This window comes from Pteronotus mesoamericanus, unplaced genomic scaffold, assembly GCF_021234165.1.
Source record: "Pteronotus mesoamericanus isolate MK-2021 breed Mesoamerican mustached bat unplaced genomic scaffold, CSHL_Meso_final contig_20, whole genome shotgun sequence".
Lineage (NCBI taxonomy): Eukaryota > Metazoa > Chordata > Mammalia > Chiroptera > Mormoopidae > Pteronotus > Pteronotus mesoamericanus.
Window position 1 is genome coordinate 71,483,095 of NW_026555085.1, and position 72,089 is coordinate 71,555,183.

Here is a 72,089-nt window from a genome sequence, read left to right on the forward strand (position 1 = left end):
GAACAATCCAACAAGGGATATAACTCTAGTAAACACTTACGCTCCCAACATAGGAGCACCTAAATATATGAAGCAAATATTGATAGGCATAAAGGGAGAGATTGACATAAATATAATCATAGTCAGAGATTTTAACACCCCGCTGATTTCAACAGATAGATCCTCCAGACAGAAAATCAATAAGGAGATAGGAACCTTAAATGACACACTAGATCAAATGGATTTAATTGATATCTTCAAAGCAATTCATCTCAAAGCAGCAGAATATACATACCTTACAAATGCACATGGAATATTTTCCAGGATAGATCACACTTTAGTATACAAAACAAATCTCAGTAAATTTAAGAAGACTGAAATCATATTAAGCACCTTCTCTGACCACAATGTTACAAAACTAGAAATCAATCACAAGAGGAACACTGAAAAACACCCAAAGACATAGAGGCTGTTTTCACTTTTCTTATTCAATATAGTACTGGAAGTTCTAGCCACATCAACTGGACAAGGAGAAGAAACAAAAGGCATCCAAACTGGAAAGGAAGAAGTAAAACTGTCTTTATTTGCAGATGACATGATACTGTACATAGAGAACCCCAAAGATTCCATGAAGAAACTACTAGAAGTGATAAATGAATTCAGTAAAGTAATAGGATACAAAATTAACATTCAGAAATTATTTGCATTTTTATATGCCAATAGCAAACTAACAGAAAGGGAAATTAAGAAAACAATCCCATTCACAGTTGCTTCAAAAAGAATAAAATACCTAGGAATAAACCTAACCAAGGGTGTAGAAGACCTGTACTCAGAATATTATAAGACACTGAAGAAAGAAATTGAAGAAGATACAAATAAATGGAAGCACATACTGTATTCACGGATAGGAAGTGTTAACCTCATTAAAGTGTCCATACTACCCAAAGCAATCTATAGATCCAACACAATTCCTACCAAGATACCAATAATGTATTTCACAGTACTAGAATAAATATTTTGAAAATTTATATGGAACCACAAAAGGACCTGCATAGCAACAGCAATCCTGAGATAAAAAAACAAAATTGGAGGACTCACACTACCTAACATCAAACTATTCTATAAGGCCATAGTAATCAAAACAGCATGGTACTGGCATAAAAACAGACATATAAATCAATGAAACAGAATAGAGAGCCCGGAAATAAGCCCACACCTTTATAGTCAATTAATATTTGGCAGAGGAAACAAGAACATACAATGGGCTAAAGATAGTTTATTCAATAAGCAGTGTTGGAAAAATTGGACAGATATGCACAGAAAAATTAAACTAAACCACCTTCTTATACCATACATAGGGATAAATTCAAAATGGACCAGAGAATTAAATATTAGAACTGAAACCATAAAAACTGTAGAAGAAAACATAGGCTGCAAAATCTTGGACATTGCTCTTAGCAATATTTTATCAGATATAGCTGCCCAGGCCAGGGAAACAAAAGAAAAAAATAAACAAATGGGACTACATTTTTCAAACAAAAGATTTTTCACAGCAAGGGATATCATTAACAAAATAAAATGACAACCCACAGAATGGGAGAACATATTTGCTGATACATCCGATAAGGGGTTAATATCCAAAATTTATAAAGATCTTACAAAACTCAATGCCAGAAAAACAAATGACCATTTAAAAAATGGGCAATGGACCTGAATAGACACTTCTCCAAAGAGGACATATAGATGGCCAATAGACATATAAAAAGATGCTCAATGCCATTAATCATCAGAGAAATGCAAATTAAAACCACAATGAGATATCATCTCACACTTCTCAGAATGGCTATCATCAATAAATCAACAAACAACCAGTGCTGGTGAGGATGTGGAGAAAGGGGAAATCTTTTGCACTGTTGGTGGGAATACAGGTTGGTGCAGCCACTGTGGAAAGCAGTATTGAAGTACCTCAAAAAATTAAAAATAGGTCTCTCTTTTGACTTAGTGATTTCACTTCTGGCGATATATTCAAAGGAACCCAAAACACTAATTCAAAAGAACATAAGTATCCCTATATTCATTGCAACATTATTTACAATTGCCAAGATATGGAAGCAAGTGTCCATTGGGAGATGAGTATGTAAAATGACTATTGGGCATTTACACAATGGAATACTACTCAGCTATAAAAAGGAAGAAAATTTTACCTTTGCAACAATATGGATGGACCTAGAGAACATTATGCTAAGTGAAATAAGCCAGTCAGGGAAAGACAAATACCATATGATTTCACTCATTGTGGAATCTAATGAACAAACTGAACTAACAAGGAAAATGGGGACGGACTCATCAGACTTGTAGATGGAGAGCAGGATGACAGCTATGGCGTGGGTGGGGTGAGGGGGTGGAGGGATTGAGCAAAAAGGAAAAAGGAACGTGGACATGGACAACAGTGTGGTGATTGCTGGGGGGTGGAGGTTTAAGGGGACTAAATGGTAATGGAAAAAAGTACAATAAAGAGTACATAAAAAAATTTCAAACATTGTGTGGTAGGTCTGAATGATTTTAAGCAAATGTAAAGCATATACAAATCTGCAAGATCCTATATGGACAAGAAGAGTTTTCAGGAATAGGAGACACTATGTTCTTTACCACTAAAGAAGAATCACACGATTATGTTATCTTGCAAACTGAAAAGTTTTGTCCATTTTTTCTCTCAAAGAGTCAAAGCTCAGTATAAAGTTTCCCATTAAGGTTGATCTTTCAGAAATGAAATTGGAAGGGCCAGAATTGCCATTGCAGATAGGCAGATTCCAGGCTTTATTGCTGCTGCCCGTGAATCAGCACATCCCATTATGTTTTAAGGAATCACATTTTGCTGCTCCTGCAGTCTTGCAGCATTACTAATTAAAAGTGCCTGCTCTTCTGAACAGGTTTTGTAAGCTATCAAAAGACACTTTTGTGTTTATTTCCCTTTATTTGTGTTTTTAGTATCATTTTTTGATATTGCCCTTAGCAAAGTAGAAATATGGAATACTTAGATATAGTGCTGTTAAAGTGCTTATAGCAGTAGAATCTGGTTACTTACATAAATAAATCTGAAACATCTGTTGGAATATAGAAAGTTTCAACTGGACCACTGGTTTCCTGAGAGCAGCCTTTAGAGTGAAGGTAATTGGCTTGAAAGTCCATCTAAGATAGATTTTTAAAAGGAACTGGAGATATTTAAGTTTAATTCTAGAGAGAGTAAGAGGTGAAGTTGCAGAGAGTAAAATAATAGGAAATAAGAATGTAGAAAGGAGAGTATGAAGTGGCCAGAGTGGAATTGAAAAGGCCGAATTGCGTGGAGGCTCAGGCATCTATCTGTGAATTGAAACATCCGGAGACTGAGTCCTGGTTCTTGGTCGCTACACCTCTGTTCCAAGATGTCACCACACAGATAAATTAACAACATTATCCAGATCATATGACTAGAGGATGATGGCTCTAGGATTTAAAAATAGGGGATCTGAAACAATTTTATCTCCACTATTGAAAAAGCCTTTGTGTTATGTGTCTTGCACTATACCATCTCTATTTTAGATATTAAATTTACCATAATTATACTCTGATTCATACCCCTTGCCCCAACCCCCAAAATATTCATTGGCTGTTAGTCTTTGAAACCATCTATTAATCTTTAACAGAGTGTGGATATTTTGTCACCATGTTTCTGCCTTCTGTACTACTTACACCATGTGATGATGGTCGTAGCTCTGACTCAAATTCCTACAACCCTTTCCAAGAGTAATTAACCTGGAACCTGGTTCCTAATTTCAAACATCTGGCTTTCTTTTTCTCTTCTGCTTTACTGCTGTCTCTGACCTAGCTTGGAGAAGAAGAAAATATCACCAAAGGTAGCAGTGGGAGCAAGAATTTGAATACTTTAAAGAGAAGGAAATAAGCTTATTTTCAGGCAGAATGGACTAAATTGACGTTGGGGGCCAGCTCTATTTACCTGAGAGATGATTTTCATTTGTTTAACAGTCTTCATGCATAAGAGTGGTAGTTTGCCTTAGAATACCCCTGAGTGCTTTTTCACCTTCTTAATCTATTTGTTTGATGATGTTGACTTGGCAGGGAAAGGTATTTGAACACATTAATGTTCAAATATTCTTGTTTGAAAAATAAGCCAGCAGAACAAACCATACTCCTCTGTCTTACCACATTTGTACATATCCTTATTTTGAAAGTCAAGATGTGTTGTTACCAGTGCCCCTTGATCTCACCCACTCTACCCTTTTATGGTAATATAAAGGTTACTGCATGCTAGATGCTAGAGAATGCAATGCTGTTTGTCTCACCATGTTGCTGTTATAAAATGAAAAATATTAGAAGAAAATTGCTAGTCAACAATGAAATAGTAGATTATCATAATAATTGTCCTGCAGATAACAACAATACATTTTAAACAAAATTCACACACACACACACACACACACACAATTATTTAAAAGTTTGAAAAGCAGTCATGAGCAGGTAGAAACTGGCCATAAAAGTTAAGTTCTTTGAGTGAAGTCCATATTTATGAGGCTGCTTCTCCTGAGGGCATCCTAGACATTGTGGCCTGCACAGATACTAAAACTTAAGCAGAAAGCTACATTCTTTTGGGGAGGGGGTTGGCAGTGGGTAGAGTTTGGAAGTAATTAAGAGCTTGGAATTGAAGAAGAAAGTTCTAGAAAAATGGAACCCACAAATATGAATATAATTCCCCTCAAACTTTTGATGGAACCCTGCAAAATGCCTTTGAAAGACTTGAAGGAGCCCAGCGGAAAACCAAATCTGGAAAACAGAAAGAACTTATAAGAGATATTAGCTGATATATGTCTCAGATGAAAAAAATTTGGAGTTTGAATCCCACTAACAATTAAAAGGCTTTGGTAAAGCAAACCAAGTCCCCACAAATTTAAAATGCTAAACCAGTAATCCCACTGCCTCCTAGAAAGAAGTCAACATTATTTTAAAGAAGAAAATAGAATTCCAAGTGTCTAAGTTGTTTTACCTAAAATGTCCATTATATACTAATATATATATTCTAAAACAGCTGTCCATTAAAACAGATTCAAAGATGACACAGAGGTTGAAATTAGAAGGCAAGGATTTTAAAGTTGTCATTTTACGTATTTTAGGGACCTAAAGAGAAACAAAGATATAATAATTCAACAGATTGGGAAACTCAACTAGGGAAGTACACTCTACAAAACTAATCAAATGGAAATTTAAAACAGAGAAATACAATGTACACTCACACACACATATACATACACACACAAATCACTGGATGGATTAACTGTTGATTGGAAAGAGATGAAGAAAGGGTCAGTACATTTGAACACAGATCAACAGAAATGATCAAATGTGGAAACCAGAGAGAAAAAAATATTTGAAAAAAAAAGCCAGAGCTCTTCTGACAGTGGAGACAATATTGAGCAGTAATCAGTATCTCTTACTTGAAATTCAAGTCCTAGAAGGAAAACAGAGGCTCTTTCTTGATGGAACTTCCTTGTCAGAGTGCCCATGAGGCCTAACACAAGCAAACAGTGAATTTTCACAAATTTCTTGAAAAACAACTTATAAAATCTAAAATTTCAGCAAACTCCAAATATAATAAAGACAAAGGAAAGCACTCATAGGCACATGTGGCATTTTGCTGAAAGTCTTAAAAGCAACTAGAGAGAAAAATGACACATTATATATAGGTAAATAACAATCTGATCATGGTTGACTTCTCATCAAAACAAAGTAAGCTAGAAGCCAACAGAATGGAATTTTCATGTGCATAAATATCTCAATTCTGCATTCTATATCCAGTAAAAACATTTTTTTAAATATGAGGATTAAATTAAGAGAGTTTTGGATACATAAGAGCTGAAATAAAAACATTGTCAGCAGATTTACAGTATAAAAAATGTTAAAGGATTTCAGGAATGGACATAAAATACAGGAAACAATGAAGAGGACTGCTAAATAGTAAATACACACAAAAATATAAAAGGCTTATTTTCTTTTTAGAAGACAACTGACTATATAAAGCAAAGCTCATTGTATTATATTGTCAAGTTTATATCTCGTGTAATAATAAATAGTAGAGAATCAAGGTTAGGAGAGGTAATTATAAGGTTTAAGATTTCTTCCATTTTTCATGAAGTGGTATAATTAATTTCAGGTATACTATGACTCATTAAGGATACATATTGTAGTCTCTAAAGTAACTAGTAAAAATAATACAGAGACAGAGCTAAAGAACCAATTGGTAAGATAAAGTAGAATGTTAAACAAATTTGTTAACACAAATGAGGCAGAAAAGGAAGAATAGAGAAAAAGCAAAAAAACAAAAAAATAGAAGAATGGCAGAGCTAAATCAACTACATAAATAATTACATTAAATATAATGGACTAAATATTTGGATTAAAATACAGATTGTTAGAATAAATAAAAAGCAAAACCTAACTATATGCTTTGTACAAAATACACATTTAAAATCTAGAAAGAAAGATAGGTTAAAAGTAAAATCATGGAAATAGATACTATATTACATTAAGCATAAGAAAACGAGAGTGGTTGTTTAAATGTATCAGACAAAGTAGATCTCAGGACAAGAAGTATCATCAGAAGTAGAGGACATTTTATAGTAATAGATGGATCAATTCATCAGGAAGACATAAAAATTATAAATGTGTACGTGCACAGTAGGGCTTAAAAACAGATAGACAAACTGTAAGATTATAGTAAATACAAACAACACTATCTACTAATTTGACCTATGTAACATTTACAGAACATTACTGGCAACAATGCAAAATACCCATTCTTAAAAATTGTGACATTCCATTGGATGTTCATCAAGATAGACCATGTAAGGACATAATATAAACCTTAATAAATATTGAAAAATAAAATCTTATAGAATATGTTCTCTGACTACAGTGGAATTAAATTAATATTTAGTAACAATAAGGCATCTATTAAATACTTGGAAAAATTTACTTTTAAATAAAACATGAGTAAAAATCGAAATCACAAAAGAAATTAGAAAATATTTTGACCAGATGATATTAAAATATATATATATCAACATTTGGGATGTAGCTAAGCTCTCTATGGGAAACTTAGAGGACTGTTACATAAGCTTGTAAAGATTATGTCAGAAAAGAAGAAAAGTTTAAAATCAATGATTTAAATTTCCTCTTCAATAAAACAAAAGAAGAGGAAGTTAAATGCAAAGTTCAAATAAAAAAGTTATAGAGGTAAAAGTAGAAATCAATGAAATAGAAAATGGACAAATAATAGAACAAATCAAGAAAGTGAAAAGTTGGTTTTTAAAATATTAATAATATTGATATACCCCTATATGAAGTTATTAAAGAGAAAAAATAATATTACCAGTGACAATAATAAAAAGGAGACATCACTTGAAATAACATAGGTATTAAAAAGATGCCAAAGGAGTATTATAAATTTATGTCAATAAATTTGAAAACTTAAATAAAATGAATTCCTCGAAATCACAACTTATCAGACTAACACACAAAAAAATTAGAAAATCAGGATAACACTATTGATATTAAGAAATAGAATTAATAGGGGGAAAAAAGAAAACCTTTCCATAAAGAAAAGCACAGGCCCAGATATTTTCACTGGTGAAAAGAAGACATTTTATTAAGCATTGTAGAAAATTGAGAAAAGCATTGAAACCAAAACCTAATAAAAATACTATAGGAATATTATAGACCAATACCCCCTAAGATAATTTCACAAAAGTCACTAACAAAATATGGTAAAATAAACCCTTCCATATTAAAAAGAAAAATCATACATGATTATCAATAGAGTCTCTATCTCAGGAATGCCAGGTTAGTTCAACATTTGAAAATCCATTAATGCCATTCACACCTTGACCAATTAAATGATAAAGTTATTTGAGTATCTCAAAATATGCAGGAAAAAAAAAACATTTGATTAAATTCAACATCAGTTCATGAACTAGGAATACAAGGGAGTTTCATGAACCTAATACAGGACTCCTACAAAAAATTATAGGTAACTGAGGGAGTCTCCATGCTGCAGAATCCTCCCAGCCATCCAGGATGAAGAAATAAGTCATTCCAGACACACTTGGTCTGCTAGGAGAAAAGGGTGGCAATTCCCCATAGTGGAGAATAACCCAAGCCCTTCTCTGAAATAGCTTTTATTGAGAACGATATGTGCAGGTGTATACAGCATATGAGCATGCAAAGCTTATCAATCCATGTCAGAGGGCTATTGATAACAATAAAGGGAACACATAGATCATCCTTGGGTTAGGGTCTGTTAGATGTACTGATGCCAGATGGTTATTATGCCAAGGTTCAGGAGCTCAGGAATTGTCTCCCTTGCTTCGAGACTAAACATTTGGTTTTTCTTTATCAGGGCAGTGAAAAGCAGAGCAAGCTTTAGTGGATACAATGCATTACTTAGGCCAGGTTTCCCACGGGAACCCTCTGTGCTAGCATTGGATCATGCCTGCCTCCCAGCATTCCTGGCATTCCAGTCAAGACTTACAGGCTCTTTTTCAAGGCCTGGCTTGTGGGGGGCGGGGGGAGGCTTCAGTTCCCAATACTACACAAAGTGGCCCCCAACAGGTAACTATGTGCTTAATAGTAAAGTCCTGACATATTTAGGCTTGAGAGTGGAAATAAACAGTTTGTCTGCTTTCACCACTTTTGCTCAACATTGTAGTATTTCAGTAGATAGGTATAGCCAATGCAATAAGAAAAAAGATAAATGGAACATAAATTTGAAAGGAGGATTTAATACCAAATCTATTTACTGACTGTCCACAAAAAATTCTACCAAAGCATCTATCAAAAGCATCCATGCAAATAAACAAAAACCACCACCACCAAAAATTTATTCTAACTTAATAAAATTAGCAAGTTTTCAGGATATAAGCTTCAATAAAAAATAAATTAGATTTTTGTATACTCCCAGCAAATAATTTTAATGTAAAGTTAAAAAATTATTTTTAATATAGAATCAACAAACATAAAACATCTTAGGAATAAATGTGACAAAGTACATGCAAGTTCTCTCTACACTACAAACTGTAAAACTTTGCTGAGTAAAATTAAAAACAAATAAATGAAAAGACCATGGATTGGAAGACTAATAAATTCAATGCAATCTCTATCAAAATCTCATCCAATTTTTTTAAAATAAAAATGGACAAGCTGATTAAAAAATTTATATGGAAATGAACTGACAGTAACAAAAACGATAGTGAAAAAGAGCAAAATTTAGAAAACCCAAAATACCTTATATTAATTATTACTATAAACTACTTCAGTTAAGACATTGTGAAACGGAATAAAGACAGACAAAAAGATCAATGTAAAAGAGGAGAGTCTAGAAAGAGTCCCATAATTATATGGATAACTGTATTTCAACAAATAGAATTCAGTAGGAAAGGGAAATTCCTTTTATCATTGGCGCTAGTATGACTGGACACAAGTATGAGTATAAATGAATCTTGTTTCTTAACTCACAGCGCACATAATAATTCATTAAACTGGATCAGGACTTAATATACAACTAAAGCTATAACTATTCTAGAAAATACATTGGCAAATATGTTCAAGATCTTGGGCTAAACAAAGGTTTTATAGACAAAAAATAAAAAGCACTAAACATGAAATTAAAACTTGGTAATTTAAATTTCGTAAAGTTTTATGCTTACTCATCAGCATAAACTAAAAAAGTGAAAAGACAAGGCATCAATTTGGAGAAATATTTTCAACATATAACTATCAAAGGACTTGTATTCAGCATCTTACAAATCAATCATAAAAAGAAAAAAATGAAAATAAGTAAGAGACTATGACAATTTACAGAAGAAGATATACCAATCATTAGCCAATGGATATAAGTGAGGGTATTCAACATTAAGTGACAGAGGTGAAAATTAATTCAATATGGCATACCATTTTATGCCCACTAAAATGGCTAAAATAAGAAAGACCAATGATTAAAAATGTTGGCAAGGATACGTAAAACAATTTAAACACTTAAATGTTGCTGGAGAAAGTATAAAACAGTAAAACCACTTTGTAAAACTGCTATTAAAATGTATATCCTGGAAATTTTCATCCTAGATATTTATCAAAAATAAATGAAAATCATATATTCACAGAAAGAATTGTACAAGAATATTTAGAGCAGCTTTATTCATAATAGCCCACTAGAAATGATCCAAATTCCCACTTGAGTGTGAATAAATAAATCATCATGTATAATGGAGTACCACTCAGTAATAAAAAACAATGAACTACTGTACATGCAATGAAAGTTAAAAAAACATTATGTTAAGTTAAAAGCACAATATAATGTGAAAGGGTACATATAGTACAATTCTATTCATATGAAATTCAAGAAGTAGCAAAACTAAGGTATAGTAATAAAAATCAGAACAGAGATTGCTTATGGAGGTGGGGTTTGACTGAAAGGAAGCACATGTAAATTTTCTGAGGTGATGGAATTGCTTTATTTTTCTGATTTGCATGGTGGCTATGTAGCTGTGTATATCAAAACTACTTTTTATACACTGAATATCTGTGTATTTCATTGTACAATATATCTAAATTAAAAAAAAAACTTGCTAGTTTCCTATATGTATCTAGAGCCAGCTCTAGATCTGCATTTGACTCTTTGTCTATCTAATCCACATTTCTCTCTATGGTCCTATCTCATGTTTAGAGGTCACTCTTAGCACCATGCTAAGAGCTTTATATGCTTTGTGTAGTTTAATTATCACAACCTTATGAAGCACCTGTCTCCTGACTTGGGCCTCTATTACCTAACACCATTTCTTGCTCTAGCTTTAACTTCATTCACTGCCACATTAAAATCCACTGAGAGCCAATCAGACGAAACATGTTTTTCTTATTGGCGCAATCTCAATAGAGTGCTCACTCACTCCTGTTCAAATAATCTTGCTGTGCCTTACCTGTTCTGTTTTTAATGAGGAAGAAATAATTCCTTGCATCACTTACTGTGTGGCGAGAAACATATCAATGATAAATTTCACTGGTGGGATGAAAATCATATGAACATCTATGGAAATATTAAATATTACCTGTTTATTAATATTACGACACAGTTCATATTCTTTAACACCAAAGAGCACCAAATTCATATAATCGAAATATTTAGTTAAAAAGGAAGACTGTTTAGTGCTTTATCTGTTGAAAAATCCAAATGACGATATGCTTACAAAATGGACTGCAGCTTCATAGAATGATTTTTCTGGACCAAATCCTAGGAATCATTAAGGAAAAGGGAGACACCCTTGCTAAAGATTATAGCCAAGCAGCAGGCTAGAAGCAGGGCAGCCAGCTCCACACCAGCAGCTCCTGCTACATGGAGAAAACTAGCAATTTTCCATCTCATTGAGGGGAGAAACAGGCAAGTGATATTACATTCTTCTATGTCTAACGCGAAAGCCAAAGTAGTGAGACTTGTATATTCTCATCAGGGAAGCTGTCGGATGGTGGGTTTAGTGAAGGACAGATTGTGACTTTCAAAAGATGGAAATTTACAAATGTAGTAACACAAAGGTTGTGACAGATGCAGAACCGAAGAGCCGCGGGGTAGAGGAAGGCTTTTTAGCTGTTGCTTATTAAAAAACTGCGTGGGAAGTGAAAAACTTTTCATTCTGTGCCAACACATTCATCTAAGGGTATTTTTTCTGTGTGATGTAAAGAAACAAAATCCTATGATTCTTAAACTTTTCTATCAAAGTGCCCTAGTAGTGGATGAAATCACATGTTTACCCAGGAATCTGAGGGAAAGAAAATGAGAGGAAGAAAGCAGGTTTGGCAGAGGAAAAGGCTGTAGTCTATAGTGGTCCTATGCAAATAGAAAATTTCTGTTTTACCTTTAAAAATTATGTAATTAGCACCCATATTTATTCTAAGAGTTTTCCAATTATTCTCAATTAAAATTAATTTGTCACATTTACCATGTGAAATTTTGTTTTTGGTGACTTAGTTCAAGAAACTAGATGAATGTATTATCAGTGGACCTGGTTTTCTTGTTAAGCTTCCTTACCCTTTCAGAAGACCATATGTAATTAGTGTATGTTGTTCCTTTCTCTATCATTCCTTGCTGTGCCCAATCCTGGACAGGTGGTGGTGGTGGGTTATAGTGGGGGGTTAGGAAGGGCAGACAAGCAACATAGAGAGACACCATTTACCTTTCTCTAGTTATGTGTCCCTGACATCTGTGGTCAACATTGACAAGTGTGGGCCAGTTAAGAAAACATGGAAATAAACTTTGGGATTTATTGCTTAATGCTGATGCCAATCAAAGTAATTGGAAGGAGCTATAGGTCAGTAGCCTCAAGATGGTCCATGACAACAAGCTCAAGTTAACCTTTTATAACATCATATTCTTCTTTTTCATGACATCATTCTTTGAATCACAAACTATTCCAGGTATTCTACCTAGATGATTCTCAAAGAACCATAATTATGTCACCCATGACTACATTTTATTTGCAAATATATTTTATTATTCTAATGTGAGTATCATAGGTGGATACTATTGCAGGAAAACCAGAAATGGCATATGCACAGAGCAGCTTAGCCTGAGCCTTTATCTGTATCTGAGCTTATTCCCATGTGCTCTTTCCTTCTCTCAATATGTTTTCTTTTAAATATGCAAGTTATTTCACTCTTCTTTCCTTGTTTGGTCTCTGTCCTTCCTTAAGACCTGCCTGGGGATCTTTTTTTCTCTCGTTCTCTCTTCACTTGACCTCTAGATATACATAGTTTGCAAATATTTTTCTGAATTTATTAATTTAACTTCTATTTCTATAATCTAACCTTGATCCTTTCTCCTTCTTATTCTAATATATCTCTCCTTCTCTAATTAATATTTCCACACAAAAATCTTGCATGGATTATAGTAAAAGCAATAACAATAATACCTTTTATCTGTAAGGCTTTACGGGCAGAGTGCTTACATGGATAATGGTAATAGTCAACATACAGCGTCCAGCATAAGTAAGGCTTGCTTGAGTACCTTTCGTAGGGTATGTGAATGTCCTGCACGAGATGGAGAGCAATTTGAACTTTTCACTTAAAGTGTCATATGGTGTGATTGAGTGTGATATTGTTAGGTTACAGAATTAAATGTTTATGACTTTGTAATAAAAAAGTTTTATAATAAAAAAAAGGGCATTATTTGTGTCAGACCCTGTATATTGAGTGTTTGTTATATGCCAGATGCTCCTTATGTATGTTTGATTAATGCTTATAATCTTTTGAATTTGCAATAATTACTATCACTCTTTTCAGATGAAGAAGCTATAACACAAAGAGCTTACCAATTTGCACAAAGTCCCACTTTTCTTAGCAATAACTGTAGAGCTGAGATTTGAACCAAGTCAGTTTGATTCAATATATTGTGCTATACTACCATCAACATGACTTCTTAAAGTATTATGATTGTGGCCATTTTGGTCAGTCTTTTTATTTTGCTAGAATAGTTAATATCAGATCCTGATATTTAAGCACATTTTCATTTTCCTATAGACTTTTCATTGTAGTTGAAAAATTAGAAATCATCCTCAGGAAATCTATTTATGTTAATAGTCAGATAGAGAAATGATCAGTTCACTGTTGACTTGAGTCTTCAAGATGAGTATGTTCAGAGATTGATGGTGCCATTAAATGAGCAATTATAGAATCATTGATTTTTAAATCTGAAAGAGATCTTAGATAATAATAAGAACAACAATAATGGTAATAGTAATAATACTACCAGGCAAAATAAACTTCCTAACTCTAAGTCTTTTCTAAGATCATTATGGACATTATTTCATTAAATCCTCAGGATAACACTATGAGGTAGACTATCATTTTGTGCTATAATTATTTTACAAGTGAGAAAATAAACTTGTTATAATTTGATTACTTGCCAAAGTGGTAATTGGCAATATTCAAAATTCAAGAATGGCAGAATTTGTGTTAATAAACTTGTTATTTATTAACATTTTATACCCACAGATTTTTACAAATGATACAATTTATGTTTAAAGAAGTTACTTGGCTTTCCCAGATCCCACACCTAGTCAGTGGCAGAGTTGAGACTTAGTTGAGGCTTCTTTCCATTATTTGTTATATTTTCTTTCATGTCACCTTTTTTTTTGTACAAAGTTCCAGTTATTACCATTTTTCTTCATTCTTTCATTCAATACAAAACCAAAGGTCAAGCTTATGCAGAGCAAAAAATATAATGAAGTCTACAAAGATGAATATGTTTTCTAATATCTTATAACCTAATGAGAGTAGAGGAGAAAAATACATAAGCAGCTGATTATGTTTTGAAGAAGAAAGAATTACATATTAAAAGTACAAGCAAAGTGTTACGGCAGTGCAGAGTAAGATACAAGCAGTCTTAATCTGAACACAGAAAGAATGCTTAGAGAATGTGGAATTTAAAATGCACCTTGAAAAAAGGATAGGGAGTTTGAATAAAAGGTATTCCATCCTGGTAAGTATATATGAGAACCAGCTAAGTGCTATGAGAGGTACAGAGGCAATTCAAAGAACAGTTTTTCATCATAGCAAATTCTTCCTGGAGAGGCAAGACATATACATATTAAGTGAAAATGAACAGTGACAAGTAAAAGAGGTATAGGAGGTCAGAGGTAGAAAAATATCTGAGAGCGGCAGTACCCAGGGAAAGCACATTGAGTAAGTAGAGCCTGAATAGAAACTTGGATGCTGGGCAGGTCTTCTAGGGGAGAGGAGAGGCAGCGCAGGCAGTAACGTGTAAGGGTGTTTATGGCATTGTGCATGTGTGCGGTAATGCGGTGTTAAAGGATACTTGTGGCAGTGTGATCGTGTGTCAATCAGAAGTGAGGAACCCAATGTAGTGGCCTACAGACTACTGTATAGTGCCAGGCCCTGGAAAAGGTTGTTACATAGCCCTGAGTGACTGTGGCTCATGCATTAGTCATGTGAGGACCCTTGGCTGAGAGTGATCTTGTAAGCAGCTTCATTTTTAAATATAAAGAGCAAAAATAGTCCATGGCAGTACAAGTTGTTTATATTTAAAGCTTTTCTTCCTTTTTGGAGGGAAACAATAATATTCTTTAAGAGCAAAATCTAGATAAATGTTGAGGGGGTCCACAGAAGTTTGCATTGCCTTTTCATAATTATTTGTTATGGTGGCCTCTAATATATGAAAATTTAAATTGATTGACAGTGATAAAAATAAATTTGAGTTTTGGAGTATGAAAGAAGTGGAGTAGGTGAGGCAGCAGAAAGATAAACTTGACTTTGATGAAGAATCTTATATGAGGAGTATAGACAGCTGACAGTCTCCATCTACCACATTTTTGGGATCTGCTGCATTCATGTTGAGTCCATGCTCCTCATGAGCTAATTCCAGTTGATGCCAGAGCATGATGGGCTGACAGGGCCTGACTATTTCTGCCCAAAGTAGGACCCTTCTATGATGGATTTTTGCATTGGAATGTACTGTTGAACTGGCTAAGACTTTCTCAAAGCTGCACTGTTGTCTGAGACTCTTTGTAATGAGTACTCCCTTCTTCCCCCTTTCCATTCACAGATGTCAGCCTTGCATCTTGGTTTGAAGGTTTTCCCAGCCTAATATTGCTCCCTATCCACTCAATTGCCCTCAAATTCTTTCTTGGTGTCTGTTTCCTGCAGGACCCAAACTTACAAACATCTTTATGATGACCTAAATCTAATAGAGCTATGATCTATAATAAGGTCAGCAAACTTCTTCTATAAAGGGTCAAATAGGGAACACTGTGGAGTTGGTGGACCGCATATAGTCTCCATTACATTATTATTATATTTTCCTTACAAACCTTTAAAAATGTGAAAAACCATTTTAAATTTGCAGGCTGTAAAAAACTGGCTACAGTTTGCGTACTCCTCCTATTCTAGGATATAAAAAATATAGTTTTGTAGGTCTTTGCTTATTTGCTGCCTGTTTCCATTTTATTATCTGTAAAATGGGGCTAATTTCAGCCCAATGAGTCCAGAGAAATGTTAGCATTACCAGGGACAGTGAATAACTTCAAAGCAGTTTTGGGGTCTGAGGGAGGAGGAGACTGAAATGTGGTAGAGGTTTACAAAGTGGAAGTGAATACTGATGAATACACTGTATGTAGGTCTGAGGCAGGAAGACTGAGGAAGAGGGAAAAATTACAAGGACAATAACAGTGGGCACACCAGAAGTCCTCCCTTCTATAACTTCTGTAAGTCTACTGTGCATGAGAGCTTTGAAGAAGAAAAATGGAAGCAGAAAGCTAGGCAGTAAGAACAGATGGAGAAAGAAAGAAGAGAAGACAATGAGAAGGGCAAGAGAAGGGAAAGAAAAAAAATTGTTAACTAATCTTCTTTATTTCTCATAATAAATGGTTGAGGAAAGATGGAATAAAAAACAGAAAAAAATGCAACTCATAGGTGTAGAATAGGTGACATAAATTTTGATTGAAAGACTTGTCTAGAAGGTTGTCCAGAAATTGTTATGTATTGCATAAAGGTAACTCTTCAGGAGGAGAGAAATGTGTGATAGAACCCTGATTAGAATCAACTATGATGAACTCAAGGGACATATTCCTAATACTTTGGATTTCTGGAGTTTGATGTGAATGTTAGCTTGCAGAGAACTGGTGTTATTTTAATGACTGCATTAGAGGCAAAAGGAATATAGACCACTTCACAGAATAATTCTATAACTACTTTTCACTCCCTCTAGTAAAATGTATGATTCAGGATGAAGAAAACTTTGTTCTGTATTAAATATTCTGGCAAAAGGAACATTCTGGTGTAATTTTAGATTAGAGAATATAAGTATTAAATCAAACTGAAGTGACGGTTTAGATGGGATTAACTCTCTGGGGTAGGTATATGTTGCACTTCATCATACCGTTCCCATTTTCTGGGCGTATGCTGCAGTCAGGTTTGGGCAATACTTGGGCATTTTAGCCAGTGAGATGAGGGTAAAAAGTCATATAAGCCACTTTTAGATCTGGACTTTAAAGCACTTCTCTTGACCCTCCAGCTCTCTCTTTTGCTGCAGTGGCTTTGGAGACCAAATGTCACAGTTGGAATAGGTACAAGTTGAAGAAGGGCAGCCCAGCTTTTGATATACTTTTCTTGAATGAGAAATAAACAGTAGTTGAGCTAATCCAGTGATATTTGGTGATTCATTTGTTATTTTGACAGAATATACTCTATATTGACCAGTAGAAATTCCATAGGTACCAAGGCATAGTCAATGACTTGCTACACATAGAGTTCTGAATGTTAAGTTTGGTTAACAAACATCATTAAAGAATGGCATACAGAAATGCCTTCTGCTGAAAAGCAGATTAAGAGGAAAGCAGATATGGCTGTATATATTTCAAGGGTACAGAATTTTTGCAAAGAAAAAAAAGAGAACTCAGTGAATGACATCTCTCCAGATGAATTTAAGAAAGCTTTTAAGGCTCCAGGAAAAGGATAATGTCAGGCATGACATGTACTGTTGGGTAATATCAATGTTTTCCTCAATATTGATGATTATGGTGTTGCTGGTAGTGTTAGTTTTGGTTTGGTGCATCATCAAATTCTGCTCCCTAATGTTTAAATATGAGTGAAAAGGGAAATTCTTCTAAAGAGAACTTATTTTTGAAAATAGTAGTAATGTATTAAGGAATAAATATCGGTGTAGACACTTGATGTGCCAATTTACCTGAAATATAGTGTTGATCTGTCCAGTTGCTGCTTAAAACCGCAGTGGTTCCCTGGTCCCTCTGCCTCCTCCCTGGAGCATCATTGAGTATGATAAGCATGCTTCCCAAATGAATCTTCCATTCTCCCAGTTTAATGGCTTTGCTTTGTTCCTTTGATGGGCATGTACTTCTGTACCACTTTTTGCCTGCTGAAATCCTCTCTCTTTTTCAAGGCCAGATCAAGTGACATCTTCCACATACAGGATTTTTTACTGATTCTAGGCTGTCATTTTCTTCTTCAGGTCTTTTGTAGAACCTAATAACTTTCTGATACCACTTTCTTTATAGTTATACTGTAGTTATTCGTGTTCATGTCTTTTTTCCCCCAACTATTTTGTAAACTGCTTGTGATCAGGTTGAATTTATGTTTTTGTATACATCTATGTACAAATCAGAATTTCTGGTCTTAGGATGCCATCAATCAACCAATAGTCAATACATTGAAGATAACTGACAAATGAAAAGACTAGTTCTCTTTAGCATTACCAGGTAGTAAAACATTAAAAATTATAATTATATTAGCAGAATAGTGTTACAAGAAATGAGAAAGTTGATAAAGTATTGTTGGCAAAACAGTTCTCAGTAAATACAAGGAAAATAAATAACAAAATATCATCAATCAATAATGTTGGGAAGATTAACTTGCTATTTGTAAGAAAAAAACGGTTTAGAGACTTACTTTATACTCTACCAAAATAAATTCTAAATAGAGATATGCACAGTGACATTTATAGAAGTGTTATTATATGGTTAAAATTAGAAATAACTTAGATAACTAGCACAAAGAGAATAGTTCAGTAAATTATAATGTGTTTAGAGAAAAAATATTACGCAGCCACTAAAATTTTTATAGAGTTTAAATAATGTGAAGAATTGCTTATGATATGATATTGAACAGAAGCATAGGGTACATGCCTGTGTTAAATTTCACAGGGAGAAAAATTTGTCAAAATTTTTACTTTGCTTATCCCTTGGTGCTGGCATTATAAATGTTTTTTATTCATAATTTTCAGATTTTCCACAATAATTCTGCACAGATTTTAAACAGAAAATTATCTACAAAATACACAAATTTAGAAAAGACTAATAACTTGAATAAAAAACTGGAAAAGTAAGATGATGAAGTAGCTGCATATATACAATAAAAGTCCCTGAATTTGAACTTTAGGATTTTCAGAGGTCTTTAAGAAGCTATATTTACATTTAGAAGCATTTAGAAGTATATTTAATTTGGGTACCCTGAGACCAGTTTAATAAAAGGATCACTTACTAAAATGTATAAGGTGCTTAATGAAAGTAACAAGAGATCGTTTAGAACCTCACTGTTAGCAAAGTGAGGAGCTGTTTCTACCTCTAGACCTGAAGTGGCTATGGAGGGAGTGGTAGCCAGAACTGGGAAAGGGTAGCCATATGGAGACGCTTTCCTGAAGGGGTCCACCGATATATGGAGATCAGGAGATGGAGCCAGGGGGATAGTGACCTCAACTTGACATCCTTCCTGCCCTCCAGTCTCCTGCTGATGCTTCTTCTTGGGTGACCCCCGCACCCCCACTAGAAATCGGAGGTCAAGGTAGCCTACTGATGAAGATCAGCTCTCAGTTGCACAGGGCGGGGTAAAGGTAAGAGAGTGGACCTGGAGGATAAATGGAAAATAGATGCTGTCAGGAAGAAGTATTTGTCATAGTGGGCCTCATAAGAATTTTTTTACATAACAAACTATTGATTTCAGTTGATATGAATTGAGGGATTGATTGATACAAAAATCATTTGAACAAGGGGAAACCTTGTTAATCAAAGTTTGGACATGTCACATAGTACAAAAAAGGATTTTAGATATGTGTAATATTATGGGGGTAATAAAGTGGATTATAGTAACAAATAAGCAGTTTATGGAGTCTCATTAAAATATAAGATGAACAACAAAGAATCGTCAATTTATGGATAAAAATCTCCTGGAATATGTGGTTGGAAGTCAAGGGCAAAAACTAAGAAAGCTAGGACAAATTATAGTGAAGAGAACACAAGAAGTAGTAAGAGGAAGCTTATCTACATTAGATAAATTTTGGTATATATCTTTATAAAAAAGTATAAAACTGAATGTTTGGGGGAGGACTTGAAGTTAAAAATTATAATTTTGTTATTTATGATTATGTAAAGCTAAATTTAATAATTTTACAGTGTTCCTGCTTTGTTAAATTTTCAATGATGTTTAATTCATTTGAAACAAATTTTTTTTGAAACAAATTTTTTTGTGAATTTAGCTAGAAATGAGGTCATATTATTAAAAAAATGGAATATGGCAGCCTGCCAAAGTTTTTGGATCATTGTTTTAAGTGATAGTGTGACCTTAGAAAATAAAATGTGGCTGCTTTGGAAAGATAGCATTTTCTTCAAAGGTTAAAAAGATATTGACAGGCCCTGAGATGCAACAGGAACTCATCTTTAAGATAAAAAAACACATAAAATTTTTAGATATTGCCTGATGGCAGAGAGATAAATGGTTGTCAGAAAATGGAAAAGACTCATTTTTGAAGTCTGAGTGGCAATTTTCCTATAACTCTGTCATATGGATAAAGTACTTGCCTTTCTAAGTCAGGCTGGCTGAAGGGAAGGAAGGAATGGCCAAGATTAATGAGATAAACCAAAATAATATTTATTTTCTGAGGCACTCTATTAACATCTCAGAGTGGGCCTGCCAGAACCTTTCTCCGAGTATCATTATGTGAATGGCATAGTTAAGACATTTATTAAGTTAATAGAGGTAGAGAGTGGAGATGCCCTGCAGAAACATCTTTGACAAAAGGAAGGGCTCTCTTGCAACTCTGTGTTATGTCTGCTGCTCTCCTTTCGTCTGATCTTATCACCTGTGTGTTTGAAATTTGTTCACTGTTCTCTTCTTTTTAGAGCTGGGTGAAGGAAACCTGAAATGTATACTGTGTCATTTTTAACTTTTAAGAATAAAGAGGCCCTATGGCTTAGAGCTGAAAAGCCTATTTCAACAGTAATACTATTGCTTGTATCACAGAGAAAGGGGGACAGTGAGAAAGACAGAGTTGTTAGAATGAATTGTGACCTGAAACTTTGAAAGCACTTTTAATCAGCCAGGCACAGTGTGTTTGCCTGTTTTATCCTTTTGTTTTCTTATATATTAAAGAATATTTTTGAGTCTGGCTGATTGTCCTTCCCACATTCAGGAAAGGAATGTCTATGGGAGATAGTGCTGTTAAGATACATGGGTGATAAGTTTGATAATATATAGTGGAATACAAATGTGGGTAATTTCTCTATCATTTGCTCCAAATGCTAACCCACTGGTCTTAGTATAAGATATTAGGCAGTCTTGAACTTGTATATTATTCCCCTGCCACTGAAGTCATTATATCATGAAAGTACCCAAAGCATCTAAAGATGTCTGATGCAAAATACAATAATAAAATGACTAGTAGCGTGTAAGTGCATCCGTATGTATTTTACCATGCCCTGTGCGTTCTTTTGGTTGCTTTGGTCCAATCTTCAGGTCTACATAAGTGTAAGAGATTCTTAGGGGCCAGTAATCCCACTTTCTAGAGATAAACAATTATTAGTAAAGTATTTATCTTTCCAGTGTTCTGAATTGCACATTCAAATGTGTATATTTTCTCTATTAATGCTTATTGAACTAAAATCTCCATTTAATAAATGATAAGCCAATATCCAGCACTTAGCTGATCCTTTTGAAATGGCTGCAGAGTATTCTGCTGTGTAGATATACTCTTTATTTAAAAAATTATTTGGACAACTTTTAGGTTGTTTCAAATTTACCTAATGAAACAATGTCCCACGTGAACTTCACAATATCGTATATCTTTGAATTTTTGTTTTTTGTTTCCATAGGAAAAACCTAAAAAGTGAAATTGTTGTGACCATGAGCGTTTAGATTGCTAGGGTGCACTGAAATATTGCCATCTAGAAAACGTGTAATTTATAGTCCAAAGGTATGAACTCTGTTTTTTTTACACATTCATTGGCACTGGAATCCATAGCTCTTTTTAATTTTGCAAGAATAATAGGTAAAATGTGATATTTTATTGTTACATTTCAACAACTTAAAAGGTTGATTAAAATTTTACTTTTTAAAAATTGAAAATCCAAGCATTTACCAGAAAAAAGGGAAAACTTTTTTTTCCCAGAATACACACATTTTACTTATAATTTGGTTCACATGCTAAATGTTGTCATTTTTCCCTCTCACATGCCACTTTAGGGACTCTCTCTGTTTGCCAATGTTCTTCCTGTAATGTTGTGACTGGAGTTACTGATCCTTATTATAATTTGTGTGGACTCCTCTCTTTCTGGAAGAGTGCATTTCCCTTTGCAGATTAACTGAGTGGGAAGATTTTCTGTCATCTGATGGGATTGATGGTGGTCCTGACACGACTCTCTAAGCAGGTCCTATTTCTAACTTAATGGTGGTGATTTTTGCAGCTTTGAAATAGCTTCTCTATGAGATTTGTCTGTTACGTACGGGTTTATTTTTCCTGGACAATTTCCTTTGTATGGCAGTGTATATGATTTCTGGTTGTATGAATTTCAGCTGAATTAGACTATAAATGTCCAAACTCAGTAGTCTTGAGACATTGATAGTTGTTAAAATTTCCACATTATTACTCTTTAGTTCAACTTTGGATTTCACAGTAATAGTAGAATACTCTTTTACATATTATATTTAAGAAGTCACACTGAACTTTATGAATCTAGCAAAAGGAATGTGTTTGAGATTTAAAGCCTTGTGTATTAACATTTCAATGATAGAATATTATGAATTGGGGTAGTAAAAAGAGGCACTTGCTCTGGCTTTATGTGAGATTGATGAGATGTTATGATATGTATGTAGTTAAAAAGAATTGATGAGAAATGGATCTGTGAGTAATTGTTTCATGTCAGTTGTGCCTATGACAATGAAATATGACTACCTAGAATAAGAATTTTTGAGTTTTTAACCACACAATAGTTTCTAAGTCAAGGCCTTAACATGTAAACAATTTAATTGGAACAAAAGTTATTTTATCTGGAAAATAAAAATAATTCTATCATCCCAGTCTCACATAGAAAACTGTATTTGCGCATATGATAAAACCAATCTATATTTGACCTGAAGTCAAATATGCATCTAGTGTTGCCTTATTCTAATCTTTGTTATAACCTAAATTTTATGTTTTTGCTGCTTATGTAAAAGGTTAAGAATTTTACATGGCTGCTCTTTATGCTTCATATTAATTACATAAATTATGCAAGCACATAATTTATATGTATATTTTTATGAAAAGGATCGCCTTCTATAGACAGAAATAGAGACACAACTGAAGTGAAAATGTCCAGGCCAATATGCCTATTTCGTACTTCTATCTTGCTTTTCATTGTTCTTTTTCACATTCTGGATCTGATTTTTAATGCAATATTAAATATATGTACTAAACTACTATCTGAGAGTCTGCATCAAGCACTTTTAAATAAAAACAATTTCCAGTTTATAGATGAGGAAACTGAATTAGAGAGATTAAACAATTTGCTGAAGCTCACAAAACTAGTACATAAGAGGGCTGGGTCTGGATCCCATATACCTTTTTGGTGCCCAAACATTGTTCCTAATGTCATCGTTCCATCTCCTGGGGCATTTGTATTCATGTACCAGCATTGTGTAACCTTTGTATTTCTTGAGTATCAGAGTAATAGAATGTCACATTAAAAGTCAGGAATCTGAGGCAAGATTGACTTTTTCATCTTATTATCTCTTTAATCTTTGGTTATGATTTAAATTTCCTTGAACTTTCATTTTATACTCTGGAGAATGAGACTAGTAACATCCTTTTTCCTACCCATTTCACAGGAATGATATATGTGCACAATGAAAATTTGATGTAGATATTGTAAAGCCTTGTGATAGACTGTATTATTGTTCAAAACTTCCACTGTTTCTTCCTATGGAAGGATTTATAGTTCCCTTTTCTACTGATAGAAGATCAGACATGTTTTGCTTTGGTCAATGAAATACGAGCAGAACTGATACGCTTTGTTATAAGAAGAAGCTTTTTATTTCTTTTCTGACTCTGTTCTCTTTCATTTCTGTTTGCAAATAAACCATTTTTTTCTCTGAGCTCATCTCTTTTTTGTTATAAGTTGCCGCACAGAGCCAAGAATAGCCCATACATGGTATTAAACAGGTTCCAACTGTCAAAAGATAAAACTGTGAGGGCCTTACAGAGATGGAAGGTAATTAAAACAGACAAAACTCACTTGAAAGGGTATGGCCATAACTCTTATTGTTAAAATCTTCAAATTGGCAAAGGTGATACCCACTAAACTCTTTCAACTGGATGCAATTTCCCAGGGGGAAGAGGCTAAGAGCATGCTTTCCGAGAGCCCTGATAAGCCTAGTCTAGAGTAGAGGCGTGCTCTAAAATGACCTGTGATTGTAGTTCTTGGCACATGTACTGATTTCAGTTAAATAGACAAGAAACTACGTTTTTTATAGATTAGTGTGACTCCAAAGTTGTAACTAAAACAGGTCTATTTTCAAAACTCAATATGGCCTTTAGGCTTCTGGTCTTTCATGGGCAGAAAACAGGATGTGAAATTTTATCAGATTCCAAGAAGGTCACTTGCTCTAGTGTCCTCCTAAAGTGGTCAGCAAGGTAATAGGAAAAGACTTCTCAGAGGGCAGAACCAAGGGCTACTGATAATGATAAAATAGAGATCTCCTCCTCTGGGCAGAAATAGGGCTTACTCCAGGAACACTCCCTACTGCATTGGTCTCCCAGGGCTGCCATGATAAAAGACCACAGACTTGATGGTTTGAACAGCAGAAATTATTTTCTCACAGTTCTGGAGGCTGGAAGTCTGAGATCAGGGTGCCAGCATTTTTTGTGGTTACAACTGTCTTCCTGGCTTGCAGACAGCTGCTTTACCCCTTTGCACTCATATTGATTTTGCTTGAGGAAGAGGGAGAGGGAGAAAGTGGGGGGAGAGAGAGAGTGAGAGAGAGCGAGAGAGAGCGAGCACAAGCTAGCTAGCCCTGGTGTCTCTTCTTATAAGGATGCTAATTCTCTTGGATCAAGGACCCAACCTTACCACCCACTTAACCTTAAGTGCTTCCAGAGAGGCCAATTCTTCAAATACAGCTATATTGTCAGTTAGGGCTCCAATGTATCAATTTTTAGGTAACGCAAACATTCACTCCATAACACTCCTTACAAGGTAGGCTCCTTACACTGTCTGCCAGCAAGATTTTAGAATCACTGTGGAAAAATGGCTGCTTTTGTCAACTATTCTTCCTGTATCTGAATAGATGTCTTAGTAATAGGGGAAGCTTAGGGAAGGCTGATGACTAGCTTCTTTAATTCTGGGTCTTTGACTCAAGAGGAAGCGCATGCGAGCCTGTTGTTGAAACTGTCATGAGAATGGGGGCTTCATGCCTTGATGGGATGATGAAAGTTTTGGATTACCCCCTTTTGGAGATAGGATGGGAATTATAATATTCTACATAGAGAAAAGAGGATGTTAACTATTTGTGAATAGGAGAGCAAACTGCTGCACATTATAACATGGTTTAATTTTTTTTTCATTTCTTCTTGCTATGCCCCTTCATGTCATGCATGTTCCTGTGGAAGCCTTCTATATTTGAACCCCATTGATGTTAGACTTGGCAATATGTTTGGTTAAGAAAATGTGAACAAAAATGATGTTTGTCACTTTCAAGTGAAACATTAAGCTAGACTTTGTTTCACTAATGAGATGGACAACGCCCCAGATGAAGATTATTCTGTCAGCCTGAGTGGTGTTGAGAAGATAACATTGAACAGAACTGTAATGAGTATGTGGTTCGAATGAAAGGAAAAGCACAGCAAAACTCAGCTTTTGTTGTGAGCCCACAAGAGTTTGTTATCACGTATAACTGAGCTTCGCATATAACTGATAGCATCCGGTGTGTGTATGGGCACTTAATGTTACATTTAGCGTGCAAGATATACTTAATTTATTCAAATTGACCAAAAGATTAAATATACTATTTTATTTAATTGGCTAAGATTTTGAGATTAAGAGTGAACTAGAGAAAGGCACATTTTCATACTGGAAAGGCAACCAAAGAAGAATTGAATAACTTATTTTTCTTCAGTGCTTAAATTATAAGATCTATTAAACTGTTCTTAACACAAGGTTGGAACAAAGTTCTAAAATGAAGGGTAGAAATTTTGGAAAATAATTAATTTTTCTCGCAACTGTTCCATGACTCTAGCTCCTTAACTGTATCATGGCAGGGGAATAGTGCACTGTTTCTAATCCCAGAAATGACAAACATGCTGGCTCATCCAGTCCCATTTCATTATAATAAATTTAGGATGACTTCTATTTTGTATGGTTGGCCAAAGCCATTAAGAGGCTAACTCTGCTTTTTCCTAATTTAAATTCAGTTGATGCTCCAGTGAGAGCTCTCTAGCTTATCTGGTCTTCATTAAGGGCCTGTTAAACTATGAAAAAAGTACTACACTTTTGGATATTTACACCATTACATATAATATTAATTGCCAAAGTATACTAATTAGCTTATTAGAGTAACTGTTTGTTGCATATATATCATTTTGCTTATTACAAAGTCTGCATTCTGAGTAGCATTAGAAGTGGAAAGAAAATATTTTTTTTGAATTATAAGGGAAAGGGTCACACAAGCATTTCATGATCATCAGTATTCTCTTCAAAGTGTCACCAACTAAAACTCCTTTGGCCACCACCTTGTCTTCAATCATTCAGAAGGACTCGGAGCTCATTAGTAATCTTCTCCACCCAGCTTCTTGTGCTGAGCATAGTGTTGAAGGAGGGAGAGGAAATGGACTTACTCAGCACTGCAGAGAGAGTCAAATGATCTCCCAGGCAGAAAATACTTGCTCAGCTCTTCTCAGACTTACCAGCTTCTCTGTGCAGAGTGGCCTGAAATCAGTGAGCTGCTTGGCCAAGCGAGACACCAGTAGGGTGTACTGTGAGGAAGCTCTATCTGCCTACATTATTACCGATAATAATTTGTACATCTGACCTAATTAACAAGACTTTTTCTTTTATTCTTCCAAAATTTGATAGTCATAAACCCTCCGTTAGGTTTTTATCAAGTGAATATAAAATACTGAACAAAATCTTAATTTTTTAGACGTGGAGTACAAATGTTTACTTAGAGTTCATATGATGTGAAGAAAAAGAAAATCAAAACAAAATAATTTCACTTTACCTTGTTACTACAATGCCCATGACTACTGAGCTTAATTTGATCATTGATAATAGTCTAACTTGGGCGAGTCTTGGTAGCAAGGAAACTGTGTGGTCTGGGAGGCAAGTCACTGAAACTCTGCACTGAGAACACTGGAAAATAGGTGACTCCATTTACAAAAATAAAACATAAGAGCTATTTATAGCACCAGTAGTGTATTATTTGAGAGGTCCATGTCTATGTTTTATGAATATTATCAATAGAAATGCTAGTAAAAGCTATGGCAATTTCCAAACATTGTGGTCCCCAAACTTCCTCTAACATTTTGTATTATGTTCTTACTATCTTGTTTTGCCATTTATTTAGCTTTGCACTTCATTTTCATTTTAATCAGTTTATGCTCTCCAAATATTTGAAGAACGTAAATCCTTTTTGTCAAAACTTCCTGCAATGTAACAAGGGTAATTTAATATTCTTTTTCAAAGTTATTTAATACCTAGTTCTCTCTAGGTGCTTATTCAGTTATAATAATCAACTTATGTGTTGGCAACACATTTCTATCGAACACTCAATTGAGTAATTTCTTGTACAATGACATGGCTAAGGTTTATATTTATTTTGGTGCACGTCATCAGCATTGATATTCCCTGCTGTGTAAATAGGACTATTGTTAAGAAAAAGTGCAGTTTTTCATAAATATGTGTTGAAGAAAGGGTAAGTACTTACCATTGGGAAACACTGTTAAGAGATGATTACCCAAGAAATTGGTATTTTGTTGCTTTTCTCATAGAGGATGTAGTATCTGGTACAGAATATAATACCTATCTAATTTAGGACTGGTATAGAAGTCCCTGAACATATTAAGAAATGGAGAATTGTATTTGAAGGTGTTTCAAAATAGTTTGAAGTTGTTTCATATGTACTTAAAAATATTTAATAACATTAGAAATGACTATGGATAACAGATTGAAACTTTGGATCTGAAGGAGCCCTCAGAAACCACTTTGTCCAGCTCCTACAATTTAGAGTTGAAGAAAATGATCTAGATGAGTCCAGTGCCATAGTGCAAGCAAGTGACAAATTTGAGGTTAGAATAAAGGACTCTCTGTGACCAATCAATGCTTTTTCTTCTGCTACAAGTTGACTCCTTACATTCTTATGAATCATAACTTTATTAGGGAAACATTAAGGCTCAATTCCCCTATTAGTGGTTTTTTTTTTTGTCTTTTGTTGTTTTTTTTTTACCAGATGAGATGGTCATTGGTTGGTGTTATGACTCAGTAAAATGGTGATTTTGCCTTAAACTGAATTCTAAAATGTATGATTTCAAGGAAAATTAGTAGTAATTAAAAAACTCTGACATTTAATTATTCAAAGACAGGCATAACTTTCTAAAGTTCTTTTGTCTGGCCTATAAGTCATCTTTTCTTTCTATGTGCAATTTCTGTCTTTCTATTTACTGAACTAAAGGCCTAGATAAAGAATCTTATCAAAATTCTATTATTTATGATATGTGGAAATGCCTATTCCAAAAATGTGATTAGCAGTTTTTTTTCAAACATGTTCTTGCAAGCACTGTTAGGTGGGAATGTGACTTTCCTGCACTGTTACCTCTCACATGGGGCCATGGTAGAAGAGCTTCATTAGTATAAAACTCCTAAAGTATCTCCATCTCTACTCCACCCATAGCAAGTAAGGATGACTTATCTGATTGGATAATTTGGTAAATATAAACTCATCAAGTTTATCTTAGCTATGCCATTTTTTTTCTATTGGGGCCTCACAGGTCCAGGAGGCAGCAGTCATCCACACTTCCGCCCAAAGTTAGGAGGTCTACTATTGTTTAATGTTACCTGTAATAAGATGGTAAAATTTGCTAATTTATCAGGTTTAGTTATCAGGGTTATCATGGTTCTCACAATAACCTATGTCCTCTATCTCAGTCTTTATGAGTAATAAATGTGATATTTTGATCTAATCCTTTCCTTAAGTTTTCAATGTGTTTGAAAGGAGCAACCGCCCAATAGACTTTAACAGGTGCTCCTGGCAAAGACTAATTAAAAATATAACGCACAAAAATTTGACATAAGAGGAACCTTATGAATAAAATAAATTAACAAGAAAAATCGAACCAGAGGAATGGAAACGAGAGACAGTCTGACAGCAGCGAGAGGGGAGGTGGGGGGATAAGGGTGGAAAGCAGGAGAAGGGACTAATCAAGGAATATCTATGAATGACCCATGGGCATGGAGAAGGGTATGGGGACTGACTGTGGAGGCAGGGTGGGCTGGACAGAGGACAGCAAAGGTGGGGAAACTGGGACAACTCTAATAGAATAACAATGAAATGTTTAATAAAAAAGAATTTGGTAAGACAAAGAAAAACTCCCATTTCCCCCATTCTCAATTAAATATATTAGTGAACTCTTGAATGAATTCACACTCTTAGGCTAACTATGAATAAGGAATTTCTCCTCATGATGTCATCTGGATACTGCAGTTCTATCTGGTTTTATATGATGCAATTCTCTTCTTCCCACCTTCTGGGAGCTGGTCATGGGTTCTCGCTCTTTCTCTTGGGAATCCCTCAACATTACACATCCAGTTTTCCATAGAACCCAGGGGGCTGTTTCACATGTGCAAGCTTCTTTCTGAGAAGAAGCTCACATTTTCATTTTTATTTCATTTTTATGTGTACATGTTCTCTCCTTCCCTTAAAACTCTGTTCTCCTTGGAGCCTCTCTTTTTCTCATACATTTCTGTAATATTCCTTCCCCTATAATCTCCTCCACTCACATATAATATTCACATGGACATCTATATTTCTATATACAATACATAATTCTTACATTTTATACTGTTGAAAATGATGATTGATTTGTAGTGAATTACTCTCATCCACTTGCCATTTATATTACCTGATTTTATTTATATATATATATATATATATATAAAATACATATATATACGTGTGTGTGTGTGTGTGTGTGTGTGTGTGTGTGTGTGTGTGTATAAACATTTATAAATTACCAAAGAACTGTTACTGGATTTGACAGTCTGAAATAATCTACCTGACTTCACTCACAATCATTGAAGAAGAAAGTCAATAATACATATGGAGAGCACATTGCAATCTGCTGAGTTAGATGCAGTGCTTGATACTGAGGCCCATTTGCAAATTTCATTTTCTTGTGAAGGAGATATTTGCTACTGTTAGCTGAGCTTCATTGAAGTGTCATTTTTCTTTATCTGTTGCACTCTCTTTGTTCTGGTTACAACTTTTAATATTTCGTATCCTACAAATCTTTACTTGGAAAATACAGAGAAAAAAAAATACACCAATTGAAATTTCCTTCTTTCTGAACCATCCTGTCAGGAAAGGAGAGATTTGATTAAAAAATTAGAAAATGGTCAGTGTCTCTTTTGGCAAACAGAATAAAGTAATATGAACTTAAGAAAATGTTTCAAAGTGCCAAAAGCTAGATCAAATTTAACTAGTGTTGGGAGAATCTTATTGGTAAGAACTTGACATGGGGGTCAAATGATACTACTTAGCAAGATTGCTGCGATACTGGCATCATTTGGCTTCATGGACAAAGGCTAAAGTCATTTAAAGTAGAAGGCAAAGTTCACTGCAAATCAACAGTGTTGTGAGGGTGTTGAGTAAACTGCCCTGTGATGGACCGAAGAAAGGGACCTCTGGGTGAGACAAGGAAGGACCTCTCTTAAGGACAGCACAATCCTAGCATGTACCGGCTTTGAAGGCTGAGAAGCAACTCAGATCATGCTGATGTGAAGATGATTGGGTGCTTGGGAAAGACATCCAATTGATTGGAAGGTGTATACAGAGCCCAAAGCAGTCTTTGTTCTGATGGAGAAGAAGAGAGTTGTAAAAATGAATCTTTGGTTTCATTAAAAAAATTAGCTCTAAATATCAACAGGAAATGAGCTATTGATTATGTGTTGACATTTCAGGCCATAAAGGGTCTGAAGTAACGACAAACACACCTTTCAAATATGCTGATACACTTGAGTGACATTTATATGAGAGAAAAATATTAAAATCATATTTCTTCCCCTCTTAAGGCTATGTACCAAGGTTAGGGACTAGAACAACAGCCTTTTCTAAAAAGTTCCTAGTTTATAATTCCTAGTTTTGCTCCAATGCCTTGTTGGGCATTGAGACCAATATCCAAGTTGACCTCAGGTCCCGATGACCTTCAGATCCTCTCTGTTGACAATTAATGCCCTCTCAGGGCAATTTTGTGTGTCTTTTCTTTTCTTTTCTTTTCTTTTTTTTTTTTTAACATTAACTAAAAGGGTAAGCTAAACTGAATCATGTCCCAGAGCTAATGATGAAAATAATAGTGTTTCCAAAGCTTTGTCATACTTTTTGTTAATATTAAGCCAGATTACAAAACAAGCCTTCCTTTTTTTATTAAATCATTTTTATTGTTATTCTACTACAGTTGTCTCAATTTTTCCCCCTTTGCCCTCCTCCACCACGTAATTATAACTTTCTAGAACAGAGGCCACTTATAATAGGCTTAAAGCTTAAAATGGCTAATACATAATTTTTGTTTGTCCTTTTCAGTTAAAAAATGAGAACATTAACACAAAAATTCAGATCTTCCAATTCTATTGACAAATTAGTTCTGGCACCACTGTTCCCACTTCCCTCATGGCTATGACTTGATGGAGTAGAATAGTGCTGCATGTCCAAGCTGAGCAGGTGCTTTCCAACGTGGTGCCATTCCCTCTGGTCTTGTGTTAGACCAGCTTCATTACTTACTTTCCTGAGTAGCCTTATAGGCATTTGACTTTGTGACTCCACTTTCAATGATCTAGTGCTTTCACTACTGCCTAATGCTTCCTCAAATTGTCTTCTGTAGGCCTTTTTACCTATCTTGTCAGTAACATTATTTTGCTATATGTTAAAACAAAATGTTAGAACAGCCTTTCAAAATCAATCCTTATCTTCCTCACTAGCCATTGTGTCAGACTTTGTCATTTGACCATCTTTTATTTTAAAAAATCCACTGCATCTTTCATATTGGTGTGGTGGGTGCTGGTAGAGAAGATGAGGAGATTAACTAAATAAGTAGAAATTGGTAGATAGATATATTTCTTTTGTCCAAGACAAAATTGATGTTGTCCTCTGGGTTCCTATCTCTTATTCTGACAGAACTTTGATATGTTGGTTTTTCTCCTGAGATTTAACTAACCTATGTCATGTTGTTGCCTCTCATCTCTCTGGCAATGTGTTACATTAATGATTAAATTTCAGTGGGTGGATGTGTGAACACCTTAGGCAAGCTGCTCTGTGGGGAAGGAATCTTTCCTAGCAGCTTTTATTTTTCTTTGGCTTTTCAAGAGGCAAAATCCCAACTTGCTGCCCTAATTCAGTGAGTAGAATAAATTAGGGTTAGATATATGGGATAAAACTGACAGAAGAAAGTGCCAATGCAGGACTTCATTTGAACATCAAGAAGTCAAAAATCATGACTACAAAAGAAATATATAATTTTAATATAGGTAATGAAGTTGTTAAAAATTTTGTGTACTGTGGTTCAGTTGTTAATTCAAATGGAGACTGCAACCAAGAAATCAAGAAAAGATAGAGACTCAGAAGGGCAGCAATGGAATACTTAGGAAAGAAAATCAAGAGCAACAGTATGTCTTTAGAGACCAAGGCTAAGATTATCCACACCCTTATATTCCCAATTACTAAGTAAAGAAGCAAAAGTTGGACAGTGAAGAAGGCTGGTATAAAAAAAGTGATTCATTTGAAATGTGGTGTTGGAGGAGAGCTCTTTGGAAATCCTGGACCCCCATAAAAATGAACAAGGGGGTCCCAGTGCAATTAAGCCCTGAAACATTACTGGAGGCAAAAATGACAAAACTGAAGCTGTCCTAATTTGGATACAGCATGTGATGTCAGGGTTCTTTGGAAAAAACAATAATGTTAAAAAAAAATAGAAGGCAGAGGAGGACAGGAAGACAATATGAAATGGATTGACTCGAAAAAGGAGCCATAGGCAGGAGTCTACAGCAACTGAGCAGGGCTGCTGAGGACAGGACAGTGTGGACATGACTCATTCCCAGGGTCGCCAGGAGTCAGAGCTGACTCAATGGCATGTAACACACACACAGATTCCTGTATAACAACTCCAGTTATGGTGATGAACCACTGTTAAATGAGTTCCAATTAATAGCCTGTACTCTTTCAGTCTTGTTTTTTAGTTTTCTTTGAACCTTAAATATGCTGCCAGACATTGACGATTGTGACCTTTTTTTGTTAAATGTGGAAGGAGGTGTTAGTTGTCTTTTCTTTTCATTGTAAAAACCCATAAACACACACAATGGTTATGAAATAATCCTTACTTTATTATAATTTCTTTTTTAAAGAGAGCCTCAATTCAATATTTCTTTGCAAAAATTAACATAATTGTAAAGGTTTCTTCACACACTTCCAGCACTTTCTGGTCTAACTTTAAGATTTTATGTGAATTCTGGGGTAAAACCAATACTTAACGGTGCTATGCAAAAGTATATCACCACACATTAAAAAATTGGTTAGTTACTTGTTAATATTTTGGAAAATAATTGTGTTTGTTGATTTTGCAGTCTGTACTGCAGTACTACAAGGCAGTGCAATTGGGAGAACTTGGTAAATGCAAATATCTTGATCATTTGCTTAAAACCCAAATTTACCCTACAGGGAAATAAAGCAGAAGACAGCATAATCAATGAGACACAAGTAGATTTGAGAATAAAGCAAACAGTCTAAACAGTAAGGAACAGAAATTAGAAGAAAAATAAAAAGAACATTGACAATATATTTTAGTGTTGGAGATGTATAAATACTTTGAGTACAGGGACTGGTTTTATTCATCTTTGAATTGCCAGTACTCAGCCCCATGCTGGTGTATGGGGAAGCACACAGTAAGGAGAATTACCTTGATTATGGTTGTGTGCAGAATTATGCTGCTACTCAGAATTTACTCAGGCTTCTATGGACAGACAAAGCCATGGAACAGTTGGCTTCCAAGCATCTATTACTAATAACAAATATCCTTTAGAAGATGAAGAAATGGTATGGAAACATGCTATTGATTGTAATAATAAAAAATGCTTGCTTATATAAAAATATGTTAAACTCAATGTATTTAAAGGGACCAAATATGTATAGGTCTTGAAGTCTCTCTTGGATGTTGTGAAGGAAATGAAAAATAGTGCTTCAAAAGTTATAAAGGATAAAAAAATCACTTATATAATTTTTCTAGGAGGAATTAATGCTACAAAACCACAGAATTTTAGAATTCTTGAGTGTACTTTGCAGAATACAAAAAAGTTAGACTTGACTAAGGACAATACTGAATGAAGTAAAAGCTTTGATAATTGCACATCAATAATAGAGCTCGCTCTAATCTAGATTAGTGGCTTTCAAAGTTTTCTGACCGTTATGTAAATATATCTCATTGGATACATGTATATATGTATAACTAAAAACAATTTTATTATAGAGAGTTTTTTTCCACCTCAAATATTTTCAGATTGATTTCAATATTTCAAATGAACTCTTGATCACATTTAACATTGTGTTAAGTTGCCCTGTTATATTTTCCTTTTCTTATTATTTCAATTAAAAAATAAATTGATTACAACCCATTGAACTGATTTTATGACCCACTAATAGTTTGTAATCCATAAGATTGATAATCTCTATAGCAGGGCTATCAAGTTATCTGCTTTAAATTGGTATCAATAGTTTGTTTTTTATTTATTTTTTTAATTTTAATTTAAAAATATTTATTTATTCTTTTCTTTTTAAAAATTCTTGTTTATTCTATCACCATTGTCCCCATTTTTCTTCCTTTACCCTCCTTTACCCAGCTCCCCCTCCCCACTCTCATAGTGCACCCCCACACCCTTGTTCATGTCCATGGGTCATTGATACATGTTCTTTGACTAATCCTTTCCCTTTCTTTCCACCATCCCTCCCTCTTCCCTTTCTCTGGCAGCTGAAGTCTGCTTCCTATTTCCATGTCTCTGGTTCTGTTTTGCTTCTTAGTTTATTTTGTTCATTGATTACACATATAAGTTAGATCATATGGTATTTTTCTTTTACCAACTGGCTTATTTCACTTAGCATAGTAGTCTCCAGTTCCATTCATGCTGTCACCATTCTTTCTTTCTGCTGCATAGTATTCCATTGTGTAAATGTACCAGTTTTTAATCCATTCATCTACTGATGGGCACTTAAGCTGCTTCCAACTTGGCTATTGTAAATAGCGCTGCTATGAACATAGAGGCACACAAGTTCTTTTGAATTAGTGTTTCAGGATTCTTAGGGTATATTCCCAGCAGTGGAATCACTGGATTGAAAGGCAGTTCCATTTTTAATTTTTTGAGGAAATTCTATATGGTTTTCCACAGTGGCTATACCAATCTGCATTCCCACCAATAGTGCACTAGGGTTCCCTTTTCTCCACATTCTTGCCAGCACTTGTTGTTTGTTGAATTATCAATGATAGCTATTTTGACAGGTGTGAGGTGATACCTCATTGTGATTTTAGTTTGCATCTCTCTGATGGCTAGAGATGTTGAGCATTTTTTCATATGTCTATTGGCCATCTGTAAGTCCTCCTTGGAGAAGTGTATATTCAGGTCTTTTGCCCATTTTTTAATTGGATTGTTTGTCTTCCTGGTGTTGAGTCATATGAGTTCTTTATATATTTTGGAGATTAAACCCTTGTCTGATGCATTATTGGAAAATATATTCTCCCATACAGTCAATTCCCTTTTCATTTTGATGATGGTCTCTTTAGCTGTGCAGAAGCTTTTTAATTTTAGTCCCATTTCTTTATATTTTCCTTTATTTCCCTTTCCCTAAGACAGGGGTCCCCAACTGCTAGATTGCGAACTGGTACCAGTCCGTGGCCTGTTAGGAACCAGGCCACACAGTAGGTGAGCGGTGGGTGAGCAATCGAAGATTCGCTTGCATTACCAGCTGAGCTCAGCCTTCTATCTCCTGCACCCTGCCTCACACACCCCCTGCCCACCCTGTCCCATCCATGGAAAAATTGCCTTCCATGAAACTGGTCTCTGGTGTCAAAAAAGGTTGGGGATCACGGCCCTAGGAGATATATTCGCAAAAATATTGCTGCATGGGATATATGAAATTTTATTGCCTGTTTTCTGATAGTTTGCTTTTTAAAAGTAGTATTTATTAAACATCTTAGAGAGTACTCAGTCAGTCTTTGATGGCTTCTTTAGTTAATCATTGATGATAACTGTAGCAGGCAAACTTTTAAGTTGGCCCCCAAGATTTCCTACTCCCCTGGTGTTCTTGCCCAACATAATCCCGGGATGGTAAATATGATGGATTTTACACCCATGATTATGTTGTTATATAGCAAAGTTGGTCTTAAAGAGATTTAGTATAGTGAGCAGACCTAATCACATGAACCGTTCAAAAGTAAAGAGTTTTCTTAGCTATCGAATGAAAAAAAGGAGATTAGAGATTCAAAGCATGAGAAGAATTTGATGCCCCATTGCTGATTTGAAGATGGGGGGAGTCACATGGCGAAGAACATCGGCAGCCTCTAGGAACTGAGAGCAGTCCCCAGTCATGGCCTGTAAGGAAACAAGGATCATAGGTCTATAAAAATCAAGAAAGACCATTCTGCCAACAAAGAGAATCAGCTTGGAAATAAATTTTTCCTCAAAACCTACAGACATAAACTCAGCATGACTGACATCTTGATTTGGACCTTGTACGTTCTAGGCTAAGATCCCAGCTATGTCATGCCAGAGTTCTGACCTGCAGAGCTGTGAGCTAATACAGTCGTGTTGTTTTATGTTGCGAGTGTGGAGTAATTTGTTATGCAGCAATACAAAATTAATATAACCACCAAGGTGCTTTGTCGTTTTTGCCATAAAAAATTCTGTTCAGCATGTTCATCTACAATGTCTAATCCATTTTAGATCATTACTCAGTTATAAAGTACAGGATTAAACAAGAAAGATTTTATTCACTCTTCAATCATCCTGGTTAATTAAGGTGTTGCTATGTGAATCCTTCTGTCAAAAATATTTTTTCCATTTATAAAAGCTGTCATGTAAAATTTAAATGTATCATTTAAACTCCTCAACAGTCTGGTAAAATTTGTAGAGCAGGTACTTGCCTTATTTTGCAAATGAGACACATAAATTGGGAAAACTTGATCAAGGTGGTAGACCTAGAAAATGGTAGACCTGGTTAGAACACAGATATTATATTAACTTATGCTTTGATTTATTCACTCATTCAATAGTATTTATTATAACAAACATTTTTCTAGGAGCAGAGAATACTATAATTGTCAAAACAGGAATGTACTCTTCTAATGGAGCTTACATTCAAGTTTGTCAATTAAAATATACTTTCACTATAACATGGTGCTTTTTTAAACCTGTGAAATATTGTATCCATATATGCAGAAAATTGCACAAACCAAGGATGCACAGTTCAATCTTTTATAACACAGAGAACACCAAGTGGTTCAAAATACAGAACAGAGACATATACCCCAGGGGCCTCCTCAGACCTACTCCCCAATAGCAGCTGTTCCTTGACTTTATACTAATCTCTTTCTTGCATTTATGTTTTGTCCCCAAGCTCACATCACTGACTGTTTACTTTTTCTTTACTTTTGACTTCTCAAAAATGGAATCATATAGTTATGGTTTTTTGTGTGTATGTGTGTATATCTGGCTTATCTCAGTGTGAAAAGTTTGTGAGATTTATCTTTGTTGTTTTGCTCATTTTCATTGCTGTAAGCATTTATGTGACTATATCAATCTATTTTTCTATTCTACTTGATGGACCTTTGGGCTGTTTTTTATTTTTGAGTATGAGTCTACATACACACACACACACACACGTACACACACATATATGTATGCATGTGTGTATACGTGTGTGTGTGTATCTTTTGTGAGCATGTGTATGCATTTCTGTTTGTTATATACTCAGAACTAGTATTACTGGATCAAAGGGTATGGGTTCCACTTTAGTGGATACTATCAACATAGTTTCCAAAATAATTTGGTGGACAGGCTCTGGGGTGACTCCCAACATATTCTACTTCCTGGAGTTCATGCCTTGTGTAATCTTCTTTCCTTGAGTATAAGCAGAATCAGTCACTTTCTTCTAAACAATGTGCCATGGCAAACAGCATTTCCTTGATTAGATTATACTATATAGCAAAGGTGATATGATGTTACCTCACAACTCTGCTATGTTACATAAAATTCTGTCCCAGCAGACTGCAGCCAGAGACTACCTTGGTGGCTAAGCAGAGGTAGGCTTCCATATTTTGAGAGGGCTTAGAGAGAGGACCATGGGACAGGAAACTCTGGGTAGCCCCTGTGAGCTGAGAGCCAGCAAGAAAACAAGGACCTCATTCAAAGGAAATAAACTCTGCCAACAGCTGGAATGAGTCTAGACTTGTGATAATTCAGCAAAACTGGGTCAGACCTACCGAAACTATAAGAAGCCTTTATCTGACTTCTGAAATGTAAGCTGAAATTATTCATTTTCATCCTTTATTCTTTCCTAGATTATGCATGTTATGTTATAAATTACTTTCTTAGTACTGCTTTAGCTGCAACACATAAGTTTTTACATGTCCTATTTTCATTATTAGTCACTTTAAATATTTTCTAATATTATCTCTGACATATATTATTTATAAGTACAAATCTGTTTCTTAATATCCAAATGTCTGGAGATAGTCTCATTTTCTTATTTTTAAATTCAGTTCTAGCTTAATTCTGTGATTTAAGTTTTTTCATCAATGATGGAATATTCTTGTGTTCCTAAAGCTATCACCTATTCTTGTGATATCTAAAGCTATCTCTTTAGATATTGCTCTAACCCATTTTTTGTGTGTTTTTTTCATTCTGTATTTCAGTTGCATGCATTGCAGATGTTTTCATACTCATTTATGTATTTTGTTCTCTTGTGTTTTTCTATTTCATCTCCTTGTTGACTATTTTAGATGTATTATTTTGGCTTATATTTCAATTCACTGATTCTTTCTTCAGCTGTGTCTCATCTTCAGGCACAATGATCTACTGAGTTCTAAGTTTTAGCTATTTCATTACGTTACTTATTGTCTAGAATTCCCACCTGTTTAATTTCATGGTTTCCATTTCTCTGGTGAAATTTTCTGTCTTATTTTTTATCTCTTTTGTGTAGAGTAAAAACTCTCATTTTAAAGCCTGTGGAGGATAACCTTAATCTGTAGACCCTAGAAGTGCATTTCTCTTATATTTTATTGTTCTTACTTTTCAATCATACCCTCTTGTCTACATATTTGAGATAATTTTCTATTTTGAGTCAGACATTATGTTTGTAATATTGTATAAAGGAATAATTTAATGCTTTGTATGATATCATCCTCCTTTTGAGATTACTACTTTGGAAGCTGGAGCCACTTGCTCTCAGATCACCTTAATATAATTTCAGGGACTTATGAGATTCAAAGTTGGATTGCAATTCCTGTAAGATCTATTTCCATTTCCAGTTTACCATTATTTGTAGGTTCTAGCACTTAGAGTCCCAGTCCACAGTGAACTGGTTCACCAAGCACTTCTCACTTGGTGAATCCTGGGTTATAATTACTCTTCCCCTATCACCATGTGACCATACAAAACTCTGCTCAAGCTCTTAGAGTCTTAACAACTTCCTTCAGAATCAATCAATGCCCGCAGGTTAAATTGGTTCCAAAATATAGATTCACCTTCTTGGTGTTTGTAATTTCTTTGATTTGTGTTTTAGAAAATTTTCACTGTCTTTAATGTTTTCAAACAACTTAAAAAAAAAAACTTTGTCCAGCTTTTGTAGCTGTCCTCAACTGCAGTGTTGGCTCAAATTACCTACCGTTACCAGAAACAGATGTTTTCAAAATCCTTAAATATCCTTAATATCTTATAATGACTGCTCATGACAGAAACTATATATAAATAGAAAGATGTACGTATGTTGACAGATACTTTTGATTTGAGAATCAGATTAACTCCCTCTTGAGTATTTTTCAACTGTTTTTCCCCTAGAGAAATACTCTCCTTTGGGTGATAATTTCTTTTTCACTCCGAAACTGATAAACTCTTATGTTTACTCTGCTAGTAAAACTTGTAGGCTATCGAGAGCTATAGTTTTGGCTTTCCTTTTTTCAGAGTATTGCATTAAAAACTCTAGACAGACTTACTGTCATCCTTTTAATGTCTAACCAATGGTCCTGGAGGAGGAGGGACCTGCAGGAAGGTCCCTGATTTTACATTTAGTATATTTCCTTTGTGGAACATCCTATGCATACTATTTCTTTGACATTTGCACATTAAACCTTTTGGTTTTATTTCTTTGTACTTACACTGAATATCCATGGCAGAAAAAAAGGTGTGATTTTGTTGAGGCATAAACTTGACTCATGAGCTTTTTGAAGCTGGTATGGTGATTGGGAAAAGTCACCTATTAGCCAGTGTTTAAACCCAGTTGACAATCCAACACTCATTCTATACTGATTTTTGTGCAGTGTTTTGATTATCTGTGGTGATATTTTAAAGTTTGGGATTGTGAAAAGTTCCAGAAACTATCTGATATAAATGTCAAGGGCCTGCTGTATTTAAATTTAATTAGTAGAAAGAATGTGTTTTCCTCATTTAAGTTTTGAAATCTTATCACAGCTTTCCCAGAAAAACAGTTGGAATTTGGGTAGCAAAAATATCTTGAAGAAATAAGATTGTGAGCTAAAAATTGTATAAGGAACTCTAGCCTAATTAACTTTGGAAGCCAACCATAATAGACCATTTGTAAACATGTGCATGTTTATCTAGGAATATCTCAGCATCCTTTGATATATCAAAGCAAGGAAGAATTGCCTCTGTGTCCTTCAAGATATACAGATTAATATTTGGAAGGTCAGAAAACATTTTGATCGTGGGCACTAAAAGCTACGTTCTTAAAATAGGTTTTTGATAATTTAGTAAAAAAAAACCTTTATTAGAATGTTATAGTATAATTGTTACAAAGTTATTGAGCCATTTTATTTAATTTTCTTCTTTATTATATTATTTCTGACTTTTTAATAAAAGCTTAATGAAATTCTTAGAGAAAAGGGGTTGTGGTTTCATTGAATTTTCTGATTAATTGGTGCTCAAACTTATAATCTTTTGATGTCAATGGGAATAAAAAAAAATGCATCCACTTGAATGACTTAGTAAAATATACTGACCATAATTGAATTTTTTTTAAATTATGACACAATAAATGATTCATGGTGGTCATTCAGAACAGCAGTTTCCTTTGTTGTTTATGAAACGATTAAATTTCTTCTGATTGCAGTCAGCAGAAATGATTTTTTTCAAACAATGTGATATCAGCTTGTATTCTTGCAATTTGACTTTGTCCCTTAGGGTTATAGATTATGAGAATGTAATAGCATGCACATAATGGTTAATAGAGATAGTACATCTAAGTATTGGGAATGGATTTAGTTATATTAACTTTTGGAGGTAGAATATTTACTTTTTAAGACAAACTTTAGAGAATCAAACTAAAATGTCTAAACATATCTAAAGTAAAATGTACATCATTGGATATAATATTAGCGTAAGTTCGATGTCATTTCTGGCTTGTTAAATGATTGATACTTAATCTGTAATTGGAAAAGCTATAGCAGCAATTTCCTGTAATAGCTTACAAGCTGTATCTAATTTCTCCATGGGGGAGAATTTTAATTGTATATCACTTCCCAAATATGGACAAATTTGGCTGCCAGCTCTTCCTTGAGTTTGGTATTAATCTTTCTGCTGAGCCTGCAGTTTCCATGTGTTTATCACAATTATTTTTGATGTGAAGAAATAACAAAACTCTTTGATATTTTTATATCCAGGAGATAACATCTTGGTTTAAGAAAAATTCACAGCAAACCAAAAAATGAATCTTTTTGCCAGAAGTCTCTGAGTTCAGCTTTCAATGTTAACAATCATAATCATAGTCATAATCATAATTATTCAGTAGAGAGTTATTGAGAGTCTGCTGTTTTGTGATGTCAGGCACTATGATGAGCAGTCTTATTGACAGACCGTGGAGCATGGTAAACAGAACTCTAGATCTCATACATTATCAATGATACCGTTACATGGTTTTATACATTTCTAAAAGCTTTTAGCATCTCATTTGTTCCTCAGAAAATATATTAGTTCTGAAAGTGAAATTTAGAAATCTGCTAAGGTTCTTTGTTATATTACAGGTATGGTGTCTGTCAACTGCTGTGAGCTTTCTAGTGACTCCAGAAATGGCTACTGTTCCTATACTTTGTTACGCATAGGAGAAACCAAAGTTGACAAGTGGGGGCTATTTGTTGCTTGCCTTTCTTTTAGAGCAGTGCAGTTCAGGACTCTGCCCTAGTTCTGTCAGATGTTGAAAAAAATTTTCTGAGTCTTAACTTCTTCACCTATAAAATGGGGTAAAATGGGGAATAATAAGATTTAACTAATAGAATCGTGAGTATTTAAATTACTGATGACCATTGTAGGTCTAACATTCTGGTCTTTCTTCTGTTGTTCATCAGATTTAATTGCCTACGAACTTGCCAACTCGGGAGACTTATCATCTGCAGAAAAACTCATGGTCAAAAACGTTTTCCTGCAGAACTTAATTTTATTAACACAAAATGTATTTTTAAATAGCATGTTTAACTGGTAGAAAATTATGAAGGTTCAGTGAAAAACAAAGAGCAAACCTGTTTTTGTTCAGGGATTCATCCCTAAGGTGATAAAAATGAAGGTCTTGGAGACACAGAAGGTAACCAGTTGTGGCCATCACCCATTATAAGTGAGTTCTACTGATTTTGAAATTTAAGGTCATTTTAAGGAAATTTATACCTAACTCCATCTCTACCTTCTTTAATGTGATCCTTATCCTGTTTTAGAACCTTACTCTAAGCTCCTGTTTTTAACCTTGCACTTGACTCTTTGGTCCTTGGTTTGTTTTTGCATCTGGACTTCCAACCCGTGACTTTGTCTTCTTTCCTTCCCCCATTCACTATTTGCTCATAAATTAAACTCATAGCACCAGGCTCTCCCAACTCTAGCCCAGGGCTTCACAAACCTTAGACACACAATTTGCTTTGAGATAATGTTTTGTTTTTTAAAATTTTGTTCCTCTTGTTGTTTTCTGAGTGTTCATTTTTGATATATAATCGACATATATCAATTATTGTTAAGTAAGAAGGTAGTATTAAAATGCAGGTTCTGATTCAGTAGGCTGGAGCAGAGCCTGAGATTCTGCATTTTTAACAAGGTTCCTGGCAGCTGATGGTGCTTTTAGTTCTGAGACCTTACTTTGCATAGTAAGGCTCACGTCAGCCAGCGCTTTGGTTCTCACCAACCACTACAACCTACTCTCAGCCCCCGATTCTAGCTCTACTGGCTAGTCGCACACTGTGCTTCTGCTTATTGGCAAGACTGTTGAATGTGCATCTAATGTCTACGAACACCAAACTGAGCCAATTTACGGGATTGTCAAGGCAGTAGAGGAAAAACTGTCTCTGAAATCTCAATCTTCTCTGGAAGTATTAGATCATTAAAAGTTCCAGTGTTTATGACTTTGATGCAATAATGTTCTTTAGCCACTGGCTATGTATCTTAGAAGTCAAATAAATTTCTACTCATTTAAATGTGCCTAGAAGAACCAAAACCCTGTACCTATACGTACTCTTAGACATGAATAATAAAGACTAAACCGCAACTGTTTAGAAGCCACATTCACTGACAAGATGGAGAATCTGAAATAAAAGATCCCTATAAAAGCTTATAAGATTTCTGAGGATGCCTATTTCACTGTTGACAGTCATATGAAGGTATTTGGAAACGTCACTGAGATGGAATTTTTTTTTCTCCTTTTAAATTACCTCAGTGAAAGGATGGAATAATAGTATTGTTCCTGTGGTGATGCAAGTTGTATGCGTGAACTGTGGAATCAAGGGTAAAGCCCAGCATTTAAATTCTGAGTCCCACTTCATATTGGCCCCAGTGACCATATAGAATACTTATGCCAGAGAAGTGGTGCCTGACATCTACTTACTTTCCTCTTCAGGTGCGATGGTGATTTCTGTTCCCCATTGCCGCACTGCCCCTTGTTTATATGGAGATTCAGGAGTTCATTGATAGTGAATTCAGAAATGTTTCCTGTGTCATTAATTACCCCAGTTTATGTCACCTCACAAGTCAGATTTATATATTTTAATGTGACATAGTGGACAAGCAATTTAGGAAAATATCTTGTTTTCTTTGACCTTCGCAGAAAAATGTAATATACATGTAAGAGACCAAAGGACAATCAAAGCTTTAATGCCACTTCACTTGTCATAGTTATTTTACCATAAGCAGATTTCATTGTTTATATGTTACTGCCTGACCCAAGGAGCTGCTTCCGGGACTGTCATTTATTTGATGGGTGTTAAGTCACAAGAAAGCAATATAAAACTGCTCTCAACCATTAGTTGGAGAGAAAAAGCTCCATGTTTTACATCAGTGAATTTGGAAAGGGCAATATATTTAGTTACCTGTGTGTGAGGTGATTATACAATTGCTTGGTGTCTTTTTATGCCATGATCAATTGGGAAGGCTTTAAGAAGCATATTTGAATTTATGGCTGTTGCTTGGCCCTCCTCCGGCTTTATATCAAGCAAGGTAAACAGGGTGAATTCACCCATGTGGGCTTAATGTTTGACAGCTCACTGGGGCTTGCAGTCATTGTTTCATGCTCTCCAGTCACTCCATCTGAAAATGCTTATTAACAACATGGCTAAGGCTTAACTGTCTTCCAGGAACTTCTTTCTAATCAAAGCCTTTGTGGCTGATCTCTTTAGAGCTGCAGACAGGCCATGCTGAGCAGTCAGGTTCTGCTTCACAAGCGCAGTAATTTGCAGTGAGATTCAGAACAAGCCACGTAGAGGGGCTGGCCTCCCGGCCCGTTTTTCCTAGAAACTAACTTCATGCTAAAAGTTATTCAGCAACTGAGTCTGAACATCGATTTTCTTTTATTTTTTCCTCTCATTTTATTCTAAAAAAGGTATCAGACACATAAAAACAAATGTCTTTCATTTTACCCATGAGAGCCAGTATTAGTGTTTCATAGAAAAATAATTGCGTAAATAAGATTATCATTTTTATCGCCAGAAGCAAGAAGTGTTAAGCATGTTGGGTCATTTTCTTGAGATGTGAGACGGAGCCTACTAAGAAAATAGTATCTTACAGCCTCTAAGGTCTAATATATATACATAGATGCCTGTGTAGGTGTTTATAAAGAGGTCATGACTCAGATGTAAAACAACTACGGAAATTGTGAAATGAGGTTCCAGAGCTTCTGTGTGCCACTATTCTAAATATGTCACATTCATGTACAATCTCTGAACTAGAAGGATGAGTAAAACTGGTTTGAAATCAAGTTAAAGAAATCTGACAAAAACAAAATTTCTGGCCTACTAAATCCCTGTACATTCTAAAACCTAATCTTAATCATTATGTTAAGTAATTCAAATTTTAAATCAACCATAAGCAGTAAACAGTATTATCTTACTTCACATTTGAGGAAATTTAGGTTCCAGACCATGCGGCTAGTAAGGAAGCCATTCTATCAACAATAAAGGATTATGTAAATCCTCTCAGGGTGTTTTTAAACTACTAGGTAGAATTTCTTTCAGATTTTCTCTTCCCTGTATAAAGTAGATGACCTTCATGGCTTTATTCTATTTCATCAGGGGACATAAGCTAGTTTTCTTTGTTAGGGTTTTTTTTTTTTCCCTGTGAAATTCTGACTCTTCACCACAATGGTCTTCCAGGTTGGTTTGAGGAAGAAAGAGAATACCTGAGATATACATCAAAGGCCTTATCAGGTGCCTTTTTTTTTTCTTTCATTGACTGCCCCATCCAAGAAAGGTGTGTCATGAGAACAAAGAATGAGGAGTTTTCAACTGGCCTAAGGAGAAGGAAATTTCATTATTGTTCTACCTGTGACTGTAATCTGGCATTAATTCTGACACTAAGAATTTAATGCTTCCCTGGTCAATCCTCAGAACTGTTGGGGGTTAATAAGGAATTTTTACTGAGGGATTCTGAGTTCCTCTGGGGATGAATATTTGAAAATTTGTGAAGTGTGTATATTATTATAAGTGGCATCAAGAAGCCAGTCAAAGTCTATGAAAATTGTGGGTTGAGTATCTTTAACAGTTCATTCTTTTCTTTTATGTGGTTGGTAATACAACTCTCTGTTCCACTGGGGTATATAATAAACCTTAAATGTTGAAATGTTTATAAAAATATATTCTTCTTCATGGGCTCATGAACTAATGTTCATTGCCAAATAAATCAGACCAACATTTTCTTCTGCAACTTTATTAATTTAGACTTGCCACATAAGTGATTATATCACATAAGCGATGTAAGGCAGGACTATATATTCTGGGCTGCAGACATAAGGCTTAAGGTATATTTACTCTAAATAGTTCCTATTCTCTTCACTGCCTAAACTGGTAACTATGAATAGTAACATGCTAATCCTATATTGAAAATGTTTCATAAAAGGAGGATTGACTAATGGAATTTGAATATTTTGATAACTGCAAAAAATATGTAAAATTACCTTTGGCCAAGCCCCTGATAAGAAGTCTCAAGTACCTTCACATTTAAAAAAAATATGGTGTTAGACCCTGTAAATAAGAGGGCAAAAGAAGGTGGTAAGAACCATAGTTAGCCTCATCCGGTGTAAAAACAGAGAGAAGTGTTATAGAGATCGAAGATGACCACTGGAGCCTGACTCATCTAAGGGAGTGTTAAAGGACTCCTGGGGGGGAATTAGGACACTCCAATGGAAAGAATCTGATCGGAGGCCTGTTACCTAAGAGTAGGGCTACAGGAGAACTCTTTGGTGTCAAGAGGAAGGTTGAATAATTATGTCAGGGATCTGCAGGGGAAAGATTTCCAAAGATGGGTATAGTGGTTATTTTGAAGAATCCATAGAAGTGGCCAGGAGAAAAAGAGAGGACGTAAAATATCTGGCAGTGCCAGAGAAAACCAATGACAGATGACATTGGTATCAATCTTGGAAGGTTCTTCCTCATTTTCCCCCCCTTCTCTTTAACTATGGAAAGTGCTGGAAGCTGCTGCCAGGTGCAAAGAATGCAAGAAATGGTAATGGGGATAGGAAACTAATGAAAAAGAAATAACCTGTTTATGCCTCCCTTTTCTACTATGGAAACTAATAAAAGAAATAATCTGTTTATACCTCCTTTTTCTACTATGGAATTCTTGTAGCAGGTCTAGGTTGGGCAGAGATTTTTTAATGTTGATTGAATTTCTGAGTTTTCATATCCTCTGGGACTGGACATGTCAATCATTGATTTTTGACCTTTTTTTGGGAATCAGCGTACAGTTTTCTCTGAAGCACGTTGTTTATATGATCCGATAGACTTTGTGGTTGAAGATTTTATTTTACACTAATGTTTATATATGAGATGAGTTTTTGTAAACACCACTCAAACAATTGGATGCATAAGAAAAATGGAATGATAATTGCTTTTCAGTGAAATTTAGCTTTTAAGTAAATTTCATTAAAATACAATAAAAAGACAATCACTGGGAAGGTTCTTTGGCTCAGCCGGTCAGGGAATAGTTCTCTGAGGAAAAGGGAGCCGCATGAATATTGGGGAGAGCATTTCAAGCAAAAAGAAATAGCTAGTGCAAAAACTCTCAGAATGAAAAGAGTTTAGTATATTTGTGGAAAAGAGAGAAGCCAAAGTGGCTAAAGACGCACGGGTGTGTTCAAGAGTAGTGTGAAGTCGAAGAGGTTAGCTGGGATACATCACATGGAGCTTTGTAAGCTAGAGTAAGGCAGCGACACTTTGGAGGGCTCTAAGCAAAGAAGTGATATGATCAGAGTTATATTTATAAAATTCTTTGTCTAGTTGACAGGAAGGCCAGAATGAAAACAGGGAGACTGGTTCACAGGTTATTTCAAAGTTTAGACTAAAGATGATCATGACTCGAATGAGAGTAGTAGAGATAGAAATAAAGGGGAGTAGTTGGGTTCTGGATGTAGTCTGAAAGTATTAGTAGCCTTAATGATGTGTGGATGTAGGGACAAGGAAAAGCGTCCTCAAGGATGTGCCCTAGATTCTTTGCTGGAGCAGCTAGGTTGGTCATGCAGCCCTCTATCAGGGCAGCACAGTAGACTTTTACTTGGTTCTACCATGAGAGGGATGCAGTAATACACTGATGGAGGTCAAAAAGGAACTTTACATTGGTGCCACTAGAGCCATGATAAAATAAACACTGGGCCTCAGACAAATGGTAGTATTGGAGTAATACCACCTTGGTAGCGGTATTGGCTGCAGTGGTTTCTCCCTTGACAAAGGCATTTGTAGCACTGGGGATGGTAGTGTGGGTAATAAAAGTGGTAGAGTTAGTGAAGGTGGCCTACTATGAGGCATCAGGTAGTGACTTCAGCATAATTTCTGATGCTGACAAGAGCAACTGAAAGCAGTGCCTGTGGCAGACGTTAGAGGTCAGATTGGTCCTAATCCGCAGTGCTGGTGGTTCTGTTTTTGGAGAACTGAGGGGGCTATTGGCTATACAACACATAAACAATAAAGCAGGAGGACAGGAAAATAGTGGTGGCCAAGAGAATTAATTAATTCTTGGTTTATGTGGGAGGAAAAAAAAAAACAAAAAACCTATGCCGATTCCTAGAATATTTGCCACAAAATTTGTAGGATGAGTATGTTCTCAAAGAGCAGGTGGGAGAAGATTCAAAACATTTTCCTGATTATGTGCTGGAATAACCTGCAAAATATGGGTCACACATCAGTGTAGCAACTTTTGAAAGAGTTAATTATATAAATGTGATGCTATGTAAAAGCACTGGGGTAAAAAACAATGGCTTAGAAAGGCAAGCTATTAGTCATAAAAAGTTATGGAGTGGTGTGGTGGCATAGACAGATGCCTTGTGAAGCTTTGTAGGTGGGAGGGATCAAGGTATTTTGGTTGCAGTGGAGGTTTTTATTTAGAGCTGTGACTTTGTTTTCTCATACCAGTGGAACATGAACTTTTAAAATACTTGAAAGGCTGCAGAGCTTCCTGACTTCAGGGAGATAACACCATACACCATAAAAATGGATGCTTTGGAGCCAGGTTCAGATTCTGAGCACTGAGGAAATACAACTATAAGGTAAGTCAAAGTTTTCATAGCATGTGATTTAGTGGAATGGCTGTAACATTTGTTATTGCATGGTTTCTGGGACAGATTCTATTCCCAGCAGGGCTGTGACTCAACCTTTCGACCAACCAGATGAAATGCTGGAAGGATGAGGCCGTGAAGAATGAACATTTACCTGGACCTTGTGGGAATTCAAGAACTCACGGTCCTTTCTGTAATGTGTTTTGATGAACTGAAATTGGACCAAAATACTCCATACTCCCTTTCCTTTTTCATCACTAGGGTTTATCTTTTATTTTTATTTTTTGCTTCTCTTCTATTCCTGAAGGGTTTACATTTCTTTGGTGAAACTACATGTGTGGGTTTTTGAGAAATGCTTCAAGGTAAAGTACTATCTATCAATCCAAAATACCACCAAGAGATTTATTTGTTGTTTGCCTGTTTCTCCCACCCTCTCGCCTCTTTGCTTCCCAACACATTTTTCTTCCTTTTCTGTTTTTCTTTCATCCACAGCAGAGAAGGGCTGCCTATTGTCTTTCCCCAGAGCCATTCAACAGAACAGTCTTAGAGAGGAGTTAAAGTCTTCAGTGTCTCCCCTGACAGACACTAGAACATTTTAAAACTCTGGCATCACTGATCCTTGCCACCAAATACCCACCACCCTGCTCCTCTGCCCTGAAAATGACAATTTAATTGATGGTGGGTGGGTGGGTGAGTGGGTGGGTAAGACAGTGAGTGGGAATGTGAGCAAAGGACTCTATTATCCAACCTGTTTTCATTTTTTCTCTTCTCTTTCTTTCTCTCTCTCCTTTTTTTTTTTTTTTTTTTTTTACAGAAGAGAAGATTGCCTTGCTAAGAGAAAGTAATAATACTATTCACATAATTTAAGCTGGCAAAAATAATTCACCTAGCAAATTTTGACTGGGTCAGAAAAGCTACTGAAGCCCGGACACCTTAGTTATGATGAAGGTGATTAGTGTACCTGTCTCAATGAAACACCATTGCAATGATGAGAAAACCAGTAGCATATAGAATCACCCACTTTGTCCTACAGGTATGCCCCTGTACATTATGCACTAATATATGAACATTCAGTCCCACCAGTTCTTTGTTGTGATATTGTTTAAGCTGTAACAAGAAAACTATCTTAAAATGCTTTTTGCTCAGCATGACTGCAGTTCTTGTTTCTAGGTGCTATTCTGCCTAGATTCTTAAAGCAGTCAATAGTTTTAGGAGAGCTTCATTGATTGAAGCTCTGACCTGATTATAAGAATCAAAAAGCTTGGGTGATTATTTAAGGCCTATAGGAACTTAATCAGATTGCTTTAGTCATGGAAATAAGCCAGGATTCCACAATCAGCTTTTCACGTTAAGCTCTCTGTAGATAGAGGGTAGAAAGAGAATAATGGGATCCCTCTTTTTAAATCAGACCTTCCTTTCAGAGCAGGCAGTGATGAGTTTGTGTTTTAGCAAGTTCAGGCATCATGTAAGGGGGAGGTCCTTGTTACTATCATTAATGTTATTTCACAGTTGCTTAGAGTTCATAGTAGATGGATCATGATTGAGAATTTAAAATATCCAAATTATTTCAATACAACTTAGTAAATATTTCTTTCTTTAGAGTCTTCTAAAGAGCCATTTTAAAAACAGCTGGATTCACTTTCTGTATATGGCTTTTTATCATTTTAAAAGATTGAATTGCTATTTTGACAACGTAGCCAAGTTGTAATGGGGCACAGCCAGGGTCCCCCCACAACGGGTGTTTGTAACGGGGTCCAGAAATTGGGGTGTCCAAGAAAAATATATTCTCCCCACCCCAAGGCAGGCCACTATGGGGGATGGGAGCCTCGAGCAGGGCCATTAAGAGTTACTCTATCAGTAACAGGCCAGCTTCTTCCCTGAGGTGGAGCAGGGCCACTGAGAGTCATTTTGCATGTCAATAACAGGATAGCTTCATTTCTCATATGCAAAGAGGGTTATTTTGCATATCACCAAGGCTAATCAGGAAGGTTTGAAAGACTTAATACAGAATGTAACTGGGAGAGGAAGGAGGAGAGACAGGGCCCTGCGGGGGAGACAGAGGGACACAGACTCTAGGGAACAGTGTGAAGATCGTGCGGAAAGGACTCTTGCTAGTGGGCCATGAGAGGGTGCCATGTGGTTATGGATTAAGAGCTGGAGATCGTGGCGACACAGCGGATGGTGGTGAGAACGGCGAGAGGCCTGCCTAGCCGTGCCCCGGACTTCCGTTCATTTTCTTCTGAAGGACGGTACCCCTGACAGGCCTGACTGGCCTAACTGGGCAAAGGAGGGAAGGCAGGGCTGTGTGTGTTGGTGGGTGTTTTAAAGGGATTTTGAGATTTAAGAGTGACATTTAGCCATTGATCAAAACTGTATAACTTTTGAATAAATGGTTCCTTTCCTTTTCACCAAACTCTGCCATTCACAGCCATAATTCCAAGGGTGGCGGGCAAAGGGCCTACAACTGAGGGACCCCGGGGAAGTGGGGGGTCGTTGTTTCGGCAATAGCACCTGGGCAATGCCCCCACAGGTCCATTTGTTTGGTAACAAAGTTATTAATATTAAGCCAGCCTCTTCCCTACTCTCTGCTGTTTAAGACCGAGCAATGCCCTGAATCCCCCTTCAACCCCACGGCCTGCCTGGGGTCACATAGGGGCCCTAAAACTACTGCCTGAGGGCCTCCTTCCACATTCCCCTCCCACCCATTTTTATTATATTGTACATAAAGTTAAGGGAACACCGCTGCACCCTATTGTTTATATATTGTTTCTGGCTGCTTCGTGCTACTACAGCAGGGCTGAATAGTTGCAACAGAGACCTTGTGGCCTCAAAGCCTAAAATATTTACTATGTGATCTTCTAAGAAAAAGTTTTTCAAGCTCTTCTTCAGCCTATGCACATAGAAATCTCTTTTTCATCCTCACCAACCCCTTGACTCCATAGAGCTTCTAGGACTGTCTAATCTACTTCACTCCCCTTTTATTTAAAATTCTTAAAAATACTCGCCACTCATTGACTCACTCCCTGTTTCCCATTCATTCTTCAAATCTGCTTTCTTATTTCTGCTTCTACTCCATTGTAGCTGCTGCTGTTTAGATTAAAAATGGTTCCTGAATTATCAAATCCAATGACCACATTTTTAATCATTCTCAATGGCATTTGATGCCAGGATCATCTGTCATGCTGGATTCTATACTTTTGGTTTCTGTGAGGATGTATTCCCTTTTAACTCTGACCTCTAGGACATTACTCTTTGGGCCTTTTTGAGGTCACATCTCAAAGGCTATGACTATTTCAGGTCCCCATCAGCTCTTCCTCAGACAACCTTAGCAAACTTTGGACTGGTTTTACCCTTCTTCATTACTGTCCTCTTTAAATCTCTTCTCAAATGCAGCGATCTATACTAAAACCCAGTATTATTACTTCACTCTTTACAAAGCTTTAGTAATTACTATTGCCTATAGATTAACTTTAAAATTTTTTTACAGATACAATGAACAAGTCAGATTGCTGCCCTACCCCCCTTTTTATTCTGAGAATTACTCAAGACCACTGTTTTTGTAACCTGGGTTATAATTTAGGAAGAACAAAACACATCGTAATGTAGAGTGATAATACAGAATGTTGGGTGAAATACTTCAGTATTTCACAGGGTCCCTAAGGGAGAGGGGTAGTAGAAGAGGAAGAAAGCTTGTATGGAGGACAATGAGAAACTTAGTATGCCATATTAGAGAATTTATATTTTATTCAATAAGAATGCATTGACTAATTTTAAGCCAATTCGCACTGTCACTTTTATAGTTAAGAAAATCCATTCTTAAAATGGCAATTTCTCAAATATGTATTAAGATAATTATGGAATTATAGGGTTGTGCCTTTTTTAAAGATGGAGATATTTGAACATACTTGTATGCAACTACTAAACATGAAGAGGCTGAAATACAGGAGAGCGATGGAATTATTGATAAAGTTGAATACCAAGGTGAAGGACACCAGCTAAAGAATTAGCATGGACTGAACAAGGAGAACCTCCATCCCAGGTAGGAAGAAAGGAAGGGAGAATAGTGGGGATATCTAAGATGTCAGGATGGGACAGTGAAATGGAGGGAATTCTCACTGGCTTGACTTGTGAGCTCAGAAGCCATATGGTCATCTCAGAATGATGAGGGAAGTAATGGCAGAAGTGCTCAAATGAGATTGTGTACTAACAGCTGAGGAAATGGGAGCTAGAGATAAATGTAGACAGACAGACGGATTATTTGACAGTGTTAAAGATTCTATGAGATGGGAAATCATCAGTTTAGTGACTTCAATAGAAAACTGTTCTGCTTATAGTTCTCAGCAAATCACAGTAGACTAGCCAAGTAGGAGGCAGCTGTTTGGTTGGAAAGGTACAGGCCTGGAGTTTTTCCGTTGAAGAGGGCACGAGGTGAAGGTGTTGACAAATGCCATTCCTGAAGTCCCGCATCACAGTGTCTAAGGGTGGCTGCAGATGGACTTAACTTTCACAGATTCAAAAATATGATTTACACAAAGCATCAGCCTATCATGTTAATACTCTTTAGTGATTCCTAATTGCTTTACATGCTAATGCAATCTATTGGTAATCAGCTTTAATGTCCTCCAACTGTTAGCTCTCTGTTATCTAACAGTTGCGAGTGTTTTGAAAGGGAGAGTTTCAGGCAGAATTGAAATGAACTATGAGGAACACTCAGTTTATAGAGGCAGCCAGGCTGCCTAACTCTGTATTTCTTATTTTGCACCTCTGAAAATATTTTCTTATCGTCCACAAACTTCCTTCTTTCTATCTTGGAACTTTTCTTGTTCATATACTCAGTCTATAAATATTTGAGTAATGTATTTCAGGCACTGAAATTAAAGGCTAGTTGACATCACCTGAGCTGTAATGTTTAGACAGTATTTTTGGACACAGAAGGATTTGAGAATTATTCTTGTTTCTAACATGTTTGGAACAATCAGACCCAGCTGGGGCTTTTTCAGAGCTAATCGGTTATGCTGTATAACAAGGTGCCAAAATCTCAACGAAAAGTAACTTCCTGAAACCACCAAGGGCAACATCTTTAACTTAGAGGGAAAAGACTTATTTGCACTTTCAATCTCTCCTTCTCTGATAATGCCCTTACTGTTTATCATGGGATATTCGAGGCAATGGTGTTAGGTAAGACTTTCTTAATGTTTATTTATTTGAGCTCAACTTGAGATAGCATCTTGCTGCCTCTTCTCCCACCAGACTCCAAGTCTGGGAGGGCAATGACTGGCACAGTGTATGTGTTTAAAAATACTTCTTAAATGGATGAATGACCATGTTAATAGAGATCATAAGCCTCATAAAAATGTTTAGGATCTGCAAGCCAAGATTGGATTCTGTTAAAATCCAGTGACTCCTGGGGAACCACGGCTACGGGGAAGTGAGTTTCCTGATAGGATTAATACAAATTTCTATAAACTCTTTGTAATGTTAACTTCAGACAGGTCAGCCATTTTCGTATCCTGACATAACTGGCCACTTGTTCTCCATTTTACATCTCAAATGTCCTCCAGGCAAATTGCATCTCAAAAACTCATCCGAGGAATCCAAATTTTCACAAATTATTTCTTGCCTACCATTGCAATCACTATTAAAGCCTTCACCCACTTCATTTATTCTATTTCCTAGTTCCTCGGTGCTATCAACTTATTGGAGAAATGGAATTGTGTGATGATGTGTTAATTATATTTTTATGCCTTAGCAAATATCTAGTTCTTAGAAGACAGCTTGTTTTCCTGCATCTGTCAAAAATAAGAAACAAAACAAAAAACTACTAAACAAACAAAAATAACCAAGGAACGCTGTATTCAAATCCCTGGGATACACAAAGGCCAATGTCCTGATGCCTATATCTATAGTTATATCATAACTTTAGGGGGTTTTTTCCATCAATAAAGTCATGACTTTGGTTACTTTCTAATATTCCATAGTTTTTCACTCAATGGGTTTTGAATAAGTGATATAGCTTGGATAGGTAGCACTTCCTAAGTATCTCATTTAATTCTCATATTATTAAACCTGTAAGTATTACCTACATTTTGAAGGTGGGGGAGCAGGTTCAGAGAGGTTATCTGATAATAATAACAAGTATTGTAACAAAAAAGTAGCATTCAGGTAAACGATATCACCAATACCAGGCCTAGCAGGTATTACCATTTTAAAGAGTCTCAGTTCAGAGAGAAAAAATACTTTGCCCAAGGTCACTCAACAAGTGCTAGTATTTGATGAGGGCCAGTCTTTCAGTCTGGTCCATCTGACTGCGAAGCGTGCTCTTCCTGGCTGACCTACTTGTTTAACGAAGGGCTTTTCTCTCAGCAGGAGACCATTCTTGAGTGTGTACAGCCTCCCTGTAACAGGGAAATTACTGGATAAAATTGTATGCTGTCTTGTCCAATTATAAGACAGTCAACACTGGGAACACCTTACTGGCTACAAGTGAGTGTTAATGCCTCCGTTCTTTCACCACATAGTTTAGCCTTGCTCTCAGGAAAGTAGAACACAATAAGCAAAAACAAGTAAAAATCCTATTGATGCTTAGTGCATTTGCCTTTTTCTTTCTTTCCTCCTTAGCTGGGGCCAAAGTAATCAGCTAATACACAAGCCCTGGGAGCATTATGCTGACAGGTCCTGATGTTTCTCCCTGTGTTTTCCCTTGAGCTGTACCGTCATATCTTCAGTCAAATGGACGGAGGCCGTGAGAGATGCTGGATGGCATTGTTCAAAAAGCACAAAGTATCACAGCGACTACTTTGCGCTGACCTTCAGTGGGAAAGGAAAGCAGGAAAATAAAATAAAAATGAAAATTCATAGTTTTTTCATATTGCCATATATAGGTACTTTTCTAGCTTGTGTTCTATACACATTTAATCACATTAAACTAGCTGATAAAATAAAAAGCTGTCCTCCCTTGGCCCCATGCTAATTATTCTTGTTAATTATTTTTAAATTATCTTTCTATCACTGCTTCTAGAACAACTGTCATAATTTTCCACCCCAGAGGCTCCTGATAGGACATACCCATAAACGTTGTACAAAGGACAGTGGCTGTGTGTGCATGTGTACAAAGGAAACACAGATGAGAAGTCAAATCAACTGCAACTCCTAGCACATTAACGTGCGTGAGCCTCTCAAATTGCTTCTCTTAATTATTCATTATAGGAACACATACACAATAAACTCCTTAATTAGTTGAGTGTTCACATTACCTAGTTCATATCTCTGTATTTGTCAGGTGTCTGATAGTGTGTTGGACAAAACAAAGCTCAAATAGCCTGAGATACTGTCTAACTTACTTCCAGAATCAAAACAGAGATTAATCTGGGCACTAACCATGGTCCTTGGAGGTTTGCCACGTAACTAGCTCTTCTGTAGTCAAATGAAGCCATTAGCACTATGCTGGGCACTCTGGGGGGATACAAGTCATTTGATACTGTTCCCTATTCTTAGGTAATTTATAATAGTATTAGCAAGATAAAATATGCACATATGACATTGAAATTAGAGAACAAATGAGTGGTAAAGATAGGAGTGCAGAGGAGACTATCAGGGCAAAGTTGCCCAGAGGAATGTTTGGGTGGGAGGGTATGGCTGAGCATGGTTAAAGTTTAGAAGGCTCAGTTATGGCAGTGAACATGGGCTGTTCAGTGGGCAGACGGGCTTATTAAACTGAAGACTATGTGTGAGAATATCAATAGGTAAGGTAAACATATGTTAACATATACAGGGTGGGGAAAAGTAGGTTTATAGTTGTTCATATGAAAAATAATAATAAATGATAATACAAAAATAAACTTTCACATACAACTGTAAATCATATAAAGTGTTACCCATTTTCTCAGAATTTCCTTGGTCAAATTTCATTTCATAGACCTGAAGCCCTTTAATACTTAAAATATGTGCAGTTACTTAGTTTTTCTTGTCTTATATGAGATTAACAAATCTGTCCCATTGAACTTTTACTAAAAGAATAAAGTCAGTCCCATCAAAATCTGTATGTTTGTTTCTTAGAAAGATACATTTTACATCACTGTTAAAACTAAAATATGTGAATTTATAAAGTTTAATATGTAGTCTATTCAACTCCTACTGCATTAAAGCAGGCAATCACTTGAAGGTAGAGTTCTCAGTGCTTGTTCTCAAGAAGTTAGGGTATCTATTTATTTTTGAATATATGAGAAAACTGATCCATCTTTCAAGCACATAGTCTAATACAATGCTTCGATGTCCAAGTATGTAGAAATGATGTGATCAATGAAATAATACTTTGACTGGTATCCAGGTTTGTTTATTTTAGAAAAATACAGCTTCATTGCCTTAATTTCCTCCCAAAAGAACTGGAGGGCAAGCTTAGGGAAGTTACTCCTGATTTCGATAAGGACGATCTAATTCCCACACAATTCTATGAGATGGATACACCTATCTAAATCATTCTTGCCCCCAGACATGAGCAAAAAGGACCCTTAGTGAGTGCTCTGAGCCTTAGAAGACATTGTAAATAATTGATATTGAAACACAAGGAAGTTTTTTCCTTTTTGAGTTAAAATTCCCTTCTCTTTCTCTCAGTTTAGAGAAAACAATGTGAGAAAACCTTGCCCTAGAAAGACTTGTCTGGTGGTCTAAAGGTCGTTAGTTTCAGATGCATAAAAATTAGCCTTGGGTGTTAACCTAAAGGTTTCCAGAGGATCGTTTCGTAAAAGTTGGTTCTCTGAATGCTGATAGTTTTTATACATGTACACAGCACACAATAGTCTCAAATTAAGAGTAGGAAATTTGAGGTTAAAGTACAATAACATTCTTCATTACAGTGCTTCTCAAGAGTCTTAGGATTATTTATTTGGCTTTCTGTGGGTAAACAGCACACAGAACTCCCTCAAACGAACTGCTGATTGACCTGATTTTATGGAGCACGTTGTGGAGGTAGTGATTTGTAGCTTCTTGCCTGCTGACTCTTCCACTAGAGGCACCTGAGGGGAGCAGCCTGATGGACACTTTGTCTCACCCACAGTGGCCAAAATTAATAGTTTTCCTGTCTGACTAGCATTTAGGCCTCTGGCAGGAGAAGGAAAGACTGATCAGTAGCTACAACAAACTAGTTGTCAAGTTACAGTGATGGACCCGGTAGCCAAGAGAAATGATTAGAACAAAAACTTAAGAATGCTGGCTTTTGGGGGTTAAGCTTTTCACATAAAAATAAACTGAATGACAGTATCTTGACTTTTATATTTCTATATTGGGAAAAATTGGAGAACAAATGAAAAATTTGGACAAAGTCGAACAAGAGAAGGAAATGAAAATTATTGAGTGTCTGTGCCTGTAGGCTAGTTGTATTAGAAACAAAACACCCACAGCATGGGTGACAGAAGAAAATTATGAGATACAAAGATTTTATATTAAAAAAAGTCTTACTGCTGCAGGGTAACAGAAAAGTCTAGAACATGTTATTATGCGATGTGCTTACAAATGGAAAGGGCGATGAAGGAATATAAATGGGAACATTATTGATGGATTTTCATAAAAGAAGAAGTTTAAGTGTGTTTCAAAAAGGTTTAAAAATAAAGCTAGTGAAAGTAGATACAGGTTACAGACCTCCAGGACAAAAGAGATAAGGCAAAAAATATATGAAATGATGAGAGAGCAAAAGAAGATAATAAGATTAAACTTATGGGAGACTCCAAACCCCTTATTGTAATGTGTGATTTGTGAAACTTTTGAGACAAGGTTAGAATGAGGCGAGAGAACATGATGGATTTTCTGAGTGCAGATCATAAGGGTTTTTTTTTGTTTTTTTTTTAAACTTGCAAAGCCCCAACTGATAAACTTGCTCAGGCAAGTTTGATTTAGGTGAAAATTTCAGTGCAGCTATTAATGAGTTTCAAACATTCCCATATACATCAGCAGAAGTTTGCATTAGTGTAAAATTTTTTAGGGTAGGTAGGTACTATCTACCTACCAAAAATGTTCCTTGTATTATGCAAACGAAACTGAGCACTGCCCCAATAGTCCCCTGAAGAGCTTCCCAACATCCATTATTTCCAGAGTAGTGTTATCAGGTGCTGAGTAAGACTGAAGTCCCTCATGGTTACTGTGAAGATGTCTTGCAATTGAGTTCATCTGGCTTGGGCCTCAAGTATATGGTCAGTAGGCTTTCTATAAGCTCCTGGAATTTAGAGAACAAAGGAATCAAATTAAAGAACAATGTAATATCTTGTAAAGTAACTAAGTAGTTAACCATGAGATGTTCATGTATGTGTAATTGTGAATATACTGATAATTTTTACATTTCTGACAAGTAAGCTTGTTTATTAACAATAGCACGCACTAGAAATTGGTCAAATCTTTCTGAATCTTGGGCGGGTGGGAGCCAAATTAGAGCCATGGTTCACAAATTCTTCATTTCTCAGCCTCCTTGGATTTTGTTTCTGCTTACTGGCTTGGCTGTCTATTTCCATAAAAGGTCTAGCTCTGAAAATATGTTGGCTCTGTAGCGCTTCAAACTCCTTCATTTTTTTTTAAGCCTCAGTTTTATTGTGCATGCATTTCTACCTTTTAGTACCATTGCTGCTAGTCTATTGGTAGTGCTAGTCATTTTCATTTAGGTATGTTTAGGCCATGCACTTTCATTATACTATGGAGTGAGAGATATAACATTGTTTAATCAGGAAAAATGGCATTTTTTTTTTTTGTCTTTAGCATCAAAATTTTTCTAGCATAAAATTATGACCTATTTCTTTTTGTCCCAAGGAATTTCTAAAAAAAATTGGTTTACCAATATAACATTTTTTTCACCAAATAACAAATTTCAACATTCAATTACAAATCACACATATTAGTTGGCTGCTTAATATGGATGATGTAGTAAGTAAAATGCAGGAGGAAAATATAACTGCCTTTTTAAAACTCATGGTTTTAATAGATACCATAAATGGTATCTAGTGGGAGTGCTAGGTGAGCAATGATGCAATACTATTGTGTGAGGGCTGTCATAGAGGTTTTATTGAAAAGCTTTCTGTGGCCTCTTTGACAGAACATTCTTCTGATTTCCACCCCCATCCCTTTGGCTTCTATGTATTTTCATTTTTTCATTGCAAACTTGTGTTCTCTACGTGGTCAACAATTTGGTGTCTCTCAAGGGCTTATCCTAACCCTCTAATTTTCTCACCCTATATCCTCTTCCCAGGTTGTTTCTCTATATCTATGTCTATTATTTTATCTGCAGAAGACTCATAAGTTTTCTGTTTACTAAGAACTCTACTCTGAGTTACTGACATGTATATCCTCATTTTTATTTGGCATCTCTCCAAGGAAACTCAAACTCAACATAGTAAAAGAAAACTCAACATCTCCACCCCCCTTGCAAAATCTGATCACCCTCCAACACCACAGCATCCATCCGTAAATGGTACAAACACGCACTCCTTTGTTCAAGCTAGAACACAGGGGTCCATCCTTTGACATCTTTTTATTAGTCTCCAATACCCAGTCTGTCATTAAGCTGTATTGTTTCTCTATACATTGCTAGCACTTGGATTATTATAATAGCCTCCTTTCTCTGCTCCCAAATTTATTTTTTCACACTGGAGCCTGAGTGATCCTTTTAAAACTTTAACCCTATCAACATTTTCTTCTCAAAGTCTTTTATACTTTTTCATTGTTAGTTTTTAATAACCTTAAGAAGATATAATTTACGTAACATAAATTCACACTTTTAAAGTGTGCAATTCAGTAGTGTTTAGTGTATTCAGAGTTGTGTGATTATCATCACTGTCTAATTTTAGAATATTTTTTATCTTCCCTAAAAGAAAGCTTCTATGCATTAGTAGTCTCACTCTATTATCGCCTTCCCCCAGCCCCTGACAACCACTAATATCTTTCTATCTTCATGGATTTTCCTATCCTGTATGTTTCTTATATATTGTCATAAATCCCATTGCTTTTTGGATAAAGACAAAGCTTATTAACATTGGTTTTCAATCCCTGCAGAGCCTGACCTCCATTTCTCATGTCTCATCTCAAATTGTGTCCTTCCCAATTCTCTTGATTCCATTCACATTGGGCTTTTTTTCCTTACTCCCCACTCGCCAAGCTTCCTACTACTAAAGGTGCTTGTATTTGTAGTTTTCCCCTTCTCATCTTCTCATCTGGTAAGCTCTGCCTCATTGTTCAACCAAAGCTCAAACGTTACTCTTTCATGATGGGCTTCACCAACCCCTCTGACTCAGGTCAAATCTCCTGAGTCCAGGGTCTGATGACACTGGGTGCTTCTACTTTGCAATATTTGCCATAGTTGTAATAACAATCTGTTTTTTTTGTAATGATTTGACTAATGTCTTTTCATCACTGATCCATGCTCCAGGATGGCAGGAACCACGCTTTTGTATACCATTGTAACATCAGTGTCTAGTGCAGAGTCTGAAACATGGTGGGAGCAAATAAATGTTTGCTTAATAAAGGAAATATTTAGAAAAACAGAATGTGGAAAAAAGTTAAGCTGATATTAGAAAAGGTGAAAAATATAACACAAAATTTAGTATGGGGAAGATGCAACAAATATTAATGAGATTGACTTCTGGCATCGTGGGATATAACTGTAACTTATCCTTCTGCCCTTTTTGTTTCACCTCCTCCATCTGTAAAAAAAGGATTACCTTTGCCTTTTTATGTCCCAGACTAATTCAAATGAGGTAATGTATGAGTAAGGTTTGCAGGTCATATGTCACATTATGAAATTACAAGGTGTTTTTATTAAATAACATATATATATATATACACACACACACTCTCAATAATATTGGTATAAATAAAATTAGATTTTATGACAAATTAGAAGAATGATAAATTTTTCCTGTTTGTGCATATAACATGCATATTTGTCAATTACAAGGATTAAATCTTTTTTCTTGATTGATAAGAATGTGAAAGGTACTTTGCAATTTTATAAAAAAGAGAAGTGATTGGATCTAAGGTTAGAAAGATGACATATATGACAACAGGGTTAGACAGTGGCCAAAACAATGAACACTGACAGAGGTTTCTACGATTATAGCAATGGCTGAACCAGTGAGATACTCAAGTCTCCAATACCTGAGTTAGATGATGTGAGGTTTATTTAGGAAGAAAAAGTAAAAACTGTATATGAAAATGGATCTTTTGTTTGAAAAAATTTCTACTTTAATTTCATATTATCAATTAAATATATTATAGAATTATAATTCCAGTATTCCTATGAGTTCTAGGTGCTTAAAAACTCATCAGCATGTTATATGGGATAAAAAAATTTACATGCAGACCAATTACAGCATTCTGGAGAGGAAGAAGATTCTTGTTAGCACTAAATACAGTGACTGTTGAATAAATAAATATATGTATGTAAATGTGTTATACATTGACATGTGATTTCTATTGGCTTAATGTTTGATTTCATTATACATTTGGAGGACCAGAAAAATCATTTATGGACATTTAAATTTCTGATGTTGTAGAATATTAGTATGGACAGGGCATCAAGTATCATCATGTTACGATCCAAGGTTCTAGGCAGAATTAGGCCTAGCACATAGGTTTTGAGATTTCCAATCTGATATTGTTTACTACCCATTATCTTCATTACAGAAATAAAAGTTTTTGAGCAAAGAGAACAGAATTGGTAGAATTATGGCAAGTAAATATTCTTGGTGAATGAGGAAGATAAATTATGTTATTCATTTCTTCACATCAGTGGCTATCTTCATTTTTACCTCCAGAATTTGGCTATTTACATTCCACTTGCAGCCATTGTGTAAGGGCATCTAATCTAGTTCCAACATTATTACCCTTTGAATTTTAGGGCTTAGCATGATTAATGTCCATAGCATGATTATTCAGGGCTTTCATGTCTAAGCACTTATAAGCAGCAGGTCATTAGGTTTGTGAAGAAGCTTCTTGGAATAGCAGAACTATGAAATACATTGGGGGAGTCCATGATTGAAGACTGTATTATAAGCTTAATGTTTCATTCATAAATGCTAGTGGCAAATTAAGGATGCACCTATATTTAAGTAAAACTAAAAACATAAAAGAAAAGGAAAAAATAAACAGGAAAAAACTAATAATTTTTTTCACATAAAAATACCTTAAAAAGTTCTAATTTTGTACATTTGGAGAACTTCAGAAAATAGCTTGTTCATTGACTTAAAATGGGCCTGCTATGTAAAGAATCAACCAGATGGCAAGAAGTAAGTATTGTAAATTATAGATATGACAAGTAAAATAAAAATTAGGATAAAAGGTCTGGAAATTAAAGTTTAGAAATTATTAATAATGTAAAAGAATAAAGACAGAGAAAAAAGGAAAGATTTAGAGGGAAATGTAGGAGGTCCAATATGTCTCTAATAAGATTTACATAAAGAAAGGAACAGAGGCAATGGATGGAAGGAAATAATCCAAAAGGATTATAGGAAGATTTCACCAAGATGAAGAAAATTTACAGGTTGATTAGAGACTGAATAGAATGAATGAAGCTATATCCATTTTGGACCTATCTCAATGACTGTTCAAAATTAAAACAAAAAGACTTCAAAGCTTCAAAGAAAAATAAAACAATTTACAAAGACACTATAACTTAATTGCTGTCAGACTTCTTACCAGTAATATATATTAGATGCCAAAAAGCAAAGTTTTGAAGCTCTGAGGAAAATCATTTTGAACCTAGAAATCTTATCTCAGCTAGTCTATTGATCAAGTGTGAGGGCAAAAAGAAGAACGTATTCGAACATGAAAGGATTTTACTTACCATCAACTTAAAAATAATTTAAGAATATATTCCAGCAAAACATGAATGGAAACTAAGCAAGAGAACAACATGGGAATTAAAAATGTGATTAAACTTGGAATACTATAAAAAGAAATGTCATAATGAAAAACATGCATCAAGTTTAGAAAACATAGCAGCAGGTCTCTAAGAAGAGTATTTTCAAGAAAATATTCCACTCAACATTTTATTGACTAAGAAGCTGGATGACTTAGTTATTTGGCTAAGGAAGCAGATATTTCTTTTCTGTGTAAGAAAATGTGGGAGCGGGGGTGGGGGTAGATTTTCAGGGGAAAACAAACAAGATAACAAGAAATTCTCCTTAGATAAATAGAGCAAATTGAGTAAATGACAGTTTGAAATAGATAACTGATTTGACCATGAGCCTTCAGTGTTCTTCAAGGAGTGCAGTGTTCAGAATAAAATCACTTGTGTTTTTGTATTTGTGTAGGCACCATATCATGTTCTGCAGTGAATAATATTTACATAATAATATTAGTGGTTTTCAATATTTAGAATTAAAATTTAATTTTATTTATAAAAACTAGACTTAAAGTTATATACAATAATATAAATATTATAAGCTTTGATAATGAAAAAGCAATGGTATATGATGACAAAAGCTGGCAGGTTGACCTATGAGAGGGACGACTAGAGAGTGGAATAGCAGTGATAATTTCTTAGTTTTCCAGAGTGAATAGCTAAATAACCCTATCCCACAGTCCACCTAGGTTCCAGGGCTAGCTTGGTCATTAACTTCTTGTATATTTCAGACCAGGTAGAAATCACTCTGTGTTAACATTTCAACCATAAAATCAAGATTTTCAAGTATATGATGTCCAAGATCATTGAGATAGTATCTTAGTTCTGAATATATACTTTAAGTAGCAATCTGAGGTGGAAAAGAAAAATGTCTAAATAAAAATTGAAAGCTAGCAGATTGACTAGTACTCCTAAAAATTCTTAAGATTATATATAACAATGTGTATGAGATTGATAATAAGTGTACTTGAAATATTTATCAAGAAACAATAATCTGCATTAGCTTACATTTACTGAGCATCTACTATGTGTTAGGTATGTGGTAAGTAGAAAATATACATGAGCACAAAGTAAATGCAAATATATAGTTATCACCAAAATTGGAGAGGCTGAACATGATCATTAACTTAAAAAAAAAAACTGGTTTATGGTTTATGCACAGTGTGTATGGTTCAAAAAACAATTTAAAAAATAAGTTTGGAAAAAATTGCGTGGAAATCCCTTCCCCCGCAGGCAGAAGCACAGTGGGAACATTCAGAAGAAGTCAGTGAACAGGAGCAGAGGGGAGAGGCCACTGTAGAAACGCACCTGAGATGGAGGGTGAGGATGACGGCAGGGTGTCACATGGCGTTAGTGTTTGGGTTCCCTCTGGCTGTATTTAAGAAAGAAATGTAACTGTTTTATTTTTCTTTTAATTTAAATGTCAAAGCATTTGAGATGTTGCTTCCCAGCATGTCATCAGTTGGCGCAAATTCTTATAAAATTTAAAAAGCATTAAATGTCAGTATTTACATTGTGACAGAAATTCCATCGTTGGTAACCATGTAAGCTTAGAATGGAAAAGTTTAGGAGTCAATTTAATGTTTGAAGGAATACAAAATTACTCAGAACTATTTGGGGCAACTCAGGCAAGTAATTGTGAAGACTTTTTAATTAGTTTAATAGTTAACATTTAGTTTCCCTTCCAATTTTTAATTCTGTGATTCAAGATACATTTACTTAAAAATACATAAAAACCCTCTTACTAGTTGGAAATGTCTATCTTTTATTTTCTTCTTTGAACTTATATTTTATTATATTTTTCTAATAAACTTATACTTAATACAATACACTTCTATGCTTCTGAAAGTCTTTTTTGGTGGGATCATCTATCATATTTCTCTGAAACAAAAAATAGCAATGTAGATTAAAATGTAATGATTTTTATTTTTTTTGTCCATGAGACTCACAGTGTTAAAAAATTTCTTCTAGATGGAGTTTTATGAAAGTTATTACCCAATTGTTCAATACAACATATTATAAATTTTTATAAATAGTTATTAAAGATGAAAAGTAAAATATTATTTAAAATGAATAGCTGAGCAATAAGAATAGCCTATTCTCTTGGAAAATAATAGTTATTATTCGACTGAAGCAAAATTCAGCATCAATTACATTTATATTTTTAACATTTTTTAAATCATTTTTTATTTTTCAATTATATTTGACATACAAAATTATATTCGTTTCAGTTGTGTACCTCAGTGTTTAGGTATTACATAATTTACTAATTGATCATCCCGATAAATCTAATATCCATCTGACACCATACACAGTTATTAAAATATTATTGACTATACTCATTATGCTGTACTTTACATCCCCATGACTCTTCTGTAACACCAAATTGTACTGCTTAATCCCTTTGCCTTCACCCATCTCCCTGTTCCCTTCCTACCTGGCAACCATCAAAGTGTCCTCTATATATATGAGCCTTTTTCTGCTCTACTTGCATTTTATTTTGTTTTTAGGATTCAGTTTTTGAAAGATAGGTATTTATTGCCATTTTATTGTTCATATTATTGTCCTTTTTTTCTTCTTTTTAAAGAAGACCTCTTAATATTTTATATACTGGTTTGGTGGTGAACTCTTAGCTTTTACTTGTTTGGGAAGCTCTTTGTATGTCTGTACTTTCTAAATGATAGCTTTGATGGGTAGAGTAATCTTGGTTGTAGGTCCTTGCTTGTCATCACTTTGAATATTTCTTGCCAATTATATTTATATTTCTCTGTTGGTATACATATAAGCACTAAGGAAACATCATCATACATAAAAAAGATAGAAACAAAAGGAGTTTTAGTATAGCAATATCACTCAATTCTTTGAGCTCCTTCCAAGTATGTGCCAAAATTTCATATGGTGATCTATCACCAAAAATATATTTACTAATCTATCAGCTGACAATTCAATTTGGTTCCCTTCAATTTGGATCCTGACTTGCAAAGAGATTTGTCACCCTGTCACTGCAGTCATTTTCTTTCTCAATTTATAGGAAGTATACCAAAAAATCCTTCCTGATAAATATTCAATAACTGTTATTCTTAATTTTAGTATACATTTATCATTAAATAGTTTTGATAAAATGATTTTTCATGTACTTTAAATATACTATTATAAAAATCTCAGAACTACAGAATCAGCTAATTTATGCAAAATATTTATTTTACTTATTTGGCAAAGCCAGTTCTCATATCGAACCAGTCAGCCAACCAGAATCACTGTCTGTCAGAAAAAGTGACTTCATTTCTTAATTCAGTTACATGCATCAGTATGTGTATTTATGAAACCCACTCATATCTAAGTTCTAATTGTAGCAGAGATAGTCACAGCATAGAGCCTGCCAAGACTTTATTGCTTGGATGGAATAAAGCAATTTTGAAGTTGAAATGTGTAAGTGATAGGAATCTTGAGTGAAAATGTCTTATGATGCATATAAAAGAAGTAAAGAGATATTAGTTCCAGTCAAGCATACCTCTAGATTTTCTAGAAGCTGGGCTTCAAAAGTTGGTGGGAGAAGGGGGTGGGGAGAGAGAGGCACATTGCAAAATGAGATACTCTTAAAGAAAGATTAGGTCCTCTGAAAATGGAAAATATGAAATTCTGGCTGTAAAATTCCTAATTGTTCTTAGGAGGAAAGTGAAGGAGAGACAACCAGAAAAGTCAATGGCACTTCACAGAAAATGCTGTGATGAATTCAGGTTCTCAAAGAACCTAAACATGGGATGAGAAGTACAATGCCACATGCCTGTAAGACAGTGACAGGGGTCTGGAAGAATATGAAAACAGGCAAAAGGCTGCAATAGCAGAGAATTGTAAAGGACTGCACTAGAGGGCAGGGAGCAAGGATAACAAAGGGACAAACCACCTGTCTCCTGGGATTCTGTATTACTGGCGATGATTAACACTCAACTGTTTTTCTTTCCTATTCAAGAGGAAGAAAATTAGTTTTCCAACTGGAAAAGTGGAATTAGAGCCTAAAATACAGGATAAAACAGTAAAAGACACTGATTTCTTTTACACAAAATCACCTTAATGTCAATAAATTAGTCCACAGTTTAAGAGCTTACAAACAGTTGTAAAACTTCCATGGTAAATTTTAAGAAATCATGATTAGCTTTGAGGCATCATGCACAAAAAGAGTGATACTTCTCTAAAAGAGTTTATGAATAAGGCCTAAAAATTGGGTGGTGATATGCTTACATGTCAATGCTAAATACTTTATAGAACTAAAAACTATAATAAATAGTTGACTTTATCTCTAACCAAAGTACCTCTTGTATCTCTCCCTGGGACCTGCCAGAACCTCCAGGTGAAAATCCGAGGGAACTCGATCTCAAATCAAGGTAAGATGAATTTTCTCAAAATCTACAGTGGCCCAAATGTGAACCATCATCATAATGGCGTGTTCTGAATGTACACAGTGGGCAGACATTGAAGCGGGGTCAGTATCTGCTTGAAGGGCAACTGAAGGGATTCTTTTTGGGTGGGACTGGGCTTAGGTGATCTTAATTTTTTGTCCCAATTCTTAGTTCCTGGAACTCTATACATTTGTCTTGGGTATATTTGTGTGTTCTTTGACAGGTTTCTAGGTTTTCCCATTAGCACTTTGTAAAGGATGGTATGAGATAGCAGGTCTAGAAAACTGCGAAAGCACTCGTGTGCATGATTGGTGAGGGGAGCGGTGGAGAAGGAGTTGCTCTCTACAGAGCTGGGCTCTATGGATTATCAGCAGGATCCACGAGAAGACTGATGGGATGTGGAATCTCTGGTATTAATATTTATCCACCTCACATACAATCTCTCAAAAGCCCTTGCTCTTCATATGGATTTGGAGACCCAGGAGAGTTTCAGAAGCACATGAATCGTTGACAGAATCTTTTTTGTTTGCTGCTATTGTGTCTGCCCCTCACACCTGCTGAAAAGTCAATTATGTGTTTTATTGATGATTCCTCTGGCAGAAGGGCCTATATTGTCCTCACTACTATATTGCACATGGCCTTCAGTTTCTGCCTTGTGGCAAAAGAGGTGCTATGTTACTTCCCTCCACATTCTGAATATATACATGTTTAAGATTTCATCAGCTTTTTTGGTAAAAATTATTTGAAAATTATAGGTCTTGTTAAAGACACCTTTGGAGTTGCTTATGAGATAGCTCTAAGGGTATGTGTGTTGAGTTGAATAGTTCCAGGCATATCCTGAAGTGAAGGTGCACTTTTTGTGTGAGTGACAGACCTTATTCAGCAATCTCTTAGCTTCCTTTATTTATAAACCAGAAACTTCGGTTGTTTTATTAAAGACTGGATATGAAAGCTGAAGTGCTTTGCCAACACAAACATCAAAGAGACCTAAGTGTACTTTTCCCCATATGTTTTAGATAGTTTTCCCCTTCATGGCTGATATCAGTCAGAGAGAGAGCTAGAATGTAATGCCTCACACCTCGAAGATTAAACACCTTCTCAGCTTGTGTTTCTGTTGCGACTTCATTTCTTGCCACCTTCTATCATAAGCACCTTGTACCATGTCATGTACACTCTTGGTTCTGTCTGAGCAATGAGACTATGTTTTTCAAAAGCATTTTTTTTTCTGCAAATAAGTAGCCTCTGCCTTGCCTCTGACATGAGCTTAGTTGCTGAATGAATAGCTTCGTTGGACAGTGAGATAAGGATAAAATAGAGTCTATAATAACGATGCCAATCACAAATGGCAGGAAGGCTGTTATTCTTGGACTGCTGTATTTGTAAATCATGCTAGATTTCCCATGGCTTAATCTAAAAATGCCACCTTGTCAGTGGTAGAGGCTTACATTTTGAGTTCCTAAGAAAAAAATATTTTATAAAGAACATCCTACTCTTCTTTACTGTGTAATAAATAGTTTCCAGGAAAAACTCATTTTTGTCTAAGGAATTACCCAGGTGACATTTTCATTTCTGCGCCTAATCCTGTGGGAGTTAGATGGTTTTCACATTCGCTTATATGAAAAATGATTCTTATTTGTATTGGAGGTTGTATTTATTATTTATTATTATTATTGTCATTTTGCTTTGGTTTTCTTTTTGTTCGAATTGAAAACACCTGTTCTGAGATGCGCTAGGAGTGTGGTTTTGGGAGCTCGGAGGCTGGGGGTGGACCTATAAGGGAGAAGAGGCAGTTTGGAGGACCAGTGAGAGGTTAGGAATTAGCCCTTAGAAACAGAAAGACTTGGAGTTAGGTATTGAAATTAAAAAAAAAAAAAAAAAAAAGCAAGTGTTTCCAAACATTCTACAGTTCTTCATGGAATTCATATTTTTAAGAGTAAAACACCAAGGCATAGAAAAATAAATTAGATGTTGTGTTCCATTTGCCTTATACTTTCAGAGATGTTTTATTATTTATCTTAGAAAGTAGCTTCTCATAATTTGGTTTAAAATTTTTCTACTTTCATATTCCTTCTTTATACATGCCAGCCTAAAAAGCAGAGTAATCATCACTGTGTAGCTATAATAGCAAAGCGTCTATGGACTGCTCCTCTGTAAGGGAAAGGCCTATTTCAAAGTATGTTCTTATATAAGGGCTGACTGTGAGTTTAGAAATCTAAAAGTCAGAAATGGTAGGTAACATTTTATAATAACCACTTGAATGAGTCAGTGTTTAAGGGGGGACCCTTTAGAGAAATTATAAGGAAATAATAGGAAAATTTAAATTTAGAAAGAACATCAAAGGGTTTCACTCAGTCATTGCAGTTGAAAGATAAGCAAAATGAGGCTCAGAGAAATTGAAAATTGTCTTACAAGTTTTTGTTGAATGAACTGGCTGTGAAATCCTGCTCTCTTGAGTGCCATTTCTGTATTCCAGCTCTCTTGAATGTGTTTGGTATCTCCTGTAATGGAACTGTTCAGAACCAAAGCTAGCTATTTTGTAATAAATACAAGATCTTTCACAAAACAGAAAAAATGTCTTTAATTGTAAATTGTGAGTTGTGATGAAGTAGCAAAAAAAATTTAAAATAGGACCAATTTCTTCTATCAAGGAAGAAAAGTTCTAGAAGGGTAAACATTTGAAAGGATAACATATTATAAAATGATTTATTTTATATCATAAGTTGTAATTATAAAACACTTTCATAGTCTTTTTTTCCTGTGTGCGTGCTCTATACAAAAACCCGTGAAGTGAGTGGCTATTAGCTGCATTTTGTTGATAAGAATTCGGAAGCTCCAAATGTGGCACGTGCATCTGAGGTGGCAGGGACAGGTTGGAGGCCCAGGCACTGCAGTTTGCTCTTTAACGGCTGACTGACCCACCCTTCTTTGTCTCCTTTTATTATCCCTCAAATTTCATTTCACTTCCGAAATAGCAATGAGGATTTTTAAAAACCAAAGGGATTCTAGTAGGGAATTTTCAAAATAATGCTGCAACTAAGGAAACCCACCTGGAAAGGCTAATACGGGGGTGCACATGACGTCCTACGGGCAGCTGGGGTGAGCTGAGGCGGGGCGCGCGGAAGGCGGCACCCACTGGCTCTCAAGGGCCAACTGTTCAATTTGCAGCAATTTTGCTGTTTATTAAATAGCCATTATTGAAAATTAATTTATATAAATTTATGATTGGACACTATGTTAAAAACTAAGATACTACATATTTAAGACTTGTTACATTTTAATTACCAGCATCCATGCTTTTGATGTTCATATTTACATCTATGATATCCGAATGGTGGAAATACTGTATAATGTTATCTGCATTGTTGGTTTGGAATCAAACATGATGGAAGTACACCATAAAAATTAAAAATGCTACAAATTCTTTTGTTCATTGTCTAGACTTAAAAATGATGGAGAAAGTATTAAATTTAAAATTGTTTTATGTCTGT